Genomic DNA, 72089 nt, shown 5'->3' on the forward strand with positions numbered 1-72089 from the left:
GTGGATTCGAATGTGATGCCTATGAAGAGTTGTGCCGAAACTTTAGGTTATACACAACCTCCTACTCAAGTTAATCATTCTATTCCTTTGACAACTCCTATTGCTAGTATACCTACTTTTACATCAAACATAATGACTACTTCAATACAAGACATTCCACCTATGATCACCAGTCATGGGGGTAATCCCTCTTCTTCAATCAACCCTCTTCCTTCATTCAATCCAACTTCTTCATTCATTCCTTCAATGAGTGTTCCTATTATATCTCCACAAATAAACACCACGCAAGGAGGCAATTCATTTAATCATTCCATTCCTCCTTGTAGTATTCCTCCTTTCCAATCATCTCCTATGACTAACTATCATAGTGTCCCACCACCTTACTCTCAATCAATACCTTCTTTTAATAACATAATACCTCCATCACAATCTAACACGTCTAATATGAAGTCTTCGACTGAAGCGACCATTAACAATCTTGCACAAACTGTCTCTTCTTTACAGCAACAAATTGCCTCTATGAATCAATCTAAGTTTAGTGTGCCCACATTTGATGTTGCGAGCCCACTTTCTCTTGACATTGTTCGAGCTATTCCCCCTAAACATGTTGAAATTCCACATTTGGAGCTTTATAATGGTAAGGGTGATCCTCTAACACATGTTAAGACCTTTCAAACAATATGTACCGATTTTGCTTATGACTAAAGGTTGCTTGCAAAACTGTTTACTAGAACATTAAGAGATAAAGCCCTACAATGGTATTGCTCTTTGCCTTCTTATTCTATTACTTCTTTCGAACAACTTGCAAATTCTTTTATTCAACAATTTCAAAACAATATAAGTCCTAAAGTTACTTTGATTGATTTAATGCATTGTAAAAAAAGTGTTAAAGAAAAAGTGACTGATTTCATTGGTAGATATAAGCATTTGTATGCTCAAATTTCTTTTCCAGTACCTGACAATGATATTCAAAGAATATTTATTTCTAATTTACAAAAAGATATTTGAGAAAAACTTCTGTTTTCTGAGTTTACATCTTTCCAACAGTTGTGCGCAACTCTTCACAATTATCAACTGACTGTGAGTCAAATGGAACAAGCAAATCCTATGGCTCCGAGTGATAAGGGTGATAGTAGTCAACAACCATTTGGCAAGTTTAAACCGAACAGAGAGTCAATTAAATTCAATGAAAACATCATCAACAACAATGTGAATGCAGCATCAGGTGTGCCTCCTATTTCTAAGTTTTTCAAGAAAGAAAGAAAGTTTACTCCTTTGAATGAATCATTGCATAGTATTATGAATAAGTTATTGGAACAAAATGTGCTTACTCTTCCTCCTATAAGGCAAATAGATCCTGCAAAGATTAATTCACCCTATTTTGATAACAAATCTTTTTGTCAATTTCATCGTCATCTTGGGCATGATACTGAAAAATGTTTTGCTTTAAAGGGTAATGTAGTCACATAAGTCTGTCCATTTTAATTAAATGAATATTTCATATTTATTTGATTAAAAATCCACTAGCCATCAGTTAATTAAATTAATATTTAATTAATTTATCCCCAAACATTCTTCTATTAATTAAATAAATTATTCAATTTATTTCAATTAATTCATTAAACCAAATACAAATCAATTAAATAAATAAAATCAATTTATTTAATTAAATCCCCCTTTTCCTCTTTTAAATAAATTAAATAAAACATTTATTTAAATCATTATCCCCACCCCACTTGCATTTTCCTACAAATGCAACTTGCACATATTTTGAAATAAATGAATTTTTATTTTAAATAAAATCCTATTTTCCCTCACCCACCAAATCCACTTGCAAAATCTAATCCCCTTCTAGATTCTTCTAACCCCTTCCTAATTAGCCTAATCCATCCCCTAATTATTGTCACATTCATAAGCAAAAGGGAGTCACTTCTCAAATGGCCCAAAGTCTTGGATAACCATTGAAGGTTTTCAACCTTCAACCACCAAAAACCCCAAAGTCTTTGAAAACCATTAAAGGCTTCCAACTTTCAACCACTTAATTCCCAAAGTCTCCAATAACCATTAATGGTTAATTCAACCCTCCCACATGGTTAAAACATTTGTTTTGACTCAACCTCTACCCAACCCAAGGGTCTCATCAGGCCTTTAATGCTTTGACCATGATTATCTCTTAATCATTTGCACAAAGGTTTATCCTTGCATTAACTCCTAATTCAGTGGGTAAACCTAACTTAGACTTGACCCTTAGCCTTTAGATAACCATGAGGTCTTCTCAGGCCTTTAATGCCTCCAACCTCTTTTCTCAACCCAACCCTATGTTGACACTTGTCACCATGTCATTGGTGCCAATTGTGCACATGGATCCCCAACTTTCAAGCTTGACCCTTGATTAAACCTTTCAATCCTGGCCATCCATTGCTCCATTTTTCCTATAAATAGAGCCCATTCCTTCATAATCCAGATCCTAAAAACTTGTAAGCATTTAGACTATAGCCATTTTAGAGAGCATTTAGCATAGCATAACTAAATCTTGTCTTTTTGGTAAAATCAATCATTTTAGCATTAAAAATAGCTTTTCATTTCATGTTTGGAGCTATTCTACAAATCTCAATCCTCCATAAGCATCCATAGTGCAAAAAGCTGCTGAGAGCTACACTATTTTGGAACTTGGAGAGGAGAGGAACAAGGGAGAAAGGAGCTAATATCATGTTAAGAGATAGTTGGAGATATCTCATTGTCTTACTTCTTTAGTTAGATTCATTAGCATGTTTTTAGTGTCTCCTTTGGAATGCCTTCATGTTTTAGTTTTTGATTGACTAACTCTAACGTCTTGTGTGTTTTGTGTTGTTTGATCATAAACTAACATTGTGTCATTTAGGAGGGCATCATTTGGTGAACCTGACGTGAATCGAACACGCAACCTTCTGATCATTTTTTTTTGAAATTAACATTTTGCTTGTTGAAATTGCCACACAGGTCGCGCTTCGGCGCTATTGAACGCGTTTTAGCGCTGTTGCAACAATTTCTTTTAGCGCTATTGATCCTAAGATAGCGCTATTGAAAATGTTTCAGCGCTATTGGAAACATTCTAGCGCTATTGTCACAGTTTCAGCGCTATTGACACACTTCTAGCGCTTTTGTCTTCTCGGATTTTTCTCTTCTTTCAGCGCTACCGTTTAAATTAGCGCTTCTGATCACGCAGACTAGCGCTATTGTATGAATCAACTCTTCTACAAAAACACAGAATAGCGCTATTGCGACAGAGTGTCGCCCAAATTGACTTGTAACCAAAAAATCAGAATTTAGGCTTGTGGAAGCCCCCCCTTTGAGCATTGATTTTATTAACTTGTTTCTTTTCTTTGTGCAGGTTAACAACCCAACAAAAATCACAAAATTTTTTCATTTAAGTGCTTAAAAAGAACTTAAAAACACAAAAACAGTTTTTCATTGTTTTCTAGTTAGGCCTCATTTTCTTTGGTGCTTAAAATTAACAAACACAAAATTTGATTTCATTGCATCAATTGGGACCTAAAATTTACAAGCCACACTTCAATTTTTGGGCAAAAAAAAGAACAAACCACTTGTTTTTGATTTATTTTTTTGGCAAACAAATTTTCCTTCAAAGAAAAACGTGTTTTTCATTAAGTTGACCAGGATTTCCCAATTCTAGATTACAAAACACATTGCCTTTGAAGTTAAAAAGAACACCATGACTATTGGAGCAACATCTCCAAATAGTTAGATCATATTGCCATGATGGATTAAAAAGAACAAGTGAATTTTGTGTTTGGCACGCTTGTGCACAAAAGTCAGTCAAGTGGACCTACTTCTAACACACACTATCCTCTCCCTTGGCTCTCGTGGTCCTAGGTGCAAGAGAAAAGTGTTAGTAACACTCAAAATTTTATTTTTTAAGAGAGGCCTGCCAAGGGATCGATACTCTTGGGAACGACCTCGAGCAGTAAATCCTTCGAGCCGCTATAGAAATCAAGTGAGAGCGAAAGCTGTAGCCTTGGGTATAGTTGTTCCTACAGTGTAATTGGCCGAAAGGACAAATGGGCCCCACCACCAGTTACAAGGCTCTTAAGTGAGTCACTGCAGAATGAACTTATGTCCAAAGCCATCAAACATGACTAAACACCTTTAAGTAGTAGCCCACCTGTTCTATTGATTGAGGATATTTGAGGTATAATTTAGTGCAAGAGCATAGATGGTTTTGCTCCCAAGATACTCACCATACATATTTCCTTGAGTAGAAACATAGCTTTTTGAAAGGCCACTTGTGGCTTGATAAAAGTGGTGACTCCCCCATCATAGGGATCATCTATTTGTTATGCTCATGCAAGACTTAGTATATCACATCCTTACCTGCCACGGCGGGATTCATAAGGTATGTAGTACCAAAGTCGAAGAAATATCAAGATGTGGGCTAAATTTATCACAACTGGCCATTTGACCTTAGGGATAAAGAGTGTTTGAAGTGTGTTCGTTTTACAGACCTAGTGCGAATTGAGCCGACCTCAGGCTTTGGAAATACACCTTAAAATACATCTAAAGGAAGGGTCAAAAACAAGTCCAAGGATTGGGTTAATATAGACCCATACTCATTTGTGCCTTTTTAGGCAACATTCTTGTGTTTGTGTGCTTGCTTTGTTTTCTTGTCAAAGAAAAATCAGAAAAAATCAATCCCCAAAAAAAAAGTATTCATCCAACCAAACATCTGTCAAAACAACCAAAAACATCAAAAACAAGGTACAAACAACAAAGAGTCAAAATTTTATGACCATTCTTCACATCTTGCGAAAGAAGAAGTGTCATCAGACTATCAACTTGAAAAGAAGACCATTAAGCTCAAAGGCTTTGATCAAAAGGAGGAAATTCTTCTATATCAATCGACAAATCTTTGTCTCCCATAGAGTCTTTCTACATCGCATGCGTCTATACCTTCAAGGTAAAACAAACGAATTTGATTCAGAATCATTGAACCGCAGAGCTTTTATGCAATATAGAGCTCTAAGTTATCACAAAAACCAAGGAGGAAAGATTAATCCCAACTTCTTCCCAAACGTCTGTATCACATACAACACAGCTCGAGAAATACCACCAACACCCGAAAGGGAAGAGATAGAGTTTGTCCCGTTTGTAACACAAAGTTTTTATTGAAGTTGAAAACATTTTCATCCATCATCTCACTCATACATCATCATTTCATCATCAATCCATCCCAAAACTCTCAAAACATTAAGAGGTTCTTGTCCCAAGATTCCTTTTTAGATATTGCTTGAAATCAAACACATCACATCACTTTTTAGATTGTTTCTACATCTAGGATAAGCTCATCCTAAGAGACACATCTACGCAGGTTAAAACTAGTTCATGAGTGAATCCTCTCATTGCTAGGTAGTCAAAATCTGTAACACATCTCAGATTTCTCTACACCTTATCACATCAAATCTTATCAAAACAAACAAGCAATTCAAAGAAGGAATTTCGGTTACATTTACCTTAAAGTGCTAGAGATCCCCATACAACGCAAATCACCAATCATCAATCTTTCATTTCATCACCAACTCATCATCATCTTCAATCAACTTCAACACAAACTTGCAAACAAAATGGCTCAAACCCGATCACGATCAAGGCAACGGGAAATAGAAATTGAGGAAGAAGAGGACAACCTCAATGAATTTCAAGAAGCACTTGGAGGAAATGTGAATGACGAAAACCCAAGTACTCCCACTCCTTCAACAATCGAAAGGGTTCAACATAACCCTCATTTTAACAGATTATTTGATGAAATACTAAGGAGCAATGCGGATGCTCACTTTTTAAGACTCACTCAAGAAGGAGCCAAACTCCCCTCTGACTTTGATCTTGCCCAATTAAGACAAGCATCAGAAAGACAAAGTCGCCATGAGGAGGAAAGAGGTAGAAATCACATCAGATATAACATCCCTCGAGGTAACCCACCACCTCCTCCTCCAAATGAAATGGAGATGTTGCGGCAACAAGTCGAGAATCTCGCCCAACAACTTCATAGTGGTGTTAAGACCAATCAATTCTCACTTAACGACATCTGTCCCTATCCGTTTGATAGGAATCTTTATATGCCACCCTTTCCACGCGGGTTCGAAACACCAAAATTAAAAAAATATAGAGGAAAGGGAGATCCCCGCGATCATGTCCGAGAATTTCATTCCACTTGTCTCGAAGTCGCATATGAAGACACATACTTAATGCGCCTTTTTCCCCAAAGCTTGGGAGGAACAACCACATCATGGTTTTCCCGACTACCAGGGGGCATAAGAACATTTGAGGAACTCATCCAGAAGTTCCTATCTCATTACTCTTATAACATTGAACGCGACATCACCATGGCTGATCTATGCAACACCAAACAAAAACCAGGTGAATTATTCTCAGTATTCCTGCAACGATGGTGCCAAATATCTAGCAGACGTTCTCTTCAGTTACCTGAACGAGAACTAGTGGAAATTTTCATTTCCAACTTAAACGAAGAAATGGAATTTCACCTGGATGTCAAAGATACAGATTCTTTTAACGATATGATCACCAAGGGTTTAAAATGTGAAAGGGCACTCATCAAGAAAGGACTCATCAAAATCTTTAATGAACCAAAAGATGGTCCTCGCCCGCGCTTCAATAGCGATAAACCAAACTTCTGGAACAAGAATAAGAATATCATCAACGATGGAGTTGTGGATGCTCAGACTGTCCAAAATGCACAACCTGTGGTTCGGTTTGCAGGACAAAATCCTCCACCTCAAAATAACACAAATGTTCCTCTTAATCAAGGTCGCATCACATCTCATGATGAACCAAGACCTCGTCCACAAAAACAAAAACGCACATACACTCCCTTAAGGGAACCCATTGAAACAGTGATGCGACAACTCATTTCTCAGAATTTGATCACTTTACCTAAGTTATCAAATTATGAGCCTCAAGTCAAACCGGCATGGTGGAGAGATACTGAACATTGTGAGTTCCATCAAGGAAGAGGACACAAGACAAGTAATTGTCACCGATTGAAAGATCTCATTCAGGATCTTATTGATCGAGGAGAAATTGAAATTGAAGGGCATGACCCAAAAACAACCAATAATGATCATCAGATGTTCAAGAATCCACTTCCATCACAAGATCAAAGGGGTCCTTCCACTTCCCGACGAGGCACTGATACCACTGATTATACGCAGGCTGCGTATAACTACACTGTAAATCATCTGTATGATGCCAGTGAACAAATTGCAACCATAACCTTCAAAAATCCCAACTCCAATTGCAATGTTGTTACGCGTCGTGGCAAAGTTACCATAAAGGCAGCTCCACAAGGCATCACCTCCATCCCAAAGCAGTACAATCTTGTGGAACAATTAGACAAAACGCCTGCGCTTATATCCATTTTAGAGCTAGATAATGGAGCAGGCCTAAACATCTGTACACTACAGTTGGTCACAGCATTGGGATATGCAATAGAATCAGTGGATCCTCGCAAGAAGATCGCCATCAAGGCCTATGATGATGCAGAGCGTTCATCCAAAGGAGTTGTGGTACTACCAATCCGAGTAGGCCCTGTGGTAAAGCATATCATTTGTCAGGTTCTGGACCTTCCTCTGCCATATAATCTATTATTAGGGAGACCTTGGATACATGCCATGCAAGCCGTTCCATCTACCTACCATCAATGTATCAAGTTCCCACATAATGGTGCAGAGGTCACAATCCTGGGCGATGCAAATCCCTTTGCATTTTGCCATAATATCAGCCATCAACTGGAAATTATAGTTCCTAATAATAGAGAAGCCATTTCCTCCACATCATATGTAAATCCCGCCTCTCTTGCCAGTTCAAACACCCTTATACCCAAGCAAGAAAAGCTTAAGATGAAAGTCGCAGAGGAAGGTCCTGGAGAATACAACTTGAGTCAGCTCTTTTGTGTGGGACAAATGCCCACTTCTCCTAGAACACATGGTAAACCACAGCAGTTACTCCAGCAACCACTAATCACGCCTGCATGTGCCTTGACGCCTTTCATCCTTGGAAAGAGTCAAGAGGAAGAGACACAAGATGAGGACCTAGCGGAATGGATCTATAAAGATCCCATCACCACTGATAAACCGCGAGTTACACTTCCTACAGAACAGTATGGCAAAGGCCTCCTCATTATGCAAAGAATGGGATATGATGGTCAGAGTGCTTTGGGATACTGCAAACAAGGACGACATGAACCTCTGCTACCAGAATTCAAGCCCAAAGGTAATACAGGCCTAGGCTTTGAAAAAGAAGTCCTTCCTAAACTCAGATTCAAAGGAAAACCCAGCAAACCATTTTGCCCACCTACTGCAAAGAGGACACCTTTCATAATCAAAGCACCGTCAAACATTATCCCCACTGCCCCATCGAGGCTTACAACCCCACCGCAACCGTCATCAATATCATTCATCCCACCAAATGAACCAGTAATCCTATCAGCAACACCATTTGTAGCAGCAACTATATTGGAACCCGCAGCAGCATCTATGGCACCAGCCATTCCAATAGAAGTCACTAAATCAACACTGCTGATACTTCCAGTGACAAATCCATTAAACCCCATCACGATTCCTGCAGCACCGATCACTACAAAGATACATAAACCAATCACACCTGCCGTGTTTAACTCCAAAGACATCCCCGTATGGTATAGCAATCGGATGCTGGAAAGTGATTTAGAGACCGACTCACACGAGTGGGAATTTGATTCTGTACAGCTTAATACTTCAGATGAGGAAGACACATCACCACCTCCACCATGCAAAGACATCCCTATTTACGGAGAAGCATAGATAAAGACCACTTGGGTTCCTGAGCTGGAAACATCTTCCACAGACCCTACGTCTCATCCTACGCCTGATTCTGACAGGGAGAGTACCATCAACGACCTTCACCACACTGTCTTAACCCTCACTAATACATCTCCCACACTTAATCTAATCGATGAAGTAATGCCCATTATCCACCCTGAACTCATCGAATGGAACCAATCAAATCCTCCATGTCTTGACCTCTTCCAAAACGATGAGGCTATCATTGACTTTTTGGAATTACGGGATAATCTACCAAGCGGGGATCACAAAGCTGGATTCGCCATTGAACTTAATAGCGCAGCATACTTTGGGGCGGATGCCAAACCTTTCAGCTGCAAAAATATAACAATAAAACATGGATCTTCCAGTGAAAACCACACTGTGGCACTGTTTGATCCCACAAAAGTAAAAAGAAAGAGCGTATCCAACAGTGAAAACCTCTCTGAGGCGCCTAAGGATGAAGGGTTTGACATTCTCCCTGCTAGTACACAACAGGAACGATCCATGATTCTTATCGAGGAAACCAATGAATACAATGTGGGGACTCCTGAAAATCCTCATATCATACATCTGGCATCTCTTCTCACTCCAGAGGAACAACCTAAATTTATAGAGTTCTTCCAGAAGCGTCAGATCAACTTTGCATGGTCATATGCAGACATGCCTAGGCTTGATCCTGATTTAGTCATGCATCACCTCACCATAGCAGAAGGAGCCAAACCTGTCAAGCAGAAGCTTCGTAAGATGCATCCTCAGATTGCAGTGCTAGTCAAAACAGAACTCAAGAAACTCCTAGATGTTGGTTTCATTAGGCCAATTGATTATGCAGAATGGATCTCCAATATTGTGCCTGTCGGCAAACCAAAAGGGGGCATCCGCATTTGTACAGACTTCAGAGATCTGAATAAGGCATGTCCTAAGGATGACTTTCCCCTACCAAATATTGACATCATAGTGGATCTAACAGCAGGACATGCCATGCTTTCACTCATGGATGGCTTTTCAGGATACAATCAAATAAAGATCGCACCAGAGGACCAACATAAGACAGCCTTTACATGTCCATGGGGCACATACTGCTGGAATGTAATGCCTTTTGGTCTAAAGAATGCAGGAGCGACCTATCAAAGAGCAATGACCACCATCTTCCATGACATGATGCATACCATGATGGAAGCTTATGTTGATGACTTACTAACAAAATCACTCACTAGAGAAGGGCATCTCCACATCTTAGATAAAATCTTTGATAGACTAGAACAATACCATGTTCGACTCAACCCAAAGAAATGTGTCTTTGGAGTAACCTCCGGGAAGCTTCCAGGATACATTGTCTCAAGCAAAGGTATTGAGGTCGACCCAGCAAAGGTAAAAGCAATCATGGACATGCCACCTCCAAAGAATATCAGTCAGCTAAGGACACTACAAGGATGGCTTCAATCCATCCGAAGATTCATTGCACAATTGGCTGATAAGTGTCACCTATTCACACACCTGCTACACAAGAACATCCGCTTTTAGTGGGATGACAGATGCCAGCAAGTATTTCAGACGCTTAAAGACTATCTCATGAATCCACCATTGCTGATGCCACCAGATCCAAGTAGACCGTTGTTACTTTATATCTCAGCGACAAGTACAGCATTAGGTGTACTACTGGCACAACATAATGCAGAAGGCAAAGAATGTGCTATATACTACATCTCTCGTACACTGGTTGGCTATGAACTCAATTACACACCTATTGAGCGAGCTTGCCTAGCAGTAATCTTGGCAGCCACTAAATTGCGGCACTATCTATTAACACACAAGGTACAACTCATCGCAAAGATTGATCCACTCAAGTACTTACTCAGCAAAGCAGCATTGACAGGTCGCTTGGCCAAATGGGTGATGATTCTAAGTGAATTTGACATTGAGTATGTGGACCGTAAGGCTATCAAAGGGCAAGTTATTGCAGATCAGTTGGCCGATGCACCACTCATAGGTGATCATCCTCTCATTTCCAATTTTCCAGATGAAGAGATATTCATGATCACAGAAGCACAGCCATGGAAACTATATTTTGATGGTTCATACACTAGGCATGGCTCGGGGGCAGGCATTCTGTTTATCACACCTCAAGGTGATAGCATCCCGAAGTCTTACAGGCTCACATTTCCATGCACAAACAACATAGCAGAGTATGAGGCTTTGATCACAGGACTCAGGCTAGCCATACAATGGAAATTAAAACAACTACAAGTATATGGCGACTCCCAACTGGTCATTCGACAAGCAACAGATGAGTATCAGACCAAGGATGATAAACTCATGCCATACAAACAAATGGTGGACAGTCTAAAGACATCATTCACTACTATCACTTTTGAGCAGATACCAAGAGATCAGAATCGAGCTGCTGACGCCATGGCTACCATCGCATCTCTACTAGATCTTCCACAGAATTCAACACGCTACGAGTTCTTGGTAGAACAGCTTTGGATTCCTGCTTATGATATCCCCGAATCCAAAATGATATGTCGCCTTGTTGGTTCCGAATCCCCATGGTACGGTGAGTTCTACACCTATCTCCGTGATCACACCCTTCCTCCCAACCAATCAAATAACCAACGTAAAACCTTCATTCGCCAAACTGCTCGATATACCATTATTGTCGAAACCCTATACCGACGTAGTCTTGATGGTACTCTCCTTCGATGTCTGGAACAAGATGAGATAACAAAGGTTTTGGGAGAGGTACATGAAGGAATTTGCGGGACTCACTCAAGTGGTCCATCACTAGCCAAGAAGATCATGCGAGATGGATACTATTGGCCATCTATGGAAAAGGATTCCTACTACTTTGTCAGGAAATGCAAGAAATGTCAAATTCATGGTGACCTGATACATGCACCTGCACAAGAACTGCAACCAATCACAACACCATGGCCTTTTTGTCAATGGGGCCTTGACCTTGTGGGTAAGATTCATCCATCTTCCTCCAACGGCCATAAATTCATTATTACCGCCACCGAATATTTCACCAAGTGGATCGAAGCTGTTCCACTTACCCAAGTCACTGGCAAGCAGATCGCCTCATTCATCCTCAACTACATCATCTGTCGGTATGGTGTGCCCATGTCCATCATCACAGATAATGGTCTTCCTTTCAAAAATCAGGATGTCCGTGAGCTTTGTGAGAAATTTCATATCCAACACCGCTTTTCCACTCCCTATTACCCACAAGGTAATGGTCAGGCCGAAGCATCTAATAAAAACATATTGAGAATCCTAAAGAAGACAGTCAATGATGCCAGTCGTGATTGGCATGTTCAATTGAATCCAGCATTATGGGCATATCGAACTAGTATTCAAACCCCTACAGGTGCAACTCCTTATTCATTGGTCTATGGTGCTGAAGCTATCTTACCCATTGAGGTTGAGATACCATCCTTACGGGTGTCATTGCACAATCTCATCGATGATGAAGCATACAGAGTCTCACGTCTTCAGGACTTAGAGTTACTTGATGAGAAGCGACAAGCTGCATACAATCACCTCAAAGCCTATCAGCAGCGCATGAGTAGAAGCTACAATCATCGAGTTAGACCTCGTACATTTGAGGTAGGTGATCTTGTTCTTCGAGAAAATCCTCGCAACCAACCAAACAGAGAACATCAAGGCAAGTTTGAATCAAACTGGTTGGGCCCATATGTTGTCACTGCTGTATTCGGGTCCGGAGCATATCAGTTGGCTACATCAGATGGAGAACCACTCGCAGATCCAATCAATAGCATGCACCTCAAACGGTTTTATACCTAAGGTGTACAGAGCATCAGGCTCCCCTACATATCAGAAAAATACCAAAAACATTCAGAAAATGTCCTGAAGAAAATACAAAAACATTCAAAAAAGTAAAGAAAAATCATGCATCCAAACGGTGAACAAACACTCCGGTGGCACCTTGGGTAAGTACGATGGTGAAAACCTGGCAAACAGGCGCCACTCGTAAAGGCAATGGCTCCAGTATCTTTCAGGCTCGTTGCGATCACATTCATGCACACATACATCCATCCATCCCAACCATGGCTTGTTATTTGATCTACAATTAAGAAAGTACTCCATGCGTCTAGCATCCCACCTTTTCATAGTCAGGTCTACAAACTGGGGGCAATACCCTTACCCTAGTGATGGAAGTGGATTCTACATTGTCTTATATATCATTATGCTCTTCATTTAGGCAATCATCAGAAAATATCAAAAACATTCAAAAATGACTCTCAAAATAACAAAAACATTCAAAATTGTTTCACAAAATCCAAAAAACATCAGAAAACCCATCAAAAATCACACAAAAACATGGCAACACCTTGTACATATTTATCCGATCAGATACAAAAACAACTACTCACACACTGACCATTTACCAATCAAACCAACACAATCGACTTCAACAATCCAAACCTGTCTTTAAACAAGGATGCATCCTTCCTTACCAAAACAAAGACAAGATGACATTTTCTTTGACACAAAAATTCTGTTAGGCTATCAAATACTTGGTTGATTTGTGAGTACAATCGTTCGTTTATCTGTATCAGGATCTTGTAGCATTATTTTGTATCGTTTGTGCATTATTTCCGATGAAGTTCTAGGGCATGTACTAATGGTGTCTACGTGGGAAGTTCACCAAGCTACGTGATCTTATGCAAAATGCAGTCATAGATCACTACGGCTTGCTGACTACAGCGTATACCTCGACCATATGAGCATGAACCATTACCAAGGATCCTTATTCTTTATTCTTTATGTATATATACTGTTTGTTTGCAGAAACAATGCTCATCCATTGATTCCTCTTCCTCCAAATTGGATAAAGGTTTTATTTTCTTAGTACGGTATGTACTTGTCTCAGGATCTGATTAGCCTAAGATCAAGGAGGATGATCCAACTCATGCACAAAAGGAGATAATCCTTGTCTGTTCCGCAATCAATACTCTGGTCGACTTGACCCTTATATCACGTTGTTTGTATTAACTTGCTATATTAAAATCCATGAAAGAAATACTCAGGTCATCTTGAATCATTGTGTCAAGATGCTTGTATTTTCTTCCAACATTTTAAAGCTCAATGATGAAAATAGAGCACTATGGATCGTCATTTCACCTCATCTGTTTCTATCTTGCATTCTGTTGCATCTCACCCATCCATTCATTCATTCATATGTAGGCTTTCACATGAATGACTAATAAAAGTTGGTCTTGGATACAAATCATGACCGAATACTCTGATACATCATTAATGCATCATGCAAAGTCTTAAAAACCTTGCATTCCTCATGGTCATATCATCATTGCATTTAGGTGCATCTTGCATTGCGACCATTCATGTCATTTTTAAACTTAAACATTGCATATAGTTCATTATTGACATTAGTTTTCATTAACAAAATCATTTTCATCATTGCATCAATCATAAATAATTAGATTCATTCATGGGATCAAATTGTCTTTGGTTGTTTTAAATCATTTACTAAGCATTTCATCCAGTGTAAATTATCTATTATTATTTTATTAAAAACTTTTCATCATTTATCATTTGCATTCATTTCTTTCTAGTTAAAAGATGCATTCATTCATTACTAAGTATCTTATTATGCTCATTTTAGGATTCATTTCACATTGCATTCATTATCCTCTTTTTAATTGTATTAAGGTACAGTTATTACAAATATTAGTTATAGTATCATCCCACTTTCATATTTAATGCATTTTAGATTCATAAGACCATTTGTTTACAAAACATTGCTTCATACCATCTCATATATCCATTTTACGTATGCATTCATTTAAAACACATTATCATATAAACACTTGTACTTTACATTTGTTTATCCGTATGCATTCATTCTACACATTATCATATAAACATTTGTACTTTACATTTGTTTATCCATCTGCATTCATTTAGGCATCATCATATAAACATTTGTACTTTACATTTTGTTTCTCCATATTACATTCATCTAAAACACATCTAGATGCATATTCATACATAACATCATTCATTCAAACATCGTCACATAAATCATCTCATCATTACATTGCAATAGGAAACATCAAAAATCCTGTTCATGCATCAAGCATAAGCATATATCCTCATCATGGCATTCCATACATAAAGCATTACATCACAAATCAAATACATCATACACATATAAACCTGCATTCATATGTCAGTATACAACATCATAAATCATCATAAAAACATGCATAAAAGAAACATCTCATCAAATGCATACATGTACACATATACCTCTAAGCAATAAATCATCATCATGCATAAACATCCATCCATAATCACATGCATAATCATGGGATCTCCTCATATATATCAACTCATATATCAGAGTACAATGAAGTCTACAAAATCGGCTGTCAAGAGCCATCCAAGATACAGTCCAAAAATAGACAATGATACAATACATGTATGCAAAAATGCTCTCTCAAATGCCACTCTGGCTAGATGCTATACCAGCACCACCCCTACCTGCTCCACCACTGGTACCCGCACCACCTGATCCATCTCTCTGTGGAGGCCTCATCGAACCCCCACTCCCTCCTGCATCTCCTGATCTATCCCGCCTCAAAGGACCCATCACTCCCCCACTGCTCTGCATCCTCTGTGACCGCTCGGATCTCGTCTGCCGCATCTGGGTATAACTGAGAGCTCGCTGACTGAGTGGCACCACCTGCTCATATAAACCTCGCCAGTACTCTATCTTAGCCTATGCTCGCCCAAACTGCCTCATAATCTCCCCTGTAGGACCCTGTGCTCCTACTCCCGCTTGGACTCTCTCTTGCAGCTTCGCCAATCTCTCCACCGTAGTATCTCTCTCCCGCAGCACCACTGTTAGCTCCGACTCACGTGCAAATAGCTGCACATCCCTAGCTGCTACCTCCGCCTCTAATCTCTCCACCCGGGTCTGCAAATAACCTATCATATGCTCCCGCAGATCCCCAGTAGCTCCCTCCCCCATATCCATGGCTGCTGCACCTGTATCACCCCCACCACTAGGTCCCTCCTCTGCACCTGTATCCATCGGGATCTCTCTCTCCATCCCCCTCCCACTCAGCTGCACTCCTCCCTGCATCAAAGGTCCCTGTGATATCTGTAGAGGTAGTCCACCTCTCCCTCTCCGCTGCCTCGGCATCCCCAAACCTCCTCCACCTCCTCCACCACCTCCTCCTCCTCCTCCATCTCCTCCTCCTCGACCTCCTGCTCTCTGACCTCGTCCTCGTCCTCTCTCATCCTCAAATGCTGGGATCGGCTCAGCTGGGTCTGATATCCGCAGGATCGGGTGCGCCGCCTGATACTGTGTATACTCTGCTGTCACACCTGCATCCACGACCCGTGGTCGTAAGTCCCATGGCCTCGCCTGCAGTGTCCGAAACTCTGCTAGTGCCTGATCATACGGTAGCACTGGACCCCATGCATACTGCTCTCGGATCACTCGTGCATACTCCCCTGATCCGGTAGGCAGTCCCTGCTGCCGTCCAAACTGCCTCATCACCCGTCCTGACACTTGTCTCTCCACATGATAAGAGGTCCTCCCAATGAGGAATCGGGTCATGAAGCAATACGGTAGTGCCTCTGCATCATCCTCCCATGGCTCACACTCTAAGTATGGCCACCAGATCACTGCATCTAGGTCATCCAATGCCTGCCGCCACCACTCTAACTTCCCCAAGTGGGGCTGACTCATCATGCCACTATACATAAACATGTATGGCTGGTCCACGGCTCGAAATCTGAGACTCACCGGTCGAGTCACTGGTAGGTGCTCCCATGCCCACACATGCAGCAGCGTCATGCCCACTGCTAGCGACCCCCGCCCTCTGTACACTACCTCGTGTAACTCCTGATACATGTGCGCTAACACGCATGGCCCCCAGGCATATCGGGTCCCCTCAGTCACCATCATCTCTATCACCTGTCCCCATCCCACCGCCAATCCATGTGACCGCCTGTCAGGACACAGAAGTCCTCCGACGATCCCTGACAATAGTGCTGGAAGGGGCTCATATAGTGCCGCTATATCCTCCCATGCGATCGAGCCATCATCGATGTATACATCCTCATCAAATATCCGCTGACAAGACACCGTCCCCCAGGATCTATCATATGTCACTAGCTGCCCCCGAATCGGAATCCGAAGGATACGCCACAGTCCTCTAAAGTCACCGTCATCTCTCCCTGAGCTAGATGGAACGTGCACGTCTCACTGTGCCATCGCTCTGCCAATGCTGTGATCAGGCCGTGATTCATCCGAATCACGGGCATATGCATTACCTCGTAGAGGCCAGTAGCTGCAATACAGTCTATCTCTATATGTGTCAACCGATCTCGCAATCCTTGTGTCGCGGGGTGGCGCTCGCGTAACTGCAACACGCGCAGATCCTCCTGCACATAGACATTCATCCAACCACCATCAGTTGTTTTGTTATCAAACTTTCTTAAGTTTAAACCTAGACTATCATCAGATACTTTGATCAAGTATCTTCGGGTCTCAATAGGTAAGCAATCATGGCCGCCTAGACTTCAACAGGCATTTATCCTAACAAATGACCTAAGTCTCATCGGGCTGCTATGGTTCAAAACAACTCCCACTTCACCTCGCCATCCATCAATCGTTAGGCATCAAGAGATTTATTTTGTCCAAAATTGGGGCATCTCGTTATACTAAGGCAAAAGCGCTATTTTATATACAATAGCGCTAAATATACATAATAGCGCTACAACCACCTTAATAGCGCTCAAACTAGACTACAATAGCGCTAAAAAACCAAAAGCGCTACATCCGCTATACAATAGCGCTATTACGGGTCCGTAGCGCTCAATTAACCCTACTATAGCACTAATTTGTCAAAAGCGCTCAAACTTGTATCCACTAGCGCTAATTCATTCAAAAGTGCTCAAACTAGCCTCCAATAGCGCTATTGCGGTACAATAGTGCTAATTCATGGAACAAAAGCGTTAAAACCATTGTTCCAGCGCTTTTGCTCCGACTTGACTTTGACTTAGCTAAAAACATATTAAAAATGCCTGAAAAGTGAGTTTTCGAATTTGCGTACCACTGGTCCGTAGTCGGCTGGGCGCTGGAACCATCGCACTCGCTCAAATCGGTGCTCGGTGATCGGAAACGGCATCGTAGCTCCTCCTTGCTCCTCCAAATGTCGCTATCAGAGCTCTCATTTTCAACTAGTCGCGGTCACAAATGATCCTATCTTCACCCCTTTCACCCCATTTATACCCCCTGCCGTCACCGTAACTTCACCCCGCTCATCACCGTGGTCCCCGTGAACTTCCTGAGCCCCCCATTTCTCCATGTTTCCCCCAATTTCTTGTATTTTTCCCCAGTATACCTAACTTCTTCTCTTCTACCACCCTGCCAATTTTCATTCTTTTTCGAGAGATCGCCCGATTTTTCGAAATTTTTCGGCCTATCTCTCGAGGGGGCATACCACCCATTAAATTTACATTTTATGGGGCATTTCTTCACACCTATTTTTCTTTCTTTGAAACGACGCGATAAACCGCACCGTCTCAAAGAGGGGCAAATGTAGTCACATAAATCTGTCCATTTTAATTAAATGAATATTTCGTATTTATTTGATTAAAAATCCACTAGCCATCAGTTAATTAAATTAATATTTAATTAATTTATCCCCAAACATTCTTCTATTAATTAAATAAATTATTCAATTTATTTCAATTAATTCATTAAACCAAATACAAATCAATTAAATAAATAAAATCAATTTATTTAATTAAATCCCCCTTTTCCTCTTTTAAATAAATTAAATAAAACATTTATTTAAATCATTATCCCCACCCCACTTGCATTTTCCTACAAATGCAACTTGCACATATTTTGAAATAAATGAATTTTTATTTTAAATAAAATCCTATTTTCCCTCACCCACCAAATCCACTTGCAAAATCTAATCCCCTTCTAGATTCTTCTAACCCCTTCCTAATTAGCCTAATCCATCCCCTAATTATTGTCACATTCATAAGCAAAAGGGAGTCACTTCTCAAATGGCCCAAAGTCTTGGATAACCATTGAAGGTTTTCAACCTTCAACCACCAAAAACCCCAAAGTCTTTGAAAACCATTAAAGGCTTCCAACTTTCAACCACTTAATTCCCAAAGTCTCCAATAACCATTAATGGTTAATTCAACCCTCCCACATGGTTAAAACATTTGTTTTGACTCAACCTCTACCCAACCCAAGGGTCTCATCAGGCCTTTAATGCTTTGACCATGATTATCTCTTAATCATTTGCACAAAGGTTTATCCTTGCATTAACTCCTAATTCAGTGGGTAAACCTAACTTAGACTTGACCCTTAGCCTTTAGATAACCATGAGGTCTTCTCAGGCCTTTAATGCCTCCAACCTCTTTTCTCAACCCAACCCTATGTTGACACTTGTCACCATGTCATTGGTGCCAATTGTGCACATGGATCCCCAACTTTCAAGCTTGACCCTTGATTAAACCTTTCAATCATGGCCATCCATTGCTCCATTTTTCCTATAAATAGAGCCCATTCCTTCATAATCCAGATCCTGAAAACTTGTAAGCATTTAGACTATAGCCATTTTAGAGAGCATTTAGCATAGCATAACTAAATCTTGTCTTTTTGGTAAAATCAATCATTTTAGCATTAAAAATAGTTTTTCATTTCATGTTTGGAGCTATTCTACAAATCTCAATCCTCCATAAGCATCCATAGTGCAAAAAGCTGCTGAGAGCTACACTATTTTGGAACTTGGAGAGGAGAGGAACAAGGGAGAAAGGAGCTAATATCATGTTAAGAGATAGTTGGAGATATTTCATTGTCTTACTTCTTTAGTTAGATTCATTAGCATGTTTTTAGTGTCTCCTTTGGAATGCCTTCATGTTTTAGTTTTTGATTGACTAACTCTAACGTCTTGTGTGTTTTGTGTTGTTTGATCATAAACTAACATTGTGTCATTTAGGAGGGCATCAGGTAAAATTCAAGATTTGATTGATAATAATACTATCTCTGTTTCTGGTGTGAATGATAAAGGCAACAAATCTGTAGCTCCTCCTAACCAAAATCTTCAGATTTTTACTGATCCATTGCCTTCTCATACCTCTAATGCGATTGATACTACTGATTCCTCTGTCTCACCTGATGATCTTGTGTCTATGACTCCTAATGTGATTAACTTTATGGAGCAGCAGAAAATCCCTAAAGAACCTTCCATCACATTTGATTCCAGTGAAACTATCAGGGCACCTGATGGTCCTTTATATATAGTTGCAAAAGTCAAGAATACACCATGCCGTGGAGTGCTTATTGATCCTTCTTGCATGATTAATGTCATTACTGAAGAATTCCTTTTTACTTTGCAATTGAATCAAGTGATCTATGACGAAACAAATGTGGTTGTGAAACTATTTGATGCATTTTCTTCTCCTGCAATTGGTTCTATTACATTACCTATTGAGGTCCATAACAAATCCCTTGATGTGGACTTTGCTATTATTCCATCATCCGAACAATTTCGTGTGAAGCTAGGCTATCCTTGGCTATCTTCCATGAAAGCTATTGCTTCTCCTATTCACAAGTGCTTGAAATTTCCCCATAATGGTGAAGTTGTTACTGTCAATCATAGTCTCTTTAAACCAGCTGAAAGAACTTCTAGCATTCCTATTGATTACTTTTGGCCTAAACAATTCCAATCTCTTCCTCCGCGAAGTGATCATCTTTTCAAATCTTATCAAAAGTGGAAAAAAGATATGATCCTATCTCTAAGTGAACCTAGAACACCCAAACTTGACATTCCTATCGTTCTTGAGAAGGAAGTTCTTCCTTTGAAAGATAAAACTAATGTCTTCCCTCAAGAAGATTCCCAACCCATTCCTATGAATGTGACTATGTCTATATCTAATAAACTTCCTAAAAGTAGACCTATACCTCCTCGTCATGATGGACTTGGTCTCCTTCCTAAACCAAATATTCCTCCCTTATATGGAGCAGTTCCTCCTCCTTCCTCTTATGGAGAGAAGAGACCTTCCTCTTCTCCTATTATTCAACCTAAGAGACCACAACCTAAACACCCAAGTGAAAAGGATGAGAACATTCCTCCTCCTCAATCTTCGCAACTTCCTACTAAGACTAGACGGAATAGTTCTGCACATGAACGCCGACGAAAGTGTCGTCTTAGAGCTCAGGCAGCTGCTTCTCAAACTTTACAATCCCCAAAAACACCTTCAGCCAATATTATTCCATTTTCTCCTCAACCGACGATTGAGCCGAAATCTCCTAAACATAAGATGCATGATGGTCTTGATCCTGTGCGAGTTAAAGATCCTATTTTTATAAATCTTGATGATGATATAGATGAAAATGTTATTCATGATGAAAATGTTACTCCTATTCATTCTGATAGTGAGTATGTATATGTTGATGTTGATAACCATCTATCTAACGAATTTTCTAAAGCACTTATCCTAGCTCCTAGACAAGAACAACATGGCTCGGAACATGAACATAGCCCTTGTTTGGATCTTGTGATAGCTCTATCTGCTGTGTTGGATGTTCCTCCTCTAGCATGTTTCCTACCTTCTCGAAATATTGATCAGCAAGATCGGGGGGTAGATGACGTGCTAGACTAGTTCATTAGCATAGCAGACTCTCTCCTCCTCTCTTTTGTTACTTCTCCTATGTGTTATTCTCATTCTTCTATTTGTTGTCCTTAGTGTTGTCTACTTGAGGACGATGCAAAACATTGAGATCTCTTTTGGTCTCTCTCATGTTGACTCAAAAGACACATGTGTTCCCTTCTTCTAGGTGACCTTCCTTGATTGGGGAATGAAGAACAATTATGCATACATACATATGATATACATGAATCATCATACAGCATACTGACCCCGAGGAAAGTGAAGTCACCTTGTGCTTTGTGTTTTGTGTCTATTATCCTTGGGCTTATCTCACACTTGGGGGCTAAATCCTTGTGATAACATGCTCCTTTCCTTTCTCATTTCTTATATGTATCACTACCTTAAAGCAATCACCCCCGGTGAGGCATGTGTGATCGCTTTAACGTAGGGGGGCATACATCCCATTCATATCTTTTCAAGATACTTGAAAATTTCTTGACAAATTTAGCTTTGCCTTGAAAATTTTTGATATCTTTCTTGCATGACTCATAGTGAGGGAACCTTACTACTGACAGTCATGGTTCTCCCTTGTGATCTTCCCTTTTACTTTGTCAATTGGAGTCGTAAGATCCTTAGTCCACTGGGGGCTTGGTGTATCTTGCCTCCTTGACATGGTGAAAGTTTTTCAATGTTGTTTCCTTGTACTTTACCAGAAGTATGAGCGTACGCTTATACTCCCGCTAAAGTGGGGGCTAAATGTAGCGTCCTAAAATTGCGACACTTGCAATTTCGACTGCATTTGGGTCTTCACGATGGTGATGCAACACGGAACCTGAATGGAGACCCCGAAACTTGTTCATGACACCAAAAACTGCATTTCTCAGCACCCTGGCCTGATCCTCCTTGCACCCTGCTGTCCCGGAAGGTGGGACCATGGCGCCCAGCGCCCTATTTTTGGGCTTGGTCTCTTATGGGGCTTTGGGTCTTTAAGTTTGCAAATTGGAAAATAATATTTCCTGGTCAGCCTAAGGTCGGGAAAATCAGTCTATCAGCCCTAATTGACAAGTATATAAACTACATTTCCTCTCCCATTTTGGGAGATGGAAAAAAGGCAGAAACGATATTCAAGCATTCAAGCATTCAAGCATTCAAGCATTCCTTCAAGCAATTGATCATTCTAAGTCTCCATTCAAGGCTAAGTGTTGCATTCAAGACAAGGATTCAACCATTGAAGAGGAGATCACTTACAACACATTACATACTACATACATTACACCTTCGCATGTAAGAATACAAACATTCTTACAACAAGGTAGCAGTACTTGTTTACATTACAAACATTTACATTTATAGCATTCTCATTTCTTGGTTAATTCCAAAACCGGGGTTTGACCTAAAGGAAAACCCCTCATCCCTAACCCCCCAATCATCCTCTCTTTTCTGTTTGTAGGTTGCAGGTACGCGGTTGTAATTGAAGATCTGGAATCCTTGTGCAGAGATGAACAAATCCACCTTCGTTTCGCGGATTTTTCGGAGGATCGTGTGCACGCTGGGCGCCATCGTCCCGTCAACTTTCGCTCAAAATTGCAGAACAGCACCGTCTCAACATTTTACTACTAATTCCAGGTCCGCAGCTTCATCCCATATCCCCATCTCTATTTATAAGCGAATCTTTCCTACTTTACATGAATTCCTAGGTCAATCTTTCTATCTACATTCTTTACAAAAGAGGGTATCCTTGATGTCTTAACCCTTGAAACTCATTTAGAATCCAATCCTGCATTGTGTGGGATTGGATCTTGTGGGTTTCAACCCCTCTTTTGAATGTAAAGTCTCTCCTAAGCGAAAACCATCAACCCTAGTGACTCTCCCTTCTCTCTCCTTGGAGTTGGGGAGGGGAGAACGACTAGGGTTCGATTTTTCCGCTTTACAGTAAGCTAGCCTCGCATTCTCACCAAATCATACCACAACCACAATCTGTGGTTGTTCTTCTCTTTGTGTAAATATATGGTAAAGAGGTCTAGAGGCTGATCCTCTAGTGATTGCAGTGTGTTGGATTGTCCTTTCTCCCTCATTGTTGCCATTGTTCCTATTGACTCCACTTCTTTCAGCCGTGGTGTTATGTTGTTGTATATGTTGACTCTGAGCCACTTGTTGATCCATCTTTGCTAGTAAGCGTGACATCATATCAATCATCCCATCAAACTTGTTTTCCAATCTATCTTCCAAATACTTCTGTGTTTTGGCAAACTATTTCTGAGTACTTGCAGTAGTCATGTTCCTGGAATTTCATTTCCATTGTCTATAACTTTCAAACCAACAACAATGTCAAATCTACTCGACAGGTTGGCAGAATCTTGGCTTTGATACCACTGAAATATCCCTTGCTTAGGTAGTACTTAAGAATGCAAGGAATATTGTCCAACAATTAGCGAACAACCTGTTGTTTTAACTCTCAGTCTGTATAACCGGCATGTTATGCGGTTTTCTAGGCTACTGAATAACTTACTTGTTATGTTGATTTGACTGTCACAAAGTTTCAGACTTATTTTTGGGAGCATTAACCCAAAATTTGTCCAAGGATGACTTTCAAACAGCTTCTAAGCAACAATAGAAACCTTTGGGATGATAGTGCAACTTGATTTGTGTTTTTCCAATGCAACCACATGAATTAGAATGCAAAATTACACATCTACAGCTAACTGGAATTTTATCAAACAATTGGCATGAAACCATAAGATAATGTACAATTGAAAGGAAACCTTATTACTCCTTTATTCATGAGACAATTGGTTCATTGCAATGACCAAACAAGTGCCAAAATATCTAACAACTTAGCAATGAATTCTTAGAAAGCCCGAAGAGACATGGCAACCATTGAAGTCTGCATACAACTGCAAATTACAAGGAAGTAATGATGCCAAATGAACTTGCTTAGAATCGTCAAATCCTGTGATTGAAGAAGCAAACAAAATCCTTTGTTTTGGAGCCTTCACAGTGCTAAATCGATTTGGTCTTCAAATTGCCCCTGTTGCAAGTATAAAGGTCTGATAAAAATAGATTGCCAACATTAGAGTCCTCTCTCAACCACTAAACATCATCGTTATCTTCATCCAAACATAGTTCTTTCACCAAATGAAAAGTTTGATGCCCAAACAAGAAGGAATAAGCAAAATTGTGGTCTTCTACTATTCTGATTGTTGCAGATGAAAGTGTCTGATTATAATTAATTATCATCTCTTTAAAGTCTTCTCTCAATCCCTGAAAATGTTCACTGTCCTCCTCCATGTGTAGCGCTATCACCAAATGTTAAGTTTGATGCTTGCACAAGGTAATACAAGCCAAATTGTGGGAATGGAGGGTGAACTTTGATTTTGCTTCAGATTGATTTACACATGCAACCTTCCTTATTCACCTTCAAATGGATCCTAAGATGAATTACATTATGTTCTCAATAAAATCGATGCACCTATATGCCAAAATTATCTCCAAATGAACCCAAGTAAAATTGGCCCTTGGTCACCAATTAAAGCTCAAATGAGATGCCTAAAGTAACACCTCCTTGATGCAACCCCTCGAGAGATCTTTCAATCCCTTATTTATGCTATCAATGAGAGTTTTTGTTCCCAAAGATAAAATTCTGAAGAAACTCAAGTCTCCACAAATTCCACAAAGCATATAGCAATTCCTGGCTGATTAGAAGTTGAGCTAAACCTCTTTTTTATAAATTTTTAATCCATCATTCAGAAGCTTCTAGAAATAATATTAATTTAATAGTATTTCAATTAAGTGACTTTATGATATAAATTTAAATTAAATCACTTTATTAAATTAATTAAATATAAAGCCATCTCTTAATTTTTAATTTATTTGATAACTTTATAAATAATTAACTTAATACTATTATTTAAAATAATTAATTACTCTTACTCCAAAAATGGGGACATTGCAATATGCCCCTCCTGAAATTGCTTGTCCCCAAGCAATCTTAGATGCAAGAAAAACTCTACTCCACCTGGATTCCAAGGGAAAATATGTGTAATGTCCCTGCTATCACCAAAGAGCTCCTATAACACCAACACTAACACCACCAACTGAATATGTTGAACCAATTCAACCTCCTCATCATGTGCCACATGAGTATAAGCCTTAAGAGACTGACCATACTTGCTCCCAACCTTTGCACACATTGAGCCATCAAATAAACTATCCATCACATGTGCCCCTAAATTGTGCATCTGAAATAAATCATGTACATGAGGATCAAATGTGAAGCTGTATAAACTCCTCACTCTGTACGCTTCTGAATTTCCCTCCATGAGACTTGTCTGAAATCCTATTGCAATGGAAAGATCCCAAACACTAGTATCAATGCTCATCTCAGAAAGAAAGTCAAGAGTGTGAGCATTATCTAACTTGGAGAGAGGATTATCATTACGAATGCCATCTCTTTGAAATAAGAGTCTTCTAATGCTATCCATCCTTTTTTGCCTTGCTATGCTGATGAGATTGACCTTTCTTTTGCATTCTTGAAGATGTTGTCTTGGATTGGTAGCCAGTAATTTAGCTTTTTTTAATTTTTGCAACCATTCTTCGTTCATCTTTTCGGACCTCTTTATTTCTTCAATGCCAAAGTATACCAAACCAACTCTCATATGCTCGATATCCTCATGTTTATGAATGGGTGTAGGGTTGTCATCAATGGGTGATATCATATTATTGGCTTTCTCATAATCACAAACTCCTATCTCATGAGAATGATGGTGCATAATGCAGTTGTCCTAAAACAAATCAGTGATGATATCATGCCATTGTAAAGTGTTACCTTCCTCATGAGTAGTCAAAATACTAGTGGCTGCTCCACTAAGCAGAGGTTCAAATGATGATGACTACTCATCCACCTCAATTTGCCCAATCAAATGATGATGACTATGTAGACGTATAAATCTGACCACTTTCCTAAGTGAATATTTAATATTCATTTTAACCTCATTCTTCTATTTAATTAATTTCTCCGCATTCATCTATTCGATTAAATAGGTTACTCAATTTGTTTAGTTAAGTTCACCTAAGCTTTTTTTAACCTTTAATTAAATAAATCACCTTATTTAATTAATTTCCCTTTCTTCCCTTTTAATTAAATTGATCCTTGCAAGTAAATAAATCTAATTTATTTATTTAAATCCCCCACTTGTATTTATGCTAGTTGCTTCTATTTTTGTTGAAATAAAGTAATTTGTTTTAATTAAATGTCTCCTCCATCCACTTGCGTTTTCCTACATCTCCCACTTGCCTCCTAAACCCCCTTCTAGATTCTTCTAATCAATCCTAATTTAGCCTAATCCATCTCCTAAATATTGTCACATCCCTAAGCAAAGAGAAGTCACTTCTCAAAGCCTTCAAAGTCTTTGAAAACCATTAAAGGCTTTGTGTCCTGAACAAGTTAACCCTCAAAGTCTTCTTAAACATTTAAGGCTCTTACATAACCATTAATGGTTAACTCAACCTTCTTGCATGATTAGAGACTTTCTCTCTAACTCAACCCTCATCTAACCCAAGGGTCTCATCAAGCATTCATAGCTTTAACCCTGGTTATCCTTTTAACCCTTGCACAAGAGTTTATTCCTTGGGTAAAAGCTTTATCTAATGGATAACCCTAACCTAACCTTAACCCTTACCTCCTAAGGTAACCTTCATGTCTTCTCAAACATTTAATGTTTTTTTCATCTCCTCTCAAGCAACCCCTCGTTGACAATTGTCACCATGTCATTGGTGAGAATTGTGAACATGGATCGACAACTTTCAATCCTGACCCTTGATAAGATTATCCAATCTTGACCATCCATTGACCTATTTTCCCTATAAATAGAGCTCTCATTCCTTTTTTTAAAGGATCCAAGTTTCATGCATCTAATTTATAGTCATTTTACTAAGCATCTAGCCTCTCTTTGTTAAAACACATTAAACATTTCAAAGCATTTTTAATATCATAGCATATCCATGTTAGACTAGTATATCTTGTAAGGATAGGATTACTAATATTTATCATAGTATCATATTCATACTAGTTTAAATCATTCTAGTTTCAATATCATACATGTTGTAGGAAGGAATTTATACTTTAAGCAAACACCACTCGTTCTTGGAGTTGTCATTCCTAAATCACTTTGCTCAGTGATCTAAGAGCAAAGACATTGACTTCAAGGATCCTATGAGATAGAGAACAATGGGACACCCCTTGGGAAGTTGAGCTATTCAATATAGCTCCTATAACTTGCACCAAGAGTCTCATTGGTGTGTGAACACTTTGAAACTAGACTTTTATGTTTATGTCGCCCACATTTCCCACACACAGACTACTCTCAAACAAGTTTTTTGACTCAAATTTTGCACTGCAAAATGAGTCTAAATCAACATCTCTCATTTAATGAGAATCATCATGTGTTGCCATACACACATACATCAACATCCAAGGTACTGCTACTATGTATCTCAACTGATGACTTAACTGACAAAGTAAAAATTGTTGGTATGACAATACCTTCACCTACTTCTACCTTCTACCTCCAATGTATCTGCATGTCCGTCTAACTTGCGATCCCAACAAATTATTGCAAGAAAGATCCATGTATTTCAGATTTTGCAAATCTAATGGTGATGCAGGGATTGGCCCCTCAAATGCATTTCCAGCAAGATTTAGATATTCCAGCCCCTTGCAACTTGCCAATGCACTGGGAATGGTACCGGAGAAATTGTTTTGAGAAACATCTATGGCTTAAACCATAATCACTTTGCTCATTTCCAAAATAGAAACCTTGCAATAAATTTCCAGAAACGTTGAAATAGAACTGGAGATTCTGAAGACCTGCAACTTCAGGAGGTATATTTCCTGTTAGCTTGTTGTGTGCCAAGTCCACCATTTCCAACGTCTTGCATCTCCCTAAACTAGCAAGTATTTTCCCTGATAACTGATTGTGATCAAGATAAAGCCTTCTTAATTGTGGAAGCTGTTAATTATGGGTAGCTTGGACAGCTGTTCGTCCTTACCCAGAAATAACAACATTAGTTATGGGTAGTTTTGGACAGCTGTTCGTCCTGACCTAGAATTAGAAAATGGTTGTTTTTGTCAAACAAGTATTGTTAGGATAAAAACAATTGTTATTTAATAGTGGCTCTTTTTAGGCGACACCTCATAGCCAAAATTAGTTATTGGTCATTGAGTTGTCTTAATCTCAGCCATTGGTTTGAATTAATCTTGGTTGTTGGTTTTCCAACAAAGTAGTATAAAAAGGGGTCATGGGTCATTTGGAAAACAAGAAGTCTTGAGAAGAACTTGCAGTGATAGCAAATAGTCTTGCAGTGTTAGCAAGAGGCGCAGTGATAGCATTGATATAGCAGTGGAGGATATCAGCAGGAGATATTAGGAGTTTGTCGGAGTTCTGCCAGTAAGAGGCAAGGAATTCTTTTGTAATTCTTATATTGCTGAAGATTAATATATTTTCCATCTGTAGAACTGGTTTTCCCTTAGGGGTTTTTCCAGGGACGATTGTCCAAAAATATTGTGTCCTTGTGTTGCTTATTTCTTTCCGTATTTTTAGTGAAGTTGCAGTTGTGTTATTTTTCGATATTCAGCTGTAAATTTATTTTCAGCAGTTAAATAATTTTTATGAGATAAGATATTAATAATCAGTGACTGCAATAGAATCCGGATCTCTATGGGGAACTTGTCCAAGCTCAACTTAGTTGGGAAAGGGACTGTTCAGCTTCAGAGGGAGAATGGAAAGGTAATTCCTCTTCATGATGTGTTGCATGTGCCAGGCTTAGGTATGAATTTGAAAGGCGAACAAATCAAGATGTTCCAAGCTGGAGCAATTAGTTAACCCTGTTAGAATAGAAAAGCCACTGCTTGCACTCACTAAATGATTTTGCCACAAACTTAACCATCTCAACTGCTGCATTTTCCCAAATTCCAGGGGCACTGTGCCGCTCAACTAGTTTTTGTTACAATCCAGTTCTTGCAACTAAGGTTAACCCCTGATGCAATACACTATACTCTTCTTTGAGTTTTGGGATGGCGAAATGTAGAAATCTTTGGACATTGGGGATAGCAAGGGGGCAAGAACAAGATAAAAACTAATATAACAAAATAAAAATAATTAAACAACATATCTGCTAGATTTAAGTACAAATATATTCATGACAATATAAATTGATAATCAAAATCAATAGTATAAATGATTTTATTCCACCACTTGATTTAGGTTGTATCATAGCAATTCAAAGTATGAATCAAGCACCATCATAATTTTACAATTCAACCTTAGCTTTTACTTTCTTACAAATACAACATTAATAATGCACTCACATAAGACTATCAATTTATACATTATAAGATCTCAAATAAACTCCAATATAGCTTTAATATCATTGAATTTAATCTTCTTTTTAGCTAGCACAATCTTGAACAAAGAGGTTCTCTTCATAATCAAGATAGTATCATGTCAACTACATTTCATTTGATTTTGTGTTAATTTTAAGAAATGATTTTATTATGCTTGATATGTCTTTAAATTTGATACCATGATTTCTTACATATTTCTACTTTAAATATATTGTTAACTCATTACTCATAAATTCTAAGATTATTTTCACATTTACATTAGTTAAAATAACACAATATTATAATAACAATAATTTATTACTCTCTTCTTTCTAAATGAACTGAAATTGATCTGATTGATTTTGTCTTTAATCTATGGGATCAATAAGAAAATTGAGTGGAACACTGTTATATAAATGTATTATTACTTTTAATTGATAAATGCTTTGTTTTCATATTGATGTTAAGTTCAGGGGTATCACTTTGGGCAAAATATATTATCCATTTGTTTCTGACTTTGTTCTTATCAAACTTAAGTTGATTTATTATTCGATTTTGTTTTGGGTATATCTTTCATCTGTATCTTAGATCCATAGTTTAGATGTATCTCTTTGGTAAAATAGTAATGCTACACATAACTGCATAAATTTAACTAAAAAATCAATTTACTATCTTTTTTACATAGAACTATACATGGTAAATTAAAAAATCTAAAGTATTCTGGGAAAGATTTTTTACCTGAGAATTGGTTTTCAATATCTTGTTTATAAAAAAAATCAATAAAATTACAGACCCAGACAAACATGCTTCAGGCAACTTCTAGTGGAACAATTTCCAAGCCATACCCTGTGATAACTTAAGTCAGATGAAATTAAATGAAACACTTAACTCATAAATTTTTTTATTTTACCACCAATAACTATAAATATAAAGCAGCATTCATTCATCACTGTATATTTTGTCCATTGCTATATCTAATATCATTTTGCCTTGTTTATCAATCCCTTTCATATCATCAATAATATCAATATTTTTATATGTACCAAATTTTTATCACAAATCCTTACTTTTTCAACTATGAAGACCATCAAAGAAATGCTCTATGCTCTGCACTTGGCAGCTAAAAATGCAGTTAAGATTTTTGACATAATTTCAATGCATATGAAAAACTGAGATATTGTTGATGATATCAAAGGGGCTCATCGATAAATCTGAAAAAACAGCATTAGACATAGCAATGGACAATCTGGACGAGCATCTTGATGTCCCCTGAGGCAACAACTGCATATAGTTTAGCAGTAAAATCCAGCTTTGAAACTTCATAACTGCTTGAATATCATATTCAGTTTTGCCTAAATGTTGCTGCTTAACAACCCTGCAAAACCCAAAATAAATGTATAAGAAATAGAAAATCACGAAATGGTCATGGTAGCAAATCCTGAGTAGAGTCTTTACAACAGATAGGAGATACCATCCAATGTTACCTAAGGAATGACATACCTGGCCATACAGAATTTGTAGATACCATCCAATGTTACCTAAGGAATGACATACCTGGCCATACAGAATTTGTAATCAATAGGAGAGAACACCTCAGTAACATTTGTCAATCAACGATATTAGTTTTCTATAATCTATAATATTGCTGTGTTATTTCTGAATTTCAATTGTGTATTTTTATTTGTATCTGAGCCCTTACATCTTTTGAGGAAGGCTAGGCTTGCAACCTTTTTCAGTTGCTCTAATTGTTTGTATTTTAAACATAATTTTTTATGAAAGATATTGATTACCGTTATCAGTTTTCCACAATCCATCGTGTCCACGATTGTGTATTTTTATTTGCATCCAATCGAATTGCAGAATCAACACACAACAACACTTGTCAAATTAGAAATCATGCAAACATCCCTCTGCAGCTTTGGCAAGATGGCAAACCAGGAACCAAGGTTGGGGACTCATTATTGGTACCACTTGAACCCAGTAGGGCATTCAGTCGGCATTCAAACCCTTGGTCACAACATCTCTGTACATGAGACAGCAGACCATGTACTTTCAATGGCGGGGATTACAACCCTAAATGAAACAATTAAAGACCTACAGTAACCATAAATATTCAAGTGCAGGAAATATGAGAGACAGTTACCTGGAAAACAAGCCTGTTAAGGTTAGGGTAAGTAGGGTTCCCAATTTCACAAATGACCTCTTTATCTAACAGCGAATGAGTCGAGAGCATGCTATTGGAGGGTTCCACCACGGATCTGGCAAACTAAGGAAACGGATACACTGTTAAACCCTTTTTAAGTTTCCTTCGGCAGTTCACAAAAAGCCTACATGAAACCCCTGTAGATCCGTGCTGTTGTAGTCCATCTTCGGATTTGATCCGGACATTAAAGCAAATGTGGTGAATCAACGAACTCTAGATTATTTGATGTTTGAAGTTTTCCATCAAGTGTGGTAGGGTCGTGTACCACCAAGTTAATCTTAGTTACAGTGTTGTTTCATCTAGTACTAAATGTTGTTCTAATTAGATTGGAAGAGTACAGTATATTTGGAAACCACAAAATTCAAATGCACCAGCCGGGAATCGAACCCGGGTCTGTACCGTGGCAGGGTACTATTCTACCACTAGACCACTGGTGCGGCGATAAAACAAATTTAGGGAGATTAATTGGCCTCATTTAGTAAACAGAAAACGAATCTTACAAAATATATTGGAGATGCGGGGTATCGAACCCCGTACCTCTCGCATGCAAAGCGAGCGCTCTACCATGTGAACTACATCCCCAAACTTCAAAAAATGGTTTCTCTTTCTGCTATCATTGGAAGCGCGTTGTTATGTTTTCTGATTCAAGATTCCATCATTCACTAGAACAATGGGGCATGCAATGCACAACGGCCTCTATAGCTCAGTGGTAGAGCGTCAGTCTTGTAAACTGAAGGTCCGTAGTTCGATCCTGCGTGGAGGCAATGGTGGTTTGTTTTCTCGTTTAGCAGCTATTTGTTTTGCTTGGAGCAGGACTTGAAGCTTCTGTACGACATTTTTCATATGCTTTAATACGGAGCCCTTTAATACCTCGGAGAACCGTGTCTCTAGTCTCTACTCCCGAGGCGATGGGAGGACGGACGCTTGTAACTTTACTCCCACATGCGCTACGCGTAAATGATGCAAGCACAACATATATTGTTTTGTATTGAGTTTCACACGTCTCTTCGGAGACATCCGATAAAATTGGAACGACACAGAGAAGATTAGCATGGCCCCTGCGCAAGGATGACACGCATAAATCGAGAAATGGTCCAAATTTTTTAAATACTACTGCATTTATCTATTTTTCTTTTTAAATATTAATAGTCAATAAATCGAAAAATGGTCCAAATTTTCTTCATACTACTGCATTTATCTATTATTATTTTTAAATATTAATAGGCAAATATTGGTTTTGCATTATTTAAAAATATTAATTGTCAAATTTTGATTTTGTTTTAGTAGCTCTAGCTCTTTGACCACATTGTGATGATCTTCTTTGTCGATATACTTCCTATCATCCCAGCTACTGTGTGATTTGCCTCCTTTGTTAATCGATAGGGCTGATCCAAATAGATGAACTCATCGTTTACTCAATTGAGAGCAATCCTTATCCATTCATGTTTATCCTTAAAGTTTGTCACGTCCTTCTAATAATCAAGTTTCTTAGCTTGGATGTTGTGGTATTCTTGCTTGTGTCAAAGTTCATCTTCTTTGAGCAACTCTTACCTTAGCTCCTCAAACCTCAAGTGACCAATTTTTAATATTTTCTTATGGATATATTCTCAAACATCATCTAGGTACATAATATTGATTGGAAAAAATGATTTAATACTCCACTTTTGTCTTGCAACATAGCTTTGAAGGGGTATTTTTGGTAAATGGGTCGAGGTTTGTTTGCGACATGGATGCCTCTAGGATTGACCATTGTGGAGAATGGGTAGAGTGGAATGGAACAATACAGAATGGTATGCTTTCCAGATTGTAAAACAACTAGGGCTTGGTAGGGTTCACGATAATATGCAATTGTGTGCTAGGGCTCAAAGCTCAATATTCAACCAAGAATGTAGAATGCACGAAAAGACAAGTGAAGTAGAATAAATAGATTGAGCTATTAAATAGCTGAGTGTATGGGCAGACATTAAATGCAATATCTGTTGGCTGGGAATACTAGCCATTAATTTTCATCCTAATTTTGTTTTTTGCGGTTTTATGATCTTTTTAGATTTTTTAATGTGGTTCTTAATCTCCTATGATACATATGGTACAAGATTTAATTTATTTTCTGACTTGCTTTTGAGTTAGCAACAACTAGTAATGCTTGAGTCTCAGACCATTAATGTGTCTCAATATCAAATTGTCATCTAGCTATTTCAGTCTAACCTCTCTGAAATTAGTGATCACAAGGATGTAATAAGGTTCCAACCATCACACTTTCACCTTCCTTTGCTTCTTGAATTCACTATAATACATCAACACTAGGTCCCCTATTTTGAATGTTTTCAATCTCAAGTTTCAGTCATGCCATTCCTTTTGTCTCTGTCGTTCTAACTAGTGATTGTATATTGCATTATGTCGAAACTCATCCAATTTGCTCAAATCTTCCAACTTTTGTGCCAAAGATTGATCATCTTCCATCTATAATGTCCATGAAGTCCAAATATTGGGAATAATAAAGTTCATCAAAACTATAGCATCCAAACCATAGACCAACCGAAATGGGGTGTATTTACTGGTTCTCTTATATGCAATGTGGTTGGCCCAGAGTATCATCAGTACTTTTAGGTCCCAATTTGTTATGTTCTCGTCACACATCTTTATTAATGCATTCCCTATTATTTTGTCCAATGCTTTGCTTGCTCTGTTAGCTTGGGGATTATATGGTGAAATTTCATTGTATAATAATAAAATTCTAAAGTAACTCCTTTATCATGCTGTTAATTAAATGCTTGCCTTGATCACTGACAATAATTAAGGGACAACCATACCTTGTGATGATGTTTTCATATAGGAATTTGACAATCTTTCTTGTGCAATCCCTTGGTTCTTCTTCTGCCCACTTAGTTAGATACTCTACTCCAATAATGATGAATTTGGCCTTGGAATGTCTTGTCAGCATATCCATTGGTCCGATGAAATCTATTTCACATTTCTCAAATGGAATTTGTGCTAGTACTAGCCTTAATGGCATTTCATCTCCTATTGTAGGTCTTATAGCACCCCTCTGTATAATCCTTAGCATCCTTGTTCAATGTTGACCACCATAAGTTGGCAAGTAATATTCTCTTGGTTGTTGTTTCTTTGTCATTATGTCCTCCAACAATGCCTTCATGAGCCTCCTATAAGATGGATTGTTTTTCATCCTTGTAAACCACTCACCTCAAACCATCATGTCTCCATAAGAGGTGTAATTCCCCTACAACCAATCTATATGGTATTTCTCTTCGCACAAGTGATTGTCTATCCTAAAGTGAAGCATCTTTGGTAAATTTTCCTATAGCCAACAATAGTGCAATATCTTCTAATTCATCAGGTACTATCTTGATATGAAACAAATGAGCTCTCGGCAAGTCTTCTACTTGGGCTCCTTCTTCCTCCTCTATCTCTATTTGGGACAATTAGTCTGGACCTTGGTCATTCTTCCCTAGATTTACCATGATCTTAAAATAAAATTCCTAAAACAATAGTAGCCATTTGCATATCTAGTCATGTGTGATCATTCTTTTCAGAAAATACTTTAGTGGTTCATGTTTAGCAAAAAATATGAATGGTGTAGATAAAAGGTAGTGGCTATACTTTGATAGTGCATAAACCATAGCCAATGCTTCCCTCTTCATGGTTGTATAATTCTTCTCCGTCATAGATAAATTTTGGCTAGAAAATGCTATTAAATGATCCTTGTTCCCCTTGGATTAGACTAGGATTGCCTCTATGACTATTCCAGAAGCATCAACATGTACATGAAATGGTATATTCCAATCCAAGAATGTTAGTATAGGTGCTTCAATGATCTTCTGTTTTAGGATGTCAAATGACTTTTGTGCCTCTTCATTCTAAGTGATTCCCTTTCCATTCTTCTTCTTCAACAATTCTTATAGTGGTGCAATAATGCTAGTGTACCCCTTGATAAAGCTCCAGTGATATTCAGTATATCCCAAGAATGTTTTTAGCTTTGGTGCAATTTTTGGTGTCGTTAGATTGAGGATCAGAGTGACCTTCATAGGATCTACCATCAATCCCTTCTTGCATATGATATGTCCCAACAATGTTCCAAATGATACCACAAATACACATTTCTTTGCATTAAGTGATATTTTGCATGCTTCTACATCTGTCTAGCATCATCTAGAGAACTTGAATGTGGTCTTTCACTAGTCCATATATTGTCCAATCGTCCAAGTAGACCTCCAAGAAATCATGTATGGAATCCTTAAAAGTGTTGATCATAATTTGGTTGAATATTGCCAGTGCATTCTTCAACCCAAAGGGCATTAGTGTATACTTGTAGGATCCCTATTTCATAGCAAAGATTGTCTTAGGTTGATATTCCTCCTTTATCTTCATTCGGTGGTATCCAAAAAACCCATATGTAAATGGAATATGGTTTCCTCCCGACAATTGATTCCAAGATGTCTTATGTGAATGGCGTAGGGAAAGGGTTGTAAATGTACCCTTTGTTCAAGCCTAGAAAATCTACACAAATCCTTATTTCTCATGTCTTATTGTTTTGAATCACCACAAGGCCTATCTATTTTGTGTCTTCCACCAATTTAAAGATTCCAACACTCAACATCTTATCCTACTTTGTCTTCACCTTCTCTTCATATTAGGGTTCAATAGATATGACCTTTTCCGAATTGGGTTGGCTCCATCTTTCAATTAGATTTTCATTGTGCCTACTTCTGGTTTGATCCCTTTCATCTCTATGATTTTTTTGGAAAATAAGTTGTGATATTCTGAGAGGATTTCTTGTACCTATGCTACTATTTGTTCATCCCAATAATCCCCTATTTTGATTAGTTTAGGATCTCCTTTCGGTGCAATGCTTGTCTCCCATTATTTTATCAGATTGTTATAGTATTTCCCTTTATGAATACGATCTTGTATCTCCCTATTGCCTTGGTCAATTTGGATCTCTAAATATTTTCTTTCCTCATCATCCTATCGAGTTATGCAACATTATCTGGTTGCAAATTTTTGGGTTTCTAATCATTCTACACATTTTCAAATTCCTTCTATCTTGGGGGGTGGAGACGGGAACTCAGGTAGTAACAACTCCTCATCTCTTACCAAGATAAATATAATATTCTTCATCCTTTATAATGCATGATGTGTCTTTATATCTACACTATACAATGAAAATGCATGGAGAAATTTCTAGGTTACCTCATCCCATGTTTTGTTTTCTCTCCTTCACTCGTTATTGACCATGTACCATGTTTGGGCTACTGGTGTCAATGTCCAATAGAAGAACTAGATGTAGAGTTTGTTATCATATTTAGGGATGTTCTTAATTTTCCCTTTTTTGATAGCTATCTGTAATGACCTATAAATTTGGAATTAGGTTTTCAACAAATAAAACCACCAACTAGCCAAATTAACCATACATTGAAAGAAGGGGGTAAATCCAGTATATCTAGCCACACTTTGATTATAAAAGGGGTTGATAATAGTGATAAGATTTACTAATTTTTGTGTGATGTGTGAGTCTCCTCCTTTCTTAGTTTAATTTGTAATGTAATTATGAAATAAGGGTAAAATGAGGAATAATTGAAGTAATCTGATAGAATCAGTAAGCTACAGATGTCCCATGAAGCCATGAACTGAGATCAGGGCAAAATAAGATGTTTGGAACTTGTTCCCAGAAATTCAACTTGATTTTTCGAGACTAGAAAGCACAAATCTGCTCTGGTCCTCTGAATTTTCTGTCATCGAAAGTTGAACCTGTTCGTCATTGTTGAAATTGTTGAAATTACTAGTACAACTTCCGCACCTATTTCATGTACACAAAAAGAATGGGAAAGATGTTGGGGATAGGGGTTCACCTATAAGTCGAACCCCAGTTTTGGGAATTAACCACAAATCAAATAATGCAAATATTGAAACAAATGTTAAGGAAATATACCTCAGATATGCAATTGTTGATGATGATGCAATTTTATTTGAACGTAATCACAAATGTTGAAAGAAATGACATGACAAACACGTGGACATGAAAAATCCTAATCACACACACACTTGCATGAAGATTGATGTAACTTTTCTCCAGAATGTTTGAATGATGAATATGCAGCCTTGAATCTCTGAAAAATGCTTGATGTTGAATGCTTCACAAATGCATGAATAGTTTAGGTAGCTTTTGAATACCAAAATGAATTGATAGGATGTCTTTATATAGGGTTTCCTAGGTAATTTACCGATTAGGCCGGCCTCCCATGGTTATGTGTAGCGTGGAGAATCAAATGCTATTAGAGAGTTATAGCACCTAATCCATTTCAAATTAGGGCCCATTTGAGAGGCCCCATGGAGTTTTGGGGCACCCTAGATCTTCTACAAATAGGACAAAAATAAGCAACCAGGGGAGAAAGTTTCCCATGATAGGACCCACCAAAGGGTGTTCATGACATCAAAGTTGGAGAATAGGGTCAAATTGGACCTAGAGAGGGGATAGAGATAGGACACACTAAGGTGGAAGCACAAACATGAGATTTAAATTGGATTGGTTACAATTTACAACACTACAATATCTAGCTTTGTTTAGGAACTTGAATGCCTCTCAATGCCTTGTTTCCTTCTTATGCATGTATTGAACCAACACATGTAACTTCGTAAATTAGGGTATATTTCTAAATCTCCAATTTGTGGCCTTCATTTGTGAAATTTCATTCAATTTTATCAATATATGCTCTTAAATCACCAATTCCATAGTATTTAGGCAGTGTGATATGTGATATTTCTCTTTGAGTGGTCCAAATGGGTTAGCTACTTCATTCTAATAATTTTGACTATTAATGTAGATATCTTCGAATATTTCCTCCTCACTGGTATCTTCATCCGTGGAATCTTCCTCAAATGTGTCATCTGTATTGGATTCTCCTTCTAGTGACTCATCCCCAACTAACCTTATGATCATATGAACTCCCTCTAGGATCCAAAGATCCTACATGAATATGACACTAACTCCTCATTCATTCAAGCTTCCAGTACTATGTCACTATTTGTCATCCCATGTGTTTCATTGAGATCAATTTCTCCCTCAGAGTTAGGTTCTTCTTTGCATTCAATAGTGAATGATTTAGCAATGGTATTAATCTTCCTATCATCATCCTCATAGTTTGTCACATTCACTTCCTCTACATAGGTTTCTTCTAAGGTCTTCCCCAATGGGATGTGTACTATACTTTGGTTATCTGCAAATGAAATTTCCTCCTTTCGAGCATCTATACTCCTTTGATGTTGACAAACCACCTTAGTCCGAATAATTGGTCAAATAAATCAAAGATTTATTTTACTATTACTGCATCAAAATCTACCAATTGTTTGATACCATTAATATTTACCTTAACATGCCTCCAAGTTCCCAAGGTTTTTATTCTAGTCCCATCTACTAGACTGATGTTGTAAGGTGTGGACTCAAGTTTCAGTATTCCCAAGTACTCCCATATTTTTTTTGGTAGCAAATTGACATTCTCTCTGAGGTCCACCATCACTCTACTAATCTTCTTATGATGGATTCAAAGATCAATCATGATAAGTCTTATTTTCCAACGATTCCAAGTAGTTTGACTTGCAGGGTAAAAGCACAAAGTTGCACATGTCACACTTTTGTAAAGAAAATGGCCTACGTTGATTCAACTTTTTAAAATTAATCAATAGAAAGTGACATATATGTTTTGAATTTCGAAATGATGTAAACTAATAAAATTAATATTTTTTAGTGTTTTTTATGTTTATTTTTTTTTAGAAAAATTTAGGAAATTATTTGATTATAGCTTTTTATAAAGTCGACATTAAAATTTAGCTGTTGATAAAATGCTGAAATTGAAGTTACACAAGGTATCACACTTTATATAGTAGATTTTATCTTTTTTTCTTCAATTTTTTTTGTGTGTATTGATAACTTGAAACGTTAGTGCATGTATATATTTTTCACCATTTCTAATAAATATATATTTTTATATAAATTTGAAAAGTTGTATGTTGTACTAATATATAACTCTTTCCATTTGGCACCACCTTTTGTCTTAATTATTTATCTAGAATAGAAAAGAGTTATATCATAATGACATATATTCTTTTCTCTACCTGATCATGTATTTTAATCAATTTAAAAAAAATAAATTTAAGTATTTTTCCTTAACAAGATAATCAACCTTATATTTTAGTGTTGATACTTTCAATAAAAATAAAATATTAAATGATATATATTTTTCAAAATTCACTTATAGATCTACAAAAGGGTATTTTTATATTTTAATTTTTTTTTTTTAATAATAGTAGGAGTTGTTGAAACATCAAGTTTATCAATTTTTTTTTTTGGTAATTGGACCCAATGTTGTATGAAATATACATTTAGTAGACACTTCCACTTGGAAAAGTTGTGGCCCATATATAGCTTAGCTATAATGAATCTATATAGAACATATGATTGACTAAAATTAATTTTTAGTTAGAAATACTTAAATTAATTTGTGCTAATATGTTTTTGATTAAGGTAAAAGCGGGTTTTGAAGGGGCCCCGAAACCCTTTACAAAAGATCCTTAAGATATAAAAGCATTAAGCAACAAGAAGGAATAAACAACTAAAAAGCCAGCAGAGAAATAATCAAAATCCAGCAAAAAACCCCACAGAACCAGCAACAACCAGCAAAAATAGACAAAATCCAGAAAAGGAGCAACTAGATGTTTTTCAGGGCATTAGCCAAATTTCTACTAATCCCATACAATTCTTTAATATTATCCCTAAGTTTAGGGATTTCCTTTGGAGAAGCCACAACAACTTTCTTCATGCTCGGCCTCGTTCTCTTTGTAGCTCCACCAAAAGCATTTTTTGCAGTCCCAATCTCAATGGCATCTTCATCCATATCAAGGTCCACAACTGGCTTAGGAGTGCTGGATCCCTCAAGTACCTTAGAGATTTCCTCTAAGTTCTTTGTAACAACAGTCAAGATATCTGGGATCATAACCAATAGGTTTTTCATTGCATTTTTTCCTTCCTCCAGCTTCTCAATCTGAGCTTCCATCTTCTTAGCTTTTTCCTCCAAATCCTTCATCCTCTGCTTCCGATCCCTTTCATATTTCTTCCTCTCCTCTTCCCAGTGCTTCCCACTTTTTTCAAGGTTCTTGATACCTTCATAAGTCCACCTGTCAAAGCCCATTCTAGCATCGAAGAGATTTTTGAGATTATCCAAAATTAACCCTTCTCCAACAAAATCCTTATCCTTGCTCAGGTTCTCCTTGCCCTTCTCCTGCTCGAGCTCATTCTTCTCCTATTCAAGATCCATATCTTTTTCCTCATTAATTTTATCCTCCTCCTTCTCCCTTGGCTGGCTATCGACATTGATTAAACTAACACTGCAGGTAGGACTATCTTCGTCAAAAAAATCCTCAGCTTCTCCTTCCTCTTCCCCCACATCCTCTTATTTCCAACTTTCCTCCCCTCCAGACTCCTCTGTTTCCATCTCACTCCTGTCTTTTCCAATATCCTCAGAAACATTCTCCATCTCCATTTGAGTATCCTTGTCCTCTTGACTTTTCAACCTAGTAGCACTTTTTCTCTTTTTGTTCTAAATTGACTCTTAATTACTTAGCCCACCTTCCTCCATCTTTCTCTTACCCTTTCCTGGAGACACCGACAACCTCTTATTTTCTTGGATAGCAAGAATTTTGCAGGGCTCATAAATGAGCAAAATGAGGCCACAATGAAGCACCAGAGTCGAAGGATTCTTACTGTGCTTATTAAGAGATCTCGACAGCAATCTGAAGAGGTAGTAGGGAAAGGAAATATTTTTCTCATTCCTAAAATGATTTAACAATATGAAATGGTTGTTGGCATTACAAAAAGATTGAGAAGATTGTTGGAGATAAATGATATAATTGATAAAGGATGATTATTGTCTTAATATTATTATTTTGTCATTAATGTCAAGTAATTGATTTTCTGATTTAGTATGATCTTGCCATATCTTAAAAAGCACGCTTTGATGAGTATAAAGATGTCGGTAAATGACATGGGAAGAATGTGAGAATAAAGGGGAGTAATGAGTTATTCAATGGGCAACAATTACCGAGTTAGACATTGACAAGATTATGATGTTTTGATTGTTTTGATATCCTATATATGTGTATTCAAAGACTAAACAAGAAGGAGAAAAGATTTCATGCAATAGAATGAGTAAAGGTTTGATACTATTCTATTTTGCCGATCATAGAGCTAGTCGGTTAACACTAAGGATATCGCTATCGGTTAATGAAGGCAGAATGTCTACCGAGTAAAGTTTAGTATTAATCGAGTAACAATCGAGTAGTAACAAACGCATTGGATGCATAAATACATTATTAATTGAAGGATGCCAATGAGTTGGAGATGTATAAATGATTGGTATGTCGTGCAAGAAGTTTGTTGAGGATCTACAATAATGAAAATACAAGAGTTAGATCTACAACGCAGATTGAACGGTCATAACCTAGCATAAGTACCAAGGAAGGAATACAAGTTCCAAGGTGAGATAAAACGTATTTCAGATCGAAGGATTCAATGAACCTAGTCAAGTATGATGATCTGATGGCTAAGATTGATCATGGGATATGTGATCAAGGAGATTAAGCAGTTAGGAATTACTTATAAATAAAGAATAGTTGTAGAACAAAGCAAGCAGACAAACTGGAAGCACAATGATGCTACAGAGGTGATTACCGAGTACAAAAGATTGAAGATCTGATTGTAGAACATATTGAGAAGTCCAGCAAGAAGAAAGATAAGTCTTATGACAAGATTATCTTGAGTACATTGAGCACATAGAATTTGCTTTAGCATTTCAAATGTGAAGTTGCAGATATATTTTATTACTGTTATTTATTTTTGTAAGTGATAGGAAATCTCTTAATCGAGTGGACCTAACCCTAAACCCTAAGCCCTAAATCCTAAACCCTAAACCCTAAACCCTATCTTATTTGTAAATCCTCTAGCAAGGTAACATTTTGAATAAGTGTTTGAAATCATTTGACAAGGTCACTTCTAACAAAGTGAAGATTCTAACAGATCTAAGGGAAATCTCTTAACTGGGTCACATCTAGCAATGTGTATGTAATCTTTAATAGGATTTGCTTTTAACTGAGCATACTCTAGAAGAGTATGTTTTCTTAGTGGGTTTGAAATCCCACAGTGGTTTTTCCCTATTTGGGTTTCCAAGTTAAATCTGGTGTTAAATGTGTTATGATGTTTTATGTTTGTCAGTTTATGAGTTTGAATGATTTACAGTCATAGTTGCATATTAAGTAAATGCTACCGAGGTTGAATATGATGAATAGACTAAATTGTGTGTTTAGATGATTCACCCCCCCTCTCATCTAGCTAACAATTGGTATCAGAGCTTTGGACTCCGGAAGACAAGTTTAAAGGAGCTTGAGGCAAGATCCGAAGATGTATAAAAGGGATGCATCAAAGTTGAACAAGTCAAGTTTCTCCACATGGCAAAAAATGATGAAGCTGCACTTATCAGGAATTAGAGAATATGCAACATATTATCTGGAGAACTATTACATTGCACCCAACACCTACCCGATAACAATGGAAGAGATAAAGGCAAAGAAAGAACATATTCAAGCAATGAGTGAAGTAATATCAGCATTGACTGACTCAGAGTTTAATGATCTAGAAGGTTGTAATGATGCCAAAGCAATGTGGAATAAGCTTATATCTGTATATGGTGGTGATGGACATGTTTAGAGAGCAAAAGTAGACAGTCTAAGAGGTCAACTTGAATCCGCTAGAATGAATGAAGGTGAGAACATTATCCAATACAGTACAAGGTTAAAGGAAACTGTCAATCAAATCAAAGGAGCATGAAGAACTATTGAAGAAAAGGATGTAACAAGTAAGTTGCTTAGAACACTTCTACCTGCTTATGCCATTCGAGTCTTTGCAATTAATGAATTAAGGTTTGTACCAAACATGACAATCTCCTTGGATGCTACTATCAGTAAGCTACATGCATTTGAGTTAAGCAATTTTGATAACAGTGAGTCTTTGGTAAATAAAGTTGAATCTGCATTCAATTCTTTTCATCTTGGTAAATCTGATGATTGCAATGGTAGAATGTATAAGTATACTGAAGAAAATAATAGTGGAGCAAGTGAGAGATTTCGCAAAAACATGGAAGAATTACACAAACTATATGAGGAAATCAGAAAGCAAGAAGAGTTTGAAGCGTTATTAGCTAGAAGGTTACCGAGAGGTAAAGGTAAGTATAAAGGAAAGTTACCTTTGAAATATTTTAACTGTGATAAAATAGGGCATATGGCTTCTAACTGTCCTGACAAAGAATCTAGTGAAAAGAAAGAATACCAAGATGATAGATAGAAAGGCAACCATTACAGAGGGCACCGAGACTTCAAAAGGAGAGATAGAAAGACATGCGTAGTAGCTGATGAGGAATCCAATGATAATAAATCTAATGAGACTGAGAAAGAGGAAGTTGTTTATGTGGCTATCAAAGATGGATTAGATGAAGAAAGGTATGAAGAAAAATCCCTAATATCTCACATAAATAACAATGATTCTTGGATCATAGATAGTGGATGCTCACATCACATGATAGGTGATAAACACAAGTTTGTTATAATAGAAGACTATGATGGAGGTTATGTAAGATTTGGTAATGATGCACCATGTCCAGTGAAAGGTAAAGGTTCTATTAAACTTCTTGACAATGCTAAATGTGATGATACATATTGGGTTGAAGGTCTGAAATACAATCTATTGAGTGTAGCACAGCTAAATAATATAGGATAGCGACTAGAATTTCAGAAGGGAATTGTCAAAGTTCATGACAAACATGGAAAACTGGCTGCTACTGGGACTCAAACAAAAGGTAATACATTTCATCTTGACTAAACTCAAAACAATTGTCTAAATGCAAAAATAGAAGATACCTAGTTATGGCATAAAAGGTTTTGTCATGTAAATTTTGATAATCTGATCAAAATAAGTAAGAAGCACCGAGTAAGAGGTCTACCGAGCTTGGAAAAACCTGAGAATGCAATGTGCTGAGGATGACAGATGGGTAAGATGACAAGATCAAGCTTTACAAGTAAGTCCTACAACACTTCTAAGGGAATTTTAGATCTTGTGCACATTGATCTTTGTGGTCCTATGAAAGTTCAAAGTTATTATGGAGATAAATACTTTGTATTATTTGTGGTTGATTACTCAAGGATGATGTCAGTTATGTTTTTAAAAGAGAAATCAGAAGCATTTCAAATGTTTAAATGGTATAAGAAAAGAGTTGAAAATGAAACAGGAAGACAATTGAAATGTCTAAGATCTGACAGAGGAGGAGAGTTCAATTCTGATGAATTTAACTTAATTTGCAATGATCATGGTATAAAGAGACAATTGTTTGCATCGAGAACACCACAACAAAATGGGATAGCTGAAAGAAGAAACAGATCTATTGTAGATTGTGCCAAAACCTTGATGATAGAAAAGAGGGTACCTCAAACATTTTGGAGAGAAGCAATCAACACTACAGTTTACACCTTGAACCGAGTACAACTGAAGAAAGGAACTTTGAAGACACCGTATGAAATCTAGTATGACAAGAAACCTAATGTGAGTTATTTTAAAATATTTGGAAGTAGATGTTATGTTCACAAAGATGATAGAAATGGAAAGTTTGATCAGAAAAGCGAGGAAGGAACATTTCTTGGTTATTCTTCTAGAAGTAAAGCATTTAAATGTCTGATCAAATCTTCTAACAAAATAGTGGAAAGTGCAAATGTGAAAATTGATAAATTTGCAGAAAGAAATGATGAAGGAAACTCCAAAGAACCAGAAGATTATGAAGAGTTTGTATATGTACAACCGACCAGTTTTATCGAGAAAGCCGATGAAGAAAATACTCAGTTACCGAGAAATGAAGAAGATCATACAGAGCCTACCGAGCCTATATTAGCCAAATATGTCAGAAGAAATCATGCATCAAGTCAGATTATAGGAGACAAGGATGATCCAGTGATGACAAGGAACAAACTGAGACAGAACACATGTTTGATATCTGAATTTGAACCGAGAATAGTAAAAGAGGCATTTAACAATGAAGATTGGGTAAATGCTATGACTGAAGAGATTGAACAAATCAAGAAAAATGAAACATGGACACTGGTCCCAAGACCAAAAGAGAAAAATGTAATCAGGACAAAGTGGATTTTTTGAAACAAGCTAAATGAAAAAGGTGAGGTCATTCGTAATAAAGCAAGGCTCGTTTGCAAAGGTTATGCTAAAGAAGAAGGAATAGACTATGAAGAGACTTTTGCACCTGTAGCAAGACTTGAAGGAGTAAGAACATTGTTGGCATATGCTGCTTACAAAAATTTCAAGATATATCAAATGGATGTTAAATCTGCATTTTTGAATGGTATACTAGAAGAAGAAGTTTATATTGAACAACCTGAAGGATTTATTGAAGAGAATAATAAAGATCAAGTATGTAAGTTGAACAAAGCATTAAATGGCCTAAAGCAAGCACCTAGAGCATGGTATGAAAGATTGCACTCTTATCTAATCAAGATTGGTTTTATGAGGACAAGTGAAAACAACAACATTTATATGAAGAATGATGAGGAAAATGGAATAATGATTTCAACCATATTTGTTGATGATATTATCTTTTGTAGAAATGACTCTTTATGCAAGAACTTTGGAAATGAAATGTGCAAAGAATTTGAGATGTCATTAATTGGTGAAATAAAGTATTTTATAGGTTTACAGATACTACAAATGAAAAATGAGATCTTCATTACTCAATCCAAGTACATAAAGGAAATCTTGAAGAAATTTGGAATGGAGGATTCTAAACCTGTAAGTACTCTTATGACTACTGTACATTAGGAAATAGGAAATCATCACAAACAAGATAAACATACTAATTATTAGCTCAATCACAAAAGCTCATTGCAATGATCTATCCTAAACAACATTCAATAGAGACATGAAATAAAAACATTCAAAACTAGAAATTAAGCAAACCAAAGGTATGATTTGAATGCTCCTTCATGCGGCTCCATTGTCCTTCTTTCTTCTCCAAATAGTTTTGTTGTGGATCTCACCTACTAGTGCATGATCATGATATGAAAGCAAGTAAATAAGATATTGCTCAAGAATACTCGAAGCGTGACTAATTAGAAATTCGATAATCTGATTAGGGGTTCGATTGAAGAAATTCATCCAATTTATAGAGAAATTGGAGAAAAAGATCAAATTAGCATGATTCAATTCAAATGGAAATTGCAAATCAATTATGTCAATTATGACAAATTATGAGAAATTATGCACTTTCTATGCAAAATTTGTTGATTGATAATTTATGACAAATTATGACAAACTTCTATGTCAAAAATTGATTGATTGTCAATTATGACAAATTATGACAAATTTCTATGTCATTTCCACGAATTTAGGAGAGAAATAGGAGGAAAATAATGAGGAATTTAAGAAAAAAGATGAAATTGATGAAAATTAGAAATTAGGTAAATTAATTAATAATTTATCATTTATTAATTAATTCACAAAGAAGAATAATTAGCCAATTAAATGAACATTTAATTGTGACAAGAAAACTTAGGATAAATAAATAATTTATTAATCCTAAAGGAGGAAATGACAAACCAGGTTAAATGATTAAATCACGAAACCCTAGAAGATGAATTAGGTCTTGATGAAAGATAATTGACTCGATCATGATTTTAAATTGATAAATGACCAATGTGATAAATGATTTGATTGAGAAAATGCGCCAATTGACGAGGAACAATGACAAATTGATCCAAATTGACATAATTGAGACAAACAACGATCGGTGACAAATCAATCGCAAAATGACAAGATCGAACAAGAGGACAAGAATCGATGACAAAATAGATTGCAAAACGACAATATTGAAAATGACCACGATCAATGACAAATCGATCGCAAAATGACAAGATCGAACATGACAACGACCGATGACAAATCGATCGTTAAACGACAAGATTGAAAATGATAAGGATTGATGATAAATCGATCGCAAGATTGACAGGAGGACAAAACCCTAATTAGGATTGACGATGTCCAAAATGATGACAAATGAGCACGCACATTGATGTGATAGGATAAAATTGATCAAAATCATGATTGGATAGTGTTGTCGACAAGACCAAATTCGAGAGGCGAGACGAATGAAGAATGTAGAAGAATGACTCGATGCTTGCAAATGATAAAAACCAAGTGCGAATCATAGGAGAAATGTTAATGCGACGCAAAAACCTAAAATGAGGCAATGCGCAAATGTTAAAGTATGACTCCGCAAGCGTTGACCATTTTTAGGTGTCTACAACTACTAATTTTAAACTATCAAAGAATGGTGAATCTGCATCTGTTGATGAGACACTTTACCGATCTATGATTGGAAAGTTACAATATGTGGTTCACAACAGGCCTGATATAACACATACAGTAGGTATAGTTGCAAGATTTTCTGTAGATCCCAAAGAAACCCATATGACAACAATCTAGAGAATTTTCAGATACTTGAGAGGCACTGAAGATTATGGTTTAGTATATAAAAAGAGGAATAATTTTGACTTAAAAGTCTATACTGATTCTAACTAGGCAAGAAACATTGATGATAGGACAAGCACAAGCGGTGGAGCTTTCTTTTTGGGAGAGAGACTAGTGAGTTGGCTTAGCAAGAAACAAGGATGCATTTCACAGTCAACAGCTGAAGATGAATATGTCGCTGCAACTTTGAATTGTACCAATATAGCATGGATCAAGCAACTGTTGGAAGGTATGATTGAGAAAGTTACCAAGCCAGTAACTATATTATGTGGTAATACTAGTGCTATTAACATTTCAAAGAATCCGGTAATGCACTCTAAGACAAAGCATATCTTTATAAAGTATCATTATCTCAGAGAAGAAGTTCAAGAGAAGAAAGTTGTGCTGGAATATATTAGTTCAAAGGAACAAATAGCAAACATCTTCACTAAGCCACTGCCAAGGGACACTTTTGAGTATCTCAGAAGTAAGCTAGGGGTCCTACCCCTACTACTCACTAACAGAGTTCGGTGAAAGTATCAATTCTATGACTCCATAGAATACTAGTTGTGAGTTGATGCTGATGTACACACTTTAGAAGGATGTCTAAAGGTGTGCAGGAAATAGTGAATGAAGACAAGTTGCTCTGATCGAGACTTAGATGATACATTTGTATATGTTTTATCAAGCAAGAAAATTACTTCATAGGGGAAGTAATCATGCATTAGTTTTACTTTTTGGCATTGTTGTCAAAGGGGGAGAAGACTAATGACAGGGGGAGAAGTTTGCAGGAGATGTTTTTAGCTCAAGGCTAACAACATATAGTTTTACAACAATCTGGATCTAAATCGATTGAAATGAATCAAGTTGGTATTACCATCAATGCCAAAGGGGGAGATTGTTGGCATTACAAAAAGATTGAGAATATTGTTGGAGATAAATGATATAATTGATAAAGGATGATTACTGTCTTAATATTATTATTTTGTCATTGATGTCAAGTAATTGATTTTCTGATTCAGTATGATGTTGCCATATCTTAAAAAGCATGCTTTGATGAGTATAAAGATGTCAGCAAATGACACATGAAGAATGTGAGAATAAAGAGGAGTAATAAGTTATTCAATGGGCAACAATTATCCAGTTAGACAGTGACGAGATTATGATGTTTGATTGTTTTGATATCCTATATATGTGTATTCAAAGACTGAACAAGAAGGAGAAAAGATTTCATGCAATAGAATGAGTAAAGGTTTGATACTATTCAATTTTACCGAGCATAGAGATAGTCGGTTAACACTAAGGATATCGATATCGGTTAATGAAGGTAGAATGTCTACCGAGTAACAACTGAGTAGTAACAAACACATTGGATGAAAAATACATTATTAATTGAAGGATACCAATGAGATGGAGATGTATAAATGATTGGTATGTTGTGCAAGAAGTTTGTTGAGGATCTATGACAATGAAAATACAAGAGTTAGATCTATAGTGCAGATTGAACGGTCATAACCTAGCACAAGTACCAAGGAAGGAATGCAAGTTCCAAGGTGAGATAAAGCATTTTTTCAGATCGAAGGATTCAATGAACCTAGTCAAGTATGATGATCTGATGGCTAAGATTGATCATGAGATATGTGATCAAGGAGATTAAGCAGTTAGGAATTGCTTATAAATAAAGAATAGTTGTAGAACAAATCAAGTGGGCAAACTGGAAGCACAGTGATGCTATAGAGGTGATTACCGAGTACAGAAGATTGAAGATCTGATTATAGAACAGATTGAGAAGCCCAACAAGAAGAAAGATAAGTCTTATGACAAGATTATCTTGAGTACATTGAGCACATAGAATCTGCTTTAGCATTTCAGATGTGAAGTTGCAGATATATTTTATTACTGTTATTTATTTTTGTAAGTGACAGGAAATCTCTTAACCAAGTGGACCTAACAGTTTTATTTGTAAATCCTCTAGCAAGGTAACATTCTGAATGAGTGTTTGAAATCCTTTGACAAGGTCACTTCTAACAAAGTGAAGATTCTAACAGATCTGAGGGAAATCCCTTAATCGGGTCACATCTAGCAATGTGTATGTAATCTTTAACAGGATTTGCTTTTAACCAAGCATACTCTAGAAGAGTATATTTTCTTAGTGGGTTTGAAATCCCACAGTGGTTTTTCCCTATTTGGGTTTCCACGTTAAATCTGGTGTTAAATGTGTTATGATGTTTTATGTTTGTCAGTTTATGAGTTTGAATGATTTACAGTCATAGTTGCATATTAAGTAAAGGCTACCGAGGTTGAATCTAATGAATAGACTAAATTGTGTGTTTATATGATTCACCAAAAAAGACCTTCCCTACCCTTATGCTTACAAGATTTGATATTAGAAAGGTTCCACCTTTCATTAAAGTCCTCTTTAGCAGCTGATCCATGATCAGTTCCATTTAAACATTCAAATATTCCTCTATAGATTTTATCCACCACTACCTCAAGGATAACATTTTAATCCCTAAAAAATCCTATTATTGCACTCCTTCCAGATATTCCATATGACATTAGGGAGAGTAAGTTTCCATAGCTCAAAATTCTTAGAATTGGAATTAGGACAATACCATTGTTGCCATAGCTCCCCCAGAGAGTTCAGAAAAACCCAACTCAGCTTCCACCTACAAAAAATAATAATCCAAATTTCTTGGCTGAAAGTGCACTGGTAGAGGATGTGACAAGTAGACTCCTCTTCCTTGCAACAAAGAGAACACCTATTAGGAAAAACAAATCCATGCTTTTGGAGGTTATCAAGAGTCAGCACCTTGTTTTGGATAAAAATCCAAAAGAAGATATTAACTTTAGGTATTAATTTTTTTATCCACACTTTACCCCAAATAGAAGACTCTCTAAATATTATCAAGTGCTTGAAGAGAGAAATTGAGACATCTTGGTCTATTGAAAATATAATTGTTAAAGCTAAAGAAATTATAACTAGCTTTAAAAGTATTATAATTACTCATGCCTTTAGAGAAAAAAATTTGGTTGCGGATGGTTTGGCAAATGTAGGTGTTATTTTCGAGGCTCAAAGTATTTGGCACGGGGAAGGTAATATTAATTTTGATATTAAAAATCTTCTTAGAAATGACAGATTCATGGGAAAAGATGAATCACACAATCAATCATGATAGTTGTAATGAGTAATCTTTACATTTATGGAAAGGTAATGATGACCTGGTGGAATGGCAGAATCTTAATCAAAGATATTAATCTTTTGCACACTTTGTGGGTTAACATTTTCAAAATTTCGAGAGGCGAGTGGAAGGAAGCTCCGAATTTGCAGAAGAACAGAACTGGTATTGCAAATTTGAAAATGGGAGGGGATCTAAGGAGAGAAGAACCAAATAACATGTCCAGATGGAAGGAAATGCCAAAGGTTTGGAGTAAGATGGAAAAAGGGTTTATGACGAATTTTATGGAGAAGCTGGTCGATTATAACAAAGGCAAGGTTAATCTTGCAGTTACCAAAATCACTGAAAACTGGAGAAATGGTTCTTTCAAAATTTATGGGGTGAGATTTAAGTTGGATGCGGACCTCATAGCGACAGTAACAAGTATGCCCCACTCAGGTCTTAATTTTTTCAGAGATTTAAAAGTTTCTAATAATGCGGTTAAGATTTTTTCGCGTAAGTAGAAGGAAAGGGCAAAAATTGGTAAAGCTACGGGAGGGTATTATGATGTGTCCAACATAAAGAAAAGTTGAGGTTGTGTGTTGAATGCCATCATGGAATACATTACTGTGGAGGGCCGGTTTATTAGGGTCCACACATACCATTCCATTTCATGTTGTTAAATCATTTTAGGCACGAGAAAAGGATTTCCTTGCCCTACTACCTCTTCAGGTTGTTGTTGAGATCTCTTAATAAGCACAGTAAGAATCCTTCGACTCTAGTGCTTCATTGTGGCCTCATTTTGCTCATTTATGAGCACTGCAAAATTCTTGCTATCTAGGAATGATGCCCTGCAAAATGGACAAGGTTAGTCTAAGATAAACAACACAAGACACACAAGAAAATCGTTAGTGTTATTCAATCAAAAACTAATCTAAACAGGCATATCAAGAGAGACACTAAAATCATGCTAATATATCTAACTAATGAAATAAAGATAATGAGGCATCTCCAAATGCCTCTTAGCATGCTCTTAGCTCCTTCTCCATTGTTCCTATGCTCTCCAGGTTCCAAAATAGTGTAGCTCTCAACAGCTTTTTGCACTGTGGATGCTTATGGAGGATTGAGATTGAAATATTGCTCTAAATGTTAATAAAGAAGCTAATATTAAGCTATTGATGCTAAAATGATTTATTTTAACCAAAATGACAATACATGAGTTTGCTATGCTAAATGCTCTCTAAAATGCCTATAGGTTAAATGCATACAAGTTTTCAGGATTTGGATTATGAAGAAATGGGCTCTATTTATAGGAAAAATGGAGCAATGGATGGTTGAGGTTGAGTAATCTCAACAAGGGTCAGGATTGAATGATTTCAAATCCATGTGAAGGCTTTCAACCCAATCCCAGGATGACAAGTGTTAATGTGAGATAGGTTGAGAGGGGAGGGAATAAACATTAAATGCTTGATATGACCTTGGGAGTTCAAGTCAAGGTTGGTTGAATGAATAAACTCTTTATTCAAAGAATAAAGCTTTTATCCAATGGATAAACTCTTGTGCAAATGTGAAATGGATGAATATGGTCAAAACAATAAATGTTTGGGGGGACAAGTTTGAAATAACCATAAATGGTTATGTAAGAGCCATAAATGGTCATGTAAGAGCCATTAGTGGTCTTGGAAGACTTTGGGGGTTAATTTGTTGAACACACAAAGCATTAAATGTTTTTCAAAGACTTTGGAGTCTTTGAGAAGTGACTCCATTTTACTTAGGAATGTGACAATAATTAGGGGATGGTTTAGGCTAATTAGGAAGGGGTTAGAAGAATCTAGAAGGGGATTAGATTTTGCAAGTGGATTTGGTGGGTGAGGGAAAATAGGATTTTATTAAAATAAAAATTAATTTATTTCAATAAATGTGTGCAAGTTGCATTTGTAGGAAAATGCAAGTGGGGGAGGATAATGATTTAAATAAATGTTTTTATTTAATTTATTTAAAAGAGGAAAAGGGGATTTTAATTAAATAAATAGATTTTATTTATTTAATTGATTGGAATTTGATTTAATGAATTAATTAAAATAAATTGAATAATTTATTTAATTAATAGGAGAATGTTTGGAGATGAATTAATTAAATATTAATTTAATTAACTGATGGCTAGTGGATTTTTAATCAAATAAATAGCGAATATTTATTTAATTAAGTTGGACAAATTTGTGTGACTACAAGGAAAGTAAGAGGTTGTCGTTGTCTCCGGGAAAGGGTAAGAGAAAGATGGAGGAAGGCATTCCAAGCAAGGAAGAGTTGATTCAAAAGAAAAAGAGCAAACGTGCTACTCGGTTGAAAATTCAAGAGGACAAGGATACTCAAATGGAAATGGAGAATGTTTCTGAGGATATTGGAAAAGACGACAGTGAGATGGAAATGGAGGAGTCTGGAGGGGAGGAAAGTTGGAAAGAAGAGGATGCAAGGGAAGAGGAAGGAGAAGTTGAGGATGTTTCCAACCAAGATAGTCCTACCCGTAGTGTTAGTTTAGTCAATGTTGATAGCCAGCCAAGGGAGAAGGAGGATGATAAAATTAATGAGGAAAAAGATATGGATTTTGAACAGGAGAAGAATAAGCTCAAGCAGGAGAAGGACAAGGAGAACCCGAGCAAGGATAAGGAGTTTGCTGGAGAAGGGTTAATTCTAGATAATCTCAAAAATCTCTCTGATGCTAGAATGAGCTTTGACAGGTGGACTTATGAAGGTATCAAGAACCTTGAAAATAGTGGGAAGCACTAGGAAGAGGAGAGGAAGAAAGATGAAAGGGATCAGAAGCAGAGGATGAAGGATTTGGAGGAAAAAGATAAGAAGATGGAAGCTCAGATTGAGAAGCTGGGGGAAGGAAAAAATGCAATAAAAAACCTGTTGGTTATGATCCCAGATATCTTGACTGTTGTTACAAATAACTTAGAGGAAATCTCTAAGGTACTTGAGGGATCCAACACTCCTAAGCCAGTTGTGGACCTTGATATGGATGAAGATGCCATTGAGATTGGGACTGCGGAAAGTGCTCCTAGTGGAGCTGCAAAGAGAATGAGGGTGAGCATGAAGAAAGTTGTTGTGGCTTCTCCAAAGGAAATCCCTAAACTTAGGGATAATATTAAAGAATTGTATGGGATTAGCGAAAATTTGGCTAATGCCCTGAAAAACATCAAGTTGCTCCTTTTTTGGATTTTGTCTGTTTTTGCTAGTTCTGTGGGGTTTTTTACTAGATTTTGATCATTTCTCTACTGGCTTTTTATTTGTTTGTTCCTTCTTGTCGCTTAATGCTTTTATATCTTAAGGATGTTTTGTAAAGGGTTTCAAGGCCCCTTCAAAACCTTCTTTTACCTTAATAAAAAACAAAATACATTTACTATGTTAATCATCTTAAAGATTTTGTAGATACTAAAACGAGAGATCCTAACTTGTGTACCTCTCTTAGGGTATCTTGTGTGGATGAAATGAGATCTAATGCTTTACCCAATGATCTTTCTACAAGAGAGAAAGCATTGGAAAGTAATATGGACCCATGTTTTCCTCATATGCATACCCTTAAGAAAGGGGGGCAATATGAAAACATCAACATTCTTACATCTTTAGATCCTCCTTATTCTCCTAAGACCTATTTTCAACATCAAAGTCTATGTAGAGAGGATAATGTCATGAATATTATTCATGGCCTTTCTCCTCGCATAGAAATCACTAAAAATGAGCTTTTAGATGATGAATATGTTCTTCTCCAATCTTCCAAAAAGGATAAGCTTGATAAAGGCAAAGAGATTCTCATTCCACATGATACACCTCCTTCATCTACAAATCCTTTTCTACCTCCTTACACATCAGATTTCAAAGACATTCATGATCTCATTCCTCCATCTATTCAATTGCAACATTCTTATAGTCATGGCTTTCATATAATTACAAAACAAGGTTTTAAAGGACAAGGAATTGGGAAATTTGAGTATGGAATTTGTGTCCCTATAAACCCTCCTACAAAAACTACTACAAGAGGCCTAGGAAGTGGTACCCCTCTTTCTATGGACGAACTCCTTAGGATTCAAAACTTTCTAGATTACCTTAAAAAACAACAAATCAAGAGAGCTTGCAAGAATGCTTCTTCTTCAAAGAGTCCTTTTTGTTCATTTCATCAAACCCATGACCATAATGTTGATGATTGCCCTGATTTTAAAAAATATATTCAAGATGGTATAGATAGTGGCAAAATTAGAATTGTGGATAATGAAATTTCTTCTCCTAACAAACCCTTTTCTTCATGGCACGACGATATTTACCATCCTGATAGGTTAGCTGCAAGAATATATTGGAAGTTGAAATACGACAAGAACATTTCCTTTCCTCCTCAAAATAAAAACAAAAATCAAGTGAAAGGTATTGAATATTGCATTTTTCATGATTTATATTCACGTTCTCTTGGAAAATGTTATGCATTTAAGAAATTTGTTCAACTACAATATGATCTTGCACACATTTGTCTCACAACAGATCTAGTTGTATTTCTTGGTAAAAACATAGTGCCTTAGCATTTATTTTCCCTTCATGGTGCTCTTCACCATATGTCATAATTAGCCCATTTAACAGGAGCTCTTTATCATTAGTTGTGATATTGTTTCACTTTAACATACTTTGGGGCAGCAACATGAAGTCCATTTTTCTTCTTCTTTCTATAAATTTATCTCTATCTTTGTGCATCATTCATTATTAGATCTTTTTTCTTGCATAGGGTTGTTCTTATGTGAGCATATCATTGTTCTTTAGTTTTCATCTTTGCTTGGAGAGGAGCATCTTTAATGAGTACTGCACTTCTTCTCTTTCTTTCATTCTCTTGGAAATCTTACCTCTTCTATGGTTTTGATTATTTGCAAGTATGATATGCCCCTTAGCAGAGAATGATCTCTTGAGAAGTATGTATCCTTTCCTTGAGAGGATTTTGTTCCACTTGGATGGCATGTCACTTGAAACTAATCACCATAAAAAAATGTGTAATGTTTCTCCTTGTTCTCCTCACTTCGGGGGCAAGGATTTTCACTCCTTTCCCTTTCTATCTTTCTCATTTATCATTATTTCCTTTTGGGGCTTTATTTTTCATATATGATTATCATTTCTTACAATGGTATGCTTTTACAATTAATCCTCCTTGGGGAATATATGATGCTTTTTCTCTCTTCTTTTCCAAGATTACCACTTCTTGAGACATGTATTTTACATTTACTAATATCTTTTCTTGAATGTGTTCATGTAAGTTCATTGCATATTTGCTTATGTTTAATCTCTCTCTAGTCGATTTTGTAAGCTCTTCTCATTTTCCCATTAGCTTGGGGGGGCTATGATCCTTCTCTCTCTCTCTCTCTCTCTCTCTCTCTCTCTCTCTCTCTCTCTCTCTCTCTCTCTCTCTCTCTCTCTCTCTCTCTCTCTCTCTCTCTCTCTTCTCTAGAGATCCACTTTAACCTATTAAGTGGATGGTGTGAGTTTTATTACTTGATGTCATTTCTTATGTGAATTTGTTGTTGTGCACTCAAGGATTGTCTCTTATACAAGAGGTGTTAGTCCTTGACTACAACCTCTTTTACACTTGGTAATCTACATCTATGATAAATTCACCCATCCCTCTTGGGGCTAAAAGTGAGTCATACCTCATCAAGAATCCCTTTCACCTATAAATAGGAAGGATTGTATTCTTCTTCTTTCCTTTCCTTGTTCTAGAAGATGTTATATTTGTCTAAGACAACTCCTCTTGGGGGTAGATGTCTTTTGAAAAAATATCTCTTCTCCTCCAAAGATCACCTTTACACTTACAACAAGATATCTCTTGTCAACTATCGTATCCTTTCTTGAAGAGTATTCCCTCTCTTGCTTGGATTTATTACATCGTTTCATAATGGATATATTCTTTGTGGTGAAGGTAGGTATCCTTGTTATACTTTCCTTAAGATATCAACATTAACCTATGTTGACATCTTAAGGGGGGACACCCACACTGCTCCTTTGTACTATACTTATCTCATGCATTGTACAGTGAGACATTCTTGGAACCAGAGTGAAACCTCTTAGAGAAAGGTGTTGTCACTTTTCTTATAAAGTGAGATATTCTTGGAACCAAAGGGTTTCCTCTTAGAGCAAGATGTTGTCACTTTTTGTACAATGGGTCATTCTCAAAACCAGTGCACGGTCTCTTAGAGCAAGATGTCTTCACTTCTTCTTTTCTTGTATAGTGAGACATTCTTGGAACCAAACGAAAACCTCTTCGAGAAAGATATCATCACTTTTCTCTTGTACAAAGGGTCATTCTCGGAACCAGAGAAGGGTCTCTTAGAGCGAGATGATGCCACTTTTATTTTATGCGGGGTGATTATTTTTGGAACCAGAGCACAAACTCTTAGAGAGAGATGTCACAAATTTTTGGACACTTGTACTATACATTCTATACAAGTTATAGCGTACTTGGGCATAGAGTCCTATGAGGCTCTTCAAACCTCACTTGCACACATGCACATGAGGTTGAGTGGAACTAACGGTGTTCTCACTCTCTCTCTTTATATGGACCACCTAGATAGGTTCTAGGGGCAAGATTTTCTATTTCCTTCTCTCCATGGATCACCTAGTTTCAGGTGCAAGATGTCCATGGTTTCTTTCTTCTTCACTTTTTTCTCATGGATCATCAAAGTGTGTATTCATGTTCTCTCTCTTCTTCCTCTCATGAACTCATAGTTTTACTATTGATAGTTCATGGATGATGTCATATTTTCTCTTTTATGTGACCGCCTGTGTTTATGTGATGACATTGGTCTTTGTGTCCCGATTAGTTATTGAGACATCTGAGCTCGAGATCTCTTCAGATAGTTAGTTTGTCATCTTGTGTCTTGTTTTTGTCATGTGTCTTTTTGTGGTTTTTATTTGTTTTGTGTGTCTTGTACCTTATTTGTGTTCTCTTGCATATATTGGTGTGAGTTGAGACACTAATATTGGGGGATTTTTTCTCCTCAATATTAGTGGTGTCCTATACTCCTTGTGGAATTGCTATGCATCTCTCATCTTCATCTCTCTTTTCTTCTACTTTACTAGTAGTAGTGGCGTAATCCATACTCCCACCAAAGTGGGGGATAAATGTAGTGTCATAAAATTGTGTCCCCTACAATTTTAACCACATTTTGGTTCCTCACCATGGCAATGGCATCTCCTTCCCTAATCAAGACCTATTTTCTACATTCTCACCCCTTCACCCTTCCTCCTCCATGTCATGTGTCTACTCTAGATCCTATCCGGGCCCCAAAATAGGGTAGAATGGGGGCATGGCTCCCTTGTCCCCCTAGGACAGGGGTGTGGGACCCTTGTCCCCACCCCTTAGGGTGGCCCTATGTCAAGTCCGCCCGGTCTCTTATGCACAATTTGTCTTTGGGGTTTGCAATTCCTCTGTGTCAGCCTTCAGTGGTTGAAAATTAATCCTTGAGGCATGTATAAAAAGGAATTCAATACCCTCATTCATGGATGGATAGATGGATGAAAAGGGATAAGAGACATAGGGAGAAGATACAACTTTTCAAGGTCATCATCAAGCATCAAGTCTTCTTCATTCATCCATTGGAGAAACATTACAATTTTCATTTGCAAGCATGTGTGTGTGTTAGGGGTTTGTCATGTTACATGCTATTTCATACAATATTTATGATTACATTCAAAAGAAAAGCAATCATCATCAACAAGTTGCAGATCTACAAGGTATACATTTCCATTGTTTACATTCAAGCAAGTGCAATTACTTTCTTTCAAGGTTGATTCCTTAACCGGGTTTTGACTCAGTCAAACCCCTATCCACAACTATTTTCTCTCTTTTATATGTGTAGGTTGCAGGTGCACAACTATAATTGTAGGTTTGAACTTCATTTGCAGAGAAGAAAGAACCCCTTTCATTTCACAGATTTTGTGGCGGACCATGCACATTTTCGCCATGGTCCCGACATTTTTTCTCCAAATTTGTAGGGAAAATATGCATCAATCTAATTAGCTCAGATCCAAAGTTACAGCGTGATCCCGAACTGGTAGCTCCTCATTTCATTCATTTCCTCTCTCTTTTCCACATAGTCAACAAGTCAACTTTCTCATTTACAAAAGAGGGTAAATCACACTTCAACTGCTTGCAACCCACTTGGAATTCACATCCTTGTTTCCCTCAGATTTGGATCTAGCGGATTCAAGCCCCTCTTTTGAATGTAAAGTATCTCCCAAGTGAAAATCATCCTAGTGGCTTCCTTTTTCTCTCCTAGGTGGGGAGTCACTAGGATCCAATTTTCCAATTTACAAAAATAAATTCAATATTTAAATCAATTCTCATGCAAAGATTAAATTGAAAATCTTAATCAAGTTCAAGAACATGCTAAATTAATCAATTTAATTAATTGATTAATTAAATCAATTATCTTTCCAATCTCTATTTCTATCATTATTTTTTTATCTTCCAATTAGCTTTTTATAAATAAAGATTTCTTTGTCATCAATCAATTAACTCTTTTGTCTATTCAATCGATTCAATTAATTGAGTTCCACCTCCAAATCAACATTTTAACTATCAATCAACTTTTTATCTCACCTGAGTTCCACCTCTCATTCAATCCTCCCTGAAAATCTATAAATTCAACATCAATTCTCCATTTTCAACGATCACGAACAATCACGAACTTCAAAATCTCCTGTCATTTTTTAGGTTAGTAGCACAATATCTAAGATCCATCATACCACAAGAAGCATAAGAACAATGGAAGCTACATGCGATCATAGAATAGGGAGTTTTTGATTGAATATTATAAACCATATTGCTTTGTTTGCATTATTTTATTGGTTTATTTAGAATTCTTTAATTAGATAGGGATTCATGATTTCCATTTAATTCTAGTTAAGCAATGATGAATTTTATCGATATACATTTGGTGAACCCAACGTGAACAACATCTAATTAAACCTCTATGTTTCTTTTATGTTTTTGTGAGATTATAAATATTTTGGAAATTTTTGCAAGTTTTGTATGAATTTTACAAGCGGATCTAAGTTTTGCACATTCGTTCAGACACATTATCGCATTTTTATAAACAATTTTGTGCAATTGTTTAGATAGATGTAATGGAGGAAATTTGCCACCTCAAGGATGATGTATCCTTGAGGACAAATTGTCCTTTCAATTACCTCTGCGAACTGGTGCTAAGATGAGCCATGGGATAACAGAATCATGCAAGAAGTGTTAGACACTCGAGAAGCGTCTCTAGATGGATCTGCAAAGCCTCTATCCTTGGGATGAGTGCATGGAGTTGGGACACCAGCACGACGCGCTATCATCCTGTACGGACGGAGCGCAAAGGACAAGCAGAAAGATCTGGATGTGCTGACATAATGTATTAATTGATTAAAAGATATTGAAATAAAGCGATAACACAGAACACGAGAATAAACTAAAAGATAAAAAGGAAAGAGAGAATATTACACACGGTCCACACTATGAAGCCTTCCACAAGTTGATTTCTTCCTCATAATGATGTACCTACACACATGCAAGAGAGAAAATGTTGGGGGTTGTGTTTTGGAGCCTACCTAAGTCAGACCCTCATTTTGGTGTTTCCACCTCCATAGACAACCCAAGAAGCCACAAGAATGATAATATGATAAAGATAATTAAAAATGCAATACAAGATTGGAAATGAAGATTTGGGAAATAAGAAAGAGAGGTTTTAGAAAACTCCCCTTTCATGAACAATCATTGGAAATGTCGGTGTAGTGTGCTTGAGATGACGCATAAATGGTGGTGTTGATGGGATGTTGTTTAAAGTGGTCTCCAAGAGCTTAACCTGCAAGAAGATTGCCAAACTTGCCAAACAATCCCCTCAAATGCCTTTGAAATTGATCGATAAAGGCTCTGGATGGAAACTGGATGTTGGTGGATGCATACAAAGGCATTACGATTCCTTCCAGGTGCAGGTGTAATGCTCAAATAGTCACCTGTGGATTGTCATATTCACAAGATGCTTGCACATTGTGTGGACGTCTTTGTATCGCGCATTTGTCCTTGAAGGTGATAGGCTAGTAGAGTTGGTAATGCTTTGGTCAAAGCTAACATGGATGGTCTGAGTGGACAAAAGGACATTGTTGGCATTTGGCATAACTGATACAGATGAGGTGATGTAGTTAAAGACTGATGACTGCACCGGTAGAGGATAGAAGACTATTTGTGATGAAGAGATTGAGATTTTATGATTAGATGACTTGATCAATAATTTGTGTTCCTAAAGTTTTTTTAAATCATCTAAACTTGATTTGGTTTACCGGAAGACATGGTTTACCAGCAAAGAACAAAATATTGTGAATTAGGACTTTAACCTGTAAAACATATATGTTTTGGTTGAATTGGGTGATCAACGATGATCGGTGTTTTGCAGTTTAGAATTTTGAGATTGTGTCATATAAAGGAGTATCTGATCAGAACTAGAACTTGTGATGACTACCAGAAGGCTTGTTTTAAATTTTTGATGAAGTTTTGCTATGCTTTTAGTATGGTTTAAGGACCGGTGAAGAAATCATCAAAACTTTAGTGATTTTTGTTATGGTGGTGATTGACGATGAGTCTACATGAAGGTGGTAACATGACATAACCTGCGTGAAATGTTTGATTTCTATTTTGGCATGATTCAAGGAAGAATTTATTGAGAAACAACGAAACACTTAGTGGAGTGTTTTGAGGTTTTGATTTTCATAAAAATCAAATTTTCGTGATGGGTTTTGATCAACTAACGGTTGATATTGCATTGTAATTTGATGTAATGATCTGTATGTTGGTCTGATATGATCTCTTATGATTTGTATTATAATTTTATGATGTAATTAGGGTTTAGTGCTCAACCTATTTGAGATGGCTATTTAGGATGGCATAGTTGATGTTTATTGTGTCGGTGGTCTTAAGAGAATGTGTTGAGTCATCCAAGAGTAGTGAGAGAACTTCCTAGGAGTTACAAAGTGTTGAGCATAACTAGATTTGATCTAGCAAGCTGAGAAGTGAAAGTAACAAATCACTTTTTCACTGTTGTTCCCTAACAGTTGCAATAGGTTAAATCCTTTAATCAGGTAGGTCCTAACATGGCAGATCTCAAAAAGAGTGGTAAATCCTCTCATGAGGTTGATTCTAACATATCATCAAGCTCCTAATTGAGCTGCTAGGAAAATCCCTTAACCAGGTGACTCCTAACAAGGTCTGCTCCTAACAGGGCATATTGTAAGCTCCTAATAGGGCATACTTCAAAAAAGTACAAATATTTGTGGGTACCAACTCCCACCATTTTTTTCCCCCCCTATTTGGGTTTCCACGACAAAAAAATAATCAAATTTATATGACTACTTAAGTGGTGAAAGCATTGATAGATGTGGTAAATGATTTGATTAATGTGTTAGCAAATATGATAAAGAGGTTGTTAGATCTGATAAAAGAAGTTGAGATATTTGATAAATGATTTCAGATCTGATATAAGTTTGATTTTGGCTTAATCTTGTAAATTATTATTAATAATGATTCACCCCCCCTCTTAATATTAACTAGATTCTCATAGGATTAACAAACATGATGGCGGATCCTGTCCTCCAAATGACATGGAGGAAAAGCACCATTTGTCACATTAATTACAAGGGATAACATTTTTGATATTACATTTTGCCCCCACTTTAGTGAGCATTCCTTTGTCGATGGACTTTCATTGATCAGACGAGGTTTTCCCCAATGAGATGATGTCGAGATTTGGTACAGATATTGCTATTTGGTACATCTCAAACACACTAGCTATAGACTAGCATGATGGACAATAAGATAAAGAAATGGACAAGATAGCGTAATAGAAATAAACTTTGCTCTGGAGGAAAGCCCCTGGCTACAAAAAGATACAAGATAAGAAGCCACCATTGGTATAAGATATGCTGGTATGGGTAGTAAGATGTGTTATGCTAGATGGCCATATGATAGGGTGTGATATGCCAGTATGGATAGCCATATGATAGGGTAGATAAAGATAAATTTTTGTTAGCATGGACAACAACATGTTAGATAGCCATGTGATAGAGTAGATGAAGATAAATTTGCCAGCATGGGTAGCGATGTGCTAGATAGCCAAGCGATAGGGTAGATAAATTTGGTAAGTAGTAGATTGGTCCCTACAAAGGCACTCAAGAATGGTTTGGCCCCCATCTAGGCGATATTGGAAAAAGAAAAAGATCAAGTGGTTTGGTCCCACCTAGGTGATCTTGGAATAGAGAGAGATTGAGTGGTTTGGCCCCCACCTAGGTTAACAAGGAAAATAGTCGATAAAAGACACCAATGCAAAAGATGAAAGGATAAATGCCAAAGATAAAATGATAAGTGTAGATATGATGGCCTCCCCTTAGAATGATAGTCATGAAAGGTATGCCATTCTAAGGAGAAGAGTGGTTGTGGAATGTCAACATAATGAGATGTTTTTGTGGAATGCCACCAATAGATATTGACACATAAATGTCCACAACATCAAAATATGCAATGCAAGAGGACAAGGGGATCCGATAGTTTGGCATCAGAACCCATAGCAGTGTCAACAATATATATAATATTACTGCGAGATGGGTGTAATGTCATAGTGCCAAATTTCTCGGATCTGAAGAAGAGCACATGAAGACAAAAAAAGAAAAAAATTGGGTCAACATGGAAGAAGGCAAATAATGCCCCCAATGCTTTGTATCGTTCTTGAATGTCGAAAAGCAAGATACAATAAATAGAAGAAGGAGGTAGACAAATAGAGTAATTTGTACAACATAAAATCCCCTATATCTGAGTACTTACAAAGTAACTCAAGTCTTTTAAGAGAGCACAATGGATAAAAATAGTCCACCTCCCATATCCAAGTACCTACGGAGTGACTTGGGTCCTCTGGGAGGGAACAAATAGATAAAGAAAGCACAAGGGAATACAATCCAAGGCACATGCAAGTAGATGTAGATAAAAAATAAAAGTCCTAACAAGAAGCCCTTAAGAGGGGATCGTATTGCAGGAGATCATCGTCCTCAAGAAGAGCCTCATCCTCCCAATCTAGGTCATAGGGAGAAGGGGGGTGAGCTTGAAGAGGAATTACCACAAGGGTCACACCGGGTGCCTCACCAACAATGAGAGAAAGAGATGAAGCAAAAATGACATCTTCATCTATAGACTTGGAGGTGGCGAGGGTCAATGATCATGTGAAGATCGTAGACACAACCAAGATGTCCTCCAAGGAGCCGAACATGTAGGCCTCCATGGAGGAAGCAAGTAACTCACCTGGAGAAGATGAAATAAGAACATGACTAGCAAACTCTAGAAGAGGGGCAGTGACAAACTCGAGAGAAGGCAGGGCCTTCTTGATCATACAAACAGAAAAAGACAAACTAGTAGGCACTGAGACGGGTAAAGGAAGGGATGAAGAACATACCTACGAGTCTTGCATCATTGAAACTCCAGAACAAGGCCCTGCTCAAACTTGTGTTTACATGAGATAGGAGTGTCAGGCCTCCTATCAACCATAGTAGGCTAGAGGACGCTAGGAAAACTTGGATGTTGGAGTGATGGAGAAGCAAGCGAGGCAGACAAAGCTACACTGGGAACCACCTATGTATGTGACATATTAAGGGGTCAGGACAAGGGAAGCATGTCCGTAAAATAAGTGGTAAGAGGCATCTCCAAAGAAGGAGCAATGAAAACTTGTACCCATTTAGAGGGAGGGTCATCAAAAGCCCTTGAAGCAGCATGGAGGGAGATCAAAATAGGTGCAAAGATGAGAGCAACCAAGGGAATAGGCTCTGAAACAACAATGCTGGGTGTCAGAGGCACACTATCAGACTATAAGGTAGCGTCACACACTCAAGCTCAAGCCCATTGAAATATTTTATGCTCACATGCACATTGATTACAATAGAGGTGATGACCACCAACCCAAACCAAAGAGGATTCAGGAGCATCGTGCTCCATAGGAGAGGCCTCAGGAATTGTGTAAAGGATGGGAGAAGGCCCAACCAATGAAGAAAGAGGTGCATCCTAGAGGGGTACCACATCCACAACAATGGGGGCCCAACCTTGTTTCACTCAAGGAGTAGCTAGAGGAATAGAGGGTACCAACATAGGCTATGAAAAAGGGAAACGATAAGAGCACTTCCTTTTCTCATAACGAGAGGGCTGGGGAATATCATCCATGATCAAGAGTTCGAAGGGAGGGTGGGCCACATACTTTGACAATAAGGGTGCCTTTCCCTTGGTTGCACTGGGTGCAGTCACAAGAACAATAGACACCGTTGGAGGTTGTTTGGTCCTAGGAGAACGCGGAGATCTATTTGATGGAGCAGGCTTAGCCTTGATCCCCAATAATGAAGAGACATGAGGCACTACCCACTCCAAGATTGGAATTGATGGAGGAGGGGTCGATGCAGGAGGTGGCAACAAAACACTAGGCTGCATAGATTTAGGGGCCGAATCCCTCATTTTATACTAATAATAAGTGTGGTACATTAAATCACCACGGGGAAGCATGGGCTCCATTGGAGTAGGCCAAAAGTAGTCCAACAAAAAATCTCCACATGTGATCAGGGGTCGGTATCCAGTGTCCTAGATGACATGCATCATGCCCTCATGGGAAAAATTGAGACATTTGTGCACAACTGAGGGGACTTCTTACATAGCAATCAACCAAGGAATGTCAAGCTTAAGTCATAAGAGGTCCAATTTGGGAATGATGATGAACACAGAGGACACCGCCTTAGGCCCTACAAGGACCGTCAAGGTGATACCACCCAAGGGGTGGATAAAGAACCCATCATGCATCCTCAAGGTTGTTTGACACTCATCATACACTGATCTATGCCAAGAATTCACAAAGAGATTCTTCTCTATGATAACATCGACTTTGCTAGATGGGTCAACAATCACGCTTGTGACAGTTTGACCGTTCAGCTTGGTAGGGATGAAAAGAGGAGTAGGCTCTCCACAATACGAGGCATCCAAAATGAAAAGGACAAGTTAGATACATTCTCCTTTTGGGATGGAGGTGAGATAATGTTGGTTATGGTGATCATGTTCACATATGGACCATCATCCAGAGAAGGATCTAATGCAGAGATAAAGTTTGCCGAATGCAGAGGGAAAAGATCGATATAAATCTGGAAGTTGTTGGTTTTATCAACAGACTTGTTTGATTTGTGCTTCCATGCGTCTACCTTGATTGCACCACTATCAATGTGGTCTTGGACAACATGTCAAAGATGATAACATCACTCAGTGTCATGACCAGGCACATGATGACAATGACAAAACTTCAAACCTTCATATCAACGTGGATAAGGCCGACTATCAGATAGTGGTTTGATTTTTGGAAGGGTAATAAGGTTGTCTTTCAACAACTGCTACATTATGTTGAAGTAGGAGCCATTAAACTTAGTGAAGACTCTATTTTGTTGTGGGGCTTGCGCAACAACCATTAGAGGAATAGCCACAATATTAACAACAACTTTATTCTTCCAAGACCCATCTGTGGATGTGCCTACAAAGGACCCACCATGAGGGTTCGAAGAAGTATCTCTAAATTGCGACACAATGTGGTGGTAATTGGTGAGAGCGGAGCACATGTTTTTGGGATCCAAGAACACTGAGAGGGGAGGGGTTAATCAGTGTTCTATCAATATGATACAATTTTATTATTTTATACCATACACATATAAACCGATAAATAAATGAACATATAATCTTGAAGAAAATAAACCATCCACATAAATGAACACCATAACACATAGAATTTATATGTGGAAAACTCAAAGAGGAAAAACTACGGTGAGATTTGTGACCCATAATATCAGTTCACTGGCCATATAAAAAGATATTATATATAATGGGGGCCTGCACATGCAGGAAGGCATACTGCCTAGAGCATACTGCTCATCACTAAAGAGTCTCAGTGAATACAAGCTTTCTGCTTAAGTAAAATATTGAAAATGAACTCAAGAATGCATCTTCTATGCCAAATAGAGTTTTGGTTCTATCTCTACTATGTATCGGTTCATAAACCCTAAATACTACCGATATCACTTCTCCTCCAAGAATGCTTTCCAAGATATCTATAGATCATTGCATGATATAACATTTACATACAAAATAATCTTCATACATATACTTTGCATTATACAGTTCTCTATATGCTCCTATATCCATATCATGTCTCTCATATATATCAAAATAACCTAGTAGACTGACCTATATACCCATTACAAACAATATGCCTTATGTCGGCTTACAATACATTACAAAAAGATATTCAATGTCGTCCTTGACAATAATTACAAAATTATTTACTAAATAAATCCTCCTTGATGTCGACTTCCTTGAAGTATTGATGTTGGTGTCAGTGTCAGTGTCGGTGTAGGTGTAGCCCTGAATGCTCCAAAGCCATTGTATGTCGGTATATGCCTCCTATAGCTGGTAAATGATTCCATCTAATCTTGTTGCCATCAATGACAATAAAATGAATCCAATGAGTGTCAATTGCCAACAATCTCCCCCTTTGGCATTGATGGCAACACTCATGAAAAATGGATTCCCTGCCAGTTCAACTAAAATATGCTCCCCCTGAGCAATACACTTCTTCTAATATCCCAATATCCTTCTCATGTGTTCTTTTCTGGTATTTTCTGATATTTTTCACATATATGCATGCTCCCCCTTTGACATTAATTCCAAAGACCGGTGAAAGAATTGAAAGAATTTCAGAACAAATGAATAAATGAATATTGTTAATTTCACTAGAGCTTGACCATCCTCAAGATTTCTGGGCATGCCTTATCCAATAATTGAAGATATGTATCCCAGCCGATTTTGAAGGTTTCAGAAATGGATACTAGTCCACTCAGTAATTGTGCTAGTGTTTCCTTCTCTTTGACTTCTATCGGCGTGGGTTTATCTATCACATCCATGCACTCTCTCTTATGAACACCCAATGAATCTAATCTGGGACTTACAAGTCCTCTAAGACTTCTTGCCCTGCGAATGATCTTATCTTTCTCTTTCTCCAAAGCAAAAATTTGGTTCTCCAAGGAAAAAATTTGTCCATCAACGGATGTGGTTAGTGGAGTTAATCCATCAAAAGAATTAGCAATGCTAGCTATCTTATCATATAACTCCAATTTTCCATCGACACTAGATGTAAGAATTTTTATATTACAAAACACTTTGTAGATATTTGTACATTGTTTGAAACAAACCTCAATAAGAATAAGTTTGTCCTCAATTTTCTTCTTTTTTGTATCTATAATGTGATAAAAAGCTATTCTTTTAGCTGCTATGAACTTTTCCAAAGCTTGTAGATCTACAATATGCTTCAGAGATTGAAAATTGTTAGAGATTTGATCTATTTGAGTCTTGAGCTTGTCGGAAGGGCTTGCTCCATCTTCAATCTGACAATCAAGTATCATTCTATGCAATAATGTGACTAGTTGATCAATTATTCCCTTGTTTGTAGTACCTTCCTTCAGTAATTTCTGAGTAGCCATCATCATCAATTCAGTTGGACTCATCTCAGAGACTAATTTCTTCTCAACCTGAGAAGTGTCAATTGCCAAAAACTTTGCCGGGGAATCAGTTTTAACTGTTGGTATAGACTCACTTGATTTTACCTTATCCACTTCAACCTCTTTTACACCGGTGGCTTCACCACTTGGTGCAGAGTCATTTATTGTCGGTGGATTATTATCCACAATATTTACATAGTCCTGTATATTGCCTTTCTCAAAAATGGTTTGTGTCAGTACAAACTGTACACTCTCCTTTACTGTCGGTTGTGTCTGTATATCTATGGTTGCTGCCGATTGTGTCAAAACTGGAGTTGAACTGCCCAAAATACCTTTCCCTTTTGATTTGTCAGGAATGGTAGAAGTTGTTTCTTTTGCAAATTCTTCTTGAGATGTGAGAAAATATGGTTTTTTCTGAAAGAATTTGGTCCAACCCTTGCTAGTCTCATTTATTACCTCATTTAATTTCCCCATCATAAGGCTTATCTGTTGGGGTTTACTACTTGAAACTATCCTATTTGCAACATCTATGCATCTTTTCATTTCCTCATTGTTTACAACACCACACATTTCCAAAAGTGCTACTTCCTTAATCTCCCTATCCCTCTTGACAGTGTCAAGTCTTCTAGCCTCAAGTTTATTATACAAGGATAGAGGTATCTCCTTCAAAATTTCAACTAAGGCTTTCTTATGAATGTCTATATACAACAAAATTGCCTCTTCTATTTCATTTTGCTCATTTTCTTCTAAGTCTTCATAACACTTAGATACATTTTTCAAAATTCCATCTTTTGTAGTTTCATCAATAAGCTCAACATATGTCATTGTGTGGTCTTATCAATTCCAGTATCATCACCCTTCTTCTTTTTGCTTGTGGTTGCCGATGTAGGTGTGACTAGTTTCCTCTTTGGCATAGGCTTCCTTGTCGGTGGTGGAGGTGCAGTAGGTTTGGTTACCTTTCTGACAAGTCTCCTCCTAGGCTCTACCTTTTTCTGCTCTACCGGTGGCTTATCTTCTTTCTTCCTTTATAATCTTCTGAAAGCTAGAGGTTCATTATCCCTAGGGTTAGAATTAGAAGTGATAGGGGAAATGAAAGTTTCTGGCTTCTTTACTTCCAGAGTAATAGCCACTGTGGGTTTGGATCCAGATCCCAGTTGAGTGTCTATCTTATGAATTACAACCTGTACATATGGAAACATATTTTCTATTTTCTTCTCTCTTCTCTTCCTATTAAAATTGGTTTTCACTTTAAGGGCCTTCTCTCCTGCTATACCAAAATACTCTGTTTTATCATCTAATGGGGCATCTAATAGCATTTTTGCATAGAGTTCAAAAATACCATCATCCACCTCATATCCAAGTTCTGTAACCCAGGTTGTCCTAGGTTCAATTGCCTCCATAAGAGTTTCATTGGTTTTCACCATAAAGCAGATATCAGTGGAGTACTTCTCCACAATTTTCTTTGATATTCTCTCCCTCTGCCTCATGTTTTCTTGGAATGTTTTGAAATACCCCCAAAGTTTCTCATCTCTGTTGGTACCAAGACTGATGATTTCTTCCTTGATTTGTATACCTACGAGTATGTCATGAGCCCAACGCTTCTTGCGAAGACCAGGTAGGTCATTCAGGAAGTAAATAATTAAACATACAATGAGATTACCATATCTAAAAGTGCCTTTCTTAACTCCCTTGATCTTCCAAGGTTTAACTTCAATTCACTCCTCATCCATTCACATAAATCATACTTTATATCATTTCTCAGCATCTGATATGCAACATGAATGCATGAACTAACAACATAATTCAATCAGTTGGATTGAGTTACCTTATAACCTATTATCATGCTTGCAAATTTACATCAGTGTCAGTGATTGTGCTGATCCTTATTGATCTGCTATTAGGATTTGCACTGGTGAGTTTTTCGACCCCTGTGTTGGAAATTTTCTTGCCAGGTTCTTATCCGACTTTGGGTAAGTTAGTGACTGCTTGAATAGCCTACTTGGTGATCATGTAAGGTCGATCCAGCCAGATAAATTCATTGTGAACCCTGCTCAGAATGTATCTAATAACCTCATCTTTGAATTCCGGTATGTACAGAATACTGGTTAACCCTAGATCCTCAATTGCTTTGAATTTCGGTTTGATGGTTCCGGAGTCTCCTAGTATCACAGATTGATACAAGCTTTTGATTTTCTTTGTGCCTAGATCCTCCGGGGTGTAGTGAATGTATGCCCTTAAGTCTTCAACATACATCACGCCATGAGGAACCCTAGAAAATGCTCCCGTAGAGCCTTCCTTCTTAGAAATTTCAAGAACCTCCTTGAATATGATCCTTAACCTATTCTTGAATTCGACAATGGTGGGGTTTGTAATGAAAGTAGGAGTTGAAGATCTAGATGCCATTTTGAAGAATACCTGAAATTAAATGTCGGTGGAAGATTTATAATTGCTCGAAATCCTTTCACAATGCTTTTGCTCGCTCTTTATTCGCATGAAGTTCACCTTTGTTGGATTGATGATGATTGTAATGAATTCATCATATGTTTTCATTGATGAAACA

The 72089-nt window shown here is 37.3% G+C and overlaps 1 long non-coding RNA gene and 4 other non-coding genes across 5 annotated transcripts; 2 read left to right on the forward strand and 3 right to left on the reverse strand.

Annotated features, from left to right (window-relative positions):
- Positions 1-30826: 30826 nt before the first annotated feature.
- LOC131859469 (uncharacterized) lies at positions 30827-32640 on the reverse strand. The gene is made up of 3 exons (XR_009359168.1): positions 31631-32640; positions 31432-31485; positions 30827-31306 (listed from the first exon to the last, which is right to left on the reverse strand). It is a non-coding gene; the product is annotated as an uncharacterized LOC131859469 (long non-coding RNA).
- On the reverse strand, positions 32501-32571 carry TRNAG-GCC (transfer RNA glycine (anticodon GCC)). The gene has a single exon. It is a non-coding gene; the product is annotated as a tRNA-Gly (tRNA).
- A 3-nt stretch (positions 32641-32643) lies between the features above and the next one.
- Positions 32644-32716, reverse strand: TRNAA-UGC (transfer RNA alanine (anticodon UGC)). The gene has a single exon. It is a non-coding gene; the product is annotated as a tRNA-Ala (tRNA).
- Positions 32717-32826: 110 nt separating this feature from the next.
- Positions 32827-32898, forward strand: TRNAT-UGU (transfer RNA threonine (anticodon UGU)). The gene has a single exon. It is a non-coding gene; the product is annotated as a tRNA-Thr (tRNA).
- A 237-nt stretch (positions 32899-33135) lies between these two features.
- Positions 33136-33238, forward strand: LOC131032260 (U6 spliceosomal RNA). The gene has a single exon (XR_009103420.2). It is a non-coding gene; the product is annotated as a U6 spliceosomal RNA (small nuclear RNA).
- Positions 33239-72089: the final 38851 nt, after the last annotated feature.

Source organism: Cryptomeria japonica, chromosome 10 (assembly GCF_030272615.1).
Source record: "Cryptomeria japonica chromosome 10, Sugi_1.0, whole genome shotgun sequence".
Classification (NCBI taxonomy): domain Eukaryota; kingdom Viridiplantae; phylum Streptophyta; class Pinopsida; order Cupressales; family Cupressaceae; genus Cryptomeria; species Cryptomeria japonica.